Below are 72,089 nucleotides of genomic sequence, written 5' to 3' on the forward strand. Positions count from 1 at the left end.
GTATCTGGATGGATAGTAACAGTGTAGATGATCTCAGCGATGCATCTGGATGGATAGTAACAGTGTAGGTGATCACAGCGATGTGTCTGGATGGATAGTAACAATGTAGGTGATCTCAGCGATGTGTCTGGATGGATAGTAACAATGTAGGTGATCTCAGCGATGTGTCTGGATGATAATAACACTGTAGATGATCTCAGCGATGTGTCTGGATGATAGTAACAGTGTAGGTGATCACAGCGATGTGTCTGGATGGATAGTAACAATGTAGGTGATCTCAGCGATGTATCTGGATGGATAGTAACAGTGTAGGTGATCACAGCGATGTGTCTGGATGGATAGTAACAGTGTAGGTGATCTCAGCGATGTATCTGGATGATAGTAACAATGTAGGTGATCTCAGCGATGTATCTGGATGGATAGTAACAATGTAGGTGATCTCAGCGATGTATCTGGATGATAGTAACACTGTAGATGATCTCAGCGATGTCTCTGGATGATAGTAACAGTGTAGGTGATCACAGCGATGTGTCTGGATGATAGTAACAGTGTAGGTGATCTCAGCGATGTGTCTGGATGGATAGTAATAATGTAGGTGATCTCAGCGATGTCTCTGGATGGATAGTAACAATGTAGGTGATCTCAGCGATGTCTCTGGATGGATAGTAACAATGTAGGTGATCTCAGCGATGTCTCTGGATGGATAGTAACAATGTAGGTGATCTCAGTGATGTATCTGGATGATAGTAACAATGTATGTGATCTCAGCGATGTATCTGGATGGATAGTAACAATGTATGTGATCTCAGCGATGTATCTGGATGATAGTAACACTGTAGATGATCTCAGCAATGTCTCTGGATGATAGTAACAGTGTAGGTGATCACAGCGATGTATCTGGATGGATAGTAACAATGTATGTGATCTCAGCGATGTCTCTGGATGATAGTAACACTGTAGATGATCTCAGCGATGTCTCTGGATGATAGTAACATTGTAGGTGATCACAGCGATGTGTCTGGATGGATAGTAACAATGTAGGTGATCTCAGTGATGTATCTGGATGATAGTAACACTGTAGATGATCACAGTGATATATCTGGATTTATAGTAGGAGTGTATGTGATGTCAGTGATGTATCTGGATGGATGGTAACAGTGTAGATGATCTCAGCGATGCATCTGGATGGATGGTAACAGTGTAGGTGATCTCAGCGATGCATCTGGATGGATGGTAACAGTGTAGGTGATCTCAGCGATGTATCTGGATGATAGTAACAGTGTAGGTGATCTCAGCGATGTGTCTGGATGATAGTAACAATGTAGATGATCTCAGCGATGTCTCTGGATGATAATAACACTGTAGATGATCTCAGCGATGTGTCTGGATGATAGTAACACTGTAGATGATCTCAGCGATGTGTCTGGATGATAGTAACAGTGTAGGTGATCACAGCGATGTGTCTGGATGGATAGTAACAATGTATGTGATCTCAGCGATGTATCTGGATGATAGTAACACTGTAGATGATCTCAGCGATGTCTCTGGATGATAGTAACACTGTAGATGATCTCAGCGATGGGTCTGGATGATAGTAACAGTGTAGGTGATCTCAGCGATGTCTCTGGATGGATAGTAACAATGTAGATATTCTCAGTGATGTATCTGGATGATAGTAACACTGTAGATGATCTCAGTGATGTCTCTGGATGATAGTAACAATGTAGGTGATCTCAGCGATGTATCTGGATGATAGTAACACTGTAGATGATCTCAGTGATGTCTCTGGATGATAGTAACAATGTAGGTGATCTCAGCGATGTATCTGGATGATAGTAACACTGTAGATGATCTCAGTGATGTCTCTGGATGATAGTAACAATGTAGGTGATCTCAGCGATGTGTCTGGATGGATAGTAACAATGTATGTGATCTCAGCGATGTATCTGGATGATAGTAACACTGTAGATGATCTCAGCGATGTATCTGGATGGATAGTAACAGTGTAGATGATCTCAGCGATGCATCTGGATGGATAGTAACAGTGTAGGTGATCACAGCGATGTGTCTGGATGGATAGTAACAATGTAGGTGATCTCAGCGATGTGTCTGGATGGATAGTAACAATGTAGGTGATCTCAGCGATGTGTCTGGATGATAATAACACTGTAGATGATCTCAGCGATGTGTCTGGATGATAGTAACAGTGTAGGTGATCACAGCGATGTGTCTGGATGGATAGTAACAATGTAGGTGATCTCAGCGATGTATCTGGATGGATAGTAACAGTGTAGGTGATCACAGCGATGTGTCTGGATGGATAGTAACAGTGTAGGTGATCTCAGCGATGTATCTGGATGGATAGTAACAATGTAGGTGATCTCAGCGATGTATCTGGATGGATAGTAACAATGTAGGTGATCTCAGCGATGTATCTGGATGATAATAACACTGTAGATGATCTCAGCGATGTCTCTGGATGATAGTAACAGTGTAGGTGATCACAGCGATGTGTCTGGATGGATAGTAACAATGTAGGTGATCTCAGCGATGTGTCTGGATGATAATAACACTGTAGGTGATCTCAGCGATGTCTCTGGATGGATAGTAACAATGTAGGTGATCTCAGCGATGTCTCTGGATGGATAGTAACAATGTAGGTGATCTCAGCGATGTCTCTGGATGGATAGTAACAATGTAGGTGATCTCAGTGATGTATCTGGATGATAGTAACAATGTATGTGATCTCAGCGATGTATCTGGATGGATAGTAACAATGTATGTGATCTCAGCGATGTATCTGGATGATAGTAACACTGTAGATGATCTCAGCAATGTCTCTGGATGATAGTAACAGTGTAGGTGATCACAGCGATGTATCTGGATGGATAGTAACAATGTATGTGATCTCAGCGATGTCTCTGGATGATAGTAACACTGTAGATGATCTCAGCGATGTCTCTGGATGATAGTAACATTGTAGGTGATCACAGCGATGTGTCTGGATGGATAGTAACAATGTAGATGATCTCAGTGATGTATCTGGATGATAGTAACACTGTAGATGATCTCAGTGATGTCTCTGGATGATAGTAACAATGTAGGTGATCTCAGCGATGTATCTGGATGATAGTAACACTGTAGATGATCTCAGTGATGTCTCTGGATGATAGTAACAATGTAGGTGATCTCAGCGATGTATCTGGATGATAGTAACACTGTAGATGATCTCAGTGATGTCTCTGGATGATAGTAACAATGTAGGTGATCTCAGCGATGTGTCTGGATGGATAGTAACAATGTATGTGATCTCAGCGATGTATCTGGATGATAGTAACACTGTAGATGATCTCAGCGATGTATCTGGATGGATAGTAACAGTGTAGATGATCTCAGCGATGCATCTGGATGGATAGTAACAGTGTAGGTGATCACAGCGATGTGTCTGGATGGATAGTAACAATGTAGGTGATCTCAGCGATGTGTCTGGATGGATAGTAACAATGTAGGTGATCTCAGCGATGTGTCTGGATGATAATAACACTGTAGATGATCTCAGCGATGTGTCTGGATGATAGTAACAGTGTAGGTGATCACAGCGATGTGTCTGGATGGATAGTAACAATGTAGGTGATCTCAGCGATGTATCTGGATGGATAGTAACAGTGTAGGTGATCACAGCGATGTGTCTGGATGGATAGTAACAGTGTAGGTGATCTCAGCGATGTATCTGGATGATAGTAACAATGTAGGTGATCTCAGCGATGTATCTGGATGGATAGTAACAATGTAGGTGATCTCAGCGATGTATCTGGATGATAATAACACTGTAGATGATCTCAGCGATGTCTCTGGATGATAGTAACAGTGTAGGTGATCACAGCGATGTGTCTGGATGATAGTAACAGTGTAGGTGATCTCAGCGATGTGTCTGGATGGATAGTAATAATGTAGGTGATCTCAGCGATGTCTCTGGATGGATAGTAACAATGTAGGTGATCTCAGCGATGTCTCTGGATGGATAGTAACAATGTAGGTGATCTCAGTGATGTATCTGGATGATAGTAACAATGTATGTGATCTCAGCGATGTATCTGGATGGATAGTAACAATGTATGTGATCTCAGCGATGTATCTGGATGATAGTAACACTGTAGATGATCTCAGCAATGTCTCTGGATGATAGTAACAGTGTAGGTGATCACAGCGATGTATCTGGATGGATAGTAACAATGTATGTGATCTCAGCGATGTCTCTGGATGATAGTAACACTGTAGATGATCTCAGCGATGTCTCTGGATGATAGTAACATTGTAGGTGATCACAGCGATGTGTCTGGATGGATAGTAACAATGTAGGTGATCTCAGTGATGTATCTGGATGATAGTAACACTGTAGATGATCACAGTGATATATCTGGATTTATAGTAGGAGTGTATGTGATGTCAGTGATGTATCTGGATGGATGGTAACAGTGTAGATGATCTCAGCGATGCATCTGGATGGATGGTAACAGTGTAGGTGATCTCAGCGATGCATCTGGATGGATGGTAACAGTGTAGGTGATCTCAGCGATGTATCTGGATGATAGTAACAGTGTAGGTGATCTCAGCGATGTGTCTGGATGATAGTAACAATGTAGATGATCTCAGCGATGTCTCTGGATGATAATAACACTGTAGATGATCTCAGCGATGTGTCTGGATGATAGTAACACTGTAGATGATCTCAGCGATGTGTCTGGATGATAGTAACAGTGTAGGTGATCACAGCGATGTGTCTGGATGGATAGTAACAATGTATGTGATCTCAGCGATGTATCTGGATGATAGTAACACTGTAGATGATCTCAGCGATGTCTCTGGATGATAGTAACACTGTAGATGATCTCAGCGATGGGTCTGGATGATAGTAACAGTGTAGGTGATCTCAGCGATGTCTCTGGATGGATAGTAACAATGTAGATATTCTCAGTGATGTATCTGGATGATAGTAACACTGTAGATGATCTCAGTGATGTCTCTGGATGATAGTAACAATGTAGGTGATCTCAGCGATGTATCTGGATGATAGTAACACTGTAGATGATCTCAGTGATGTCTCTGGATGATAGTAACAATGTAGGTGATCTCAGCGATGTATCTGGATGATAGTAACACTGTAGATGATCTCAGTGATGTCTCTGGATGATAGTAACAATGTAGGTGATCTCAGCGATGTGTCTGGATGGATAGTAACAATGTATGTGATCTCAGCGATGTATCTGGATGATAGTAACACTGTAGATGATCTCAGCGATGTATCTGGATGGATAGTAACAGTGTAGATGATCTCAGCGATGCATCTGGATGGATAGTAACAGTGTAGGTGATCACAGCGATGTGTCTGGATGGATAGTAACAATGTAGGTGATCTCAGCGATGTGTCTGGATGGATAGTAACAATGTAGGTGATCTCAGCGATGTGTCTGGATGATAATAACACTGTAGATGATCTCAGCGATGTGTCTGGATGATAGTAACAGTGTAGGTGATCACAGCGATGTGTCTGGATGGATAGTAACAATGTAGGTGATCTCAGCGATGTATCTGGATGGATAGTAACAGTGTAGGTGATCACAGCGATGTGTCTGGATGGATAGTAACAGTGTAGGTGATCTCAGCGATGTATCTGGATGGATAGTAACAATGTAGGTGATCTCAGCGATGTATCTGGATGGATAGTAACAATGTAGGTGATCTCAGCGATGTATCTGGATGATAATAACACTGTAGATGATCTCAGCGATGTCTCTGGATGATAGTAACAGTGTAGGTGATCACAGCGATGTGTCTGGATGGATAGTAACAATGTAGGTGATCTCAGCGATGTGTCTGGATGATAATAACACTGTAGGTGATCTCAGCGATGTCTCTGGATGGATAGTAACAATGTAGGTGATCTCAGCGATGTCTCTGGATGGATAGTAACAATGTAGGTGATCTCAGCGATGTCTCTGGATGGATAGTAACAATGTAGGTGATCTCAGTGATGTATCTGGATGATAGTAACAATGTATGTGATCTCAGCGATGTATCTGGATGGATAGTAACAATGTATGTGATCTCAGCGATGTATCTGGATGATAGTAACACTGTAGATGATCTCAGCAATGTCTCTGGATGATAGTAACAGTGTAGGTGATCACAGCGATGTATCTGGATGGATAGTAACAATGTATGTGATCTCAGCGATGTCTCTGGATGATAGTAACACTGTAGATGATCTCAGCGATGTCTCTGGATGATAGTAACATTGTAGGTGATCACAGCGATGTGTCTGGATGGATAGTAACAATGTAGGTGATCTCAGTGATGTATCTGGATGATAGTAACACTGTAGATGATCACAGTGATATATCTGGATTTATAGTAGGAGTGTATGTGATGTCAGTGATGTATCTGGATGGATGGTAACAGTGTAGATGATCTCAGCGATGCATCTGGATGGATGGTAACAGTGTAGGTGATCTCAGCGATGCATCTGGATGGATGGTAACAGTGTAGGTGATCTCAGCGATGTATCTGGATGATAGTAACAGTGTAGGTGATCTCAGCGATGTGTCTGGATGATAGTAACAATGTAGATGATCTCAGCGATGTCTCTGGATGATAATAACACTGTAGATGATCTCAGCGATGTGTCTGGATGATAGTAACACTGTAGATGATCTCAGCGATGTGTCTGGATGATAGTAACAGTGTAGGTGATCACAGCGATGTGTCTGGATGATAGTAACAGTGTAGGTGATCTCAGCGATGTGTCTGGATGATAGTAACAGTGTAGGTGATCACAGCGATGTGTCTGGATGATAGTAACAGTGTAGGTGATCTCAGCGATGTGTCTGGATGATAGTAACAGTGTAGATGATCACAGCGATGTATCTGGATGGATAGTAACAGTGTAGGTGATCTCAGTGATGTGTCTGGATGATAGTAACAGTGTAGGTGATCTCAGTGATGGGTAGTAAAAGTGTACATGATCTCCGTGAATGTTTTGGGAGGAATGGTAACAGTGTAGGTGATATAAGTGATGTATCTTAGAGTAACATTCTAAGGAACAGAGGACGGTTTGGATCTGAAATACACCCTCCCCCACATCAATCAATCAATGGGATTGGTTCAAAGGCCACTGTCATCATTGCCACCAGTCATTTCCACAGTGTCTTTTCCCAATCTCCCCCTGTAGCTTTGGTGGAATGTAAGTGGAAATCCCACAGGAACAGCATGAGTGGCTGTTTGCTCCATTTTGCAAGGGTTTCCACCAATCTTTCATCAAAGTTATTGGGGGTTATCGGGCAGCCCTGTGGAAATTCTAACCCCCCACTACCTTCCCCTTTACTGGCCCGATGACTTGCCCTTTTTCTATATTCAATAACACAATGTGTCAAAATATATCAAACATTTACTTTTCAATGTAGCATCATTTTGAATCACCTTGTGTGTTAGTTTGTGACAGTTTACTCTTCCTTTAGATGAGTTTCTCTTAGTTTTCTCGATCCCACTCTTAACCTCTTTGCTTGTTTTCTCATATTCTCTTTTGGTTATTACATTATTATTATTATTAATGTCCTCATAGACCCTCTTCAATTTTAATTGGTTTCATTTATTAATGGCTTCCTAAAACTACTAGTAGATTCCTTCTAGTGAATGGAATGTACTTATTCTGTACCTTTGAAATCTCTTTAAAAACACCCCACTATTGCCCTATGCTCCTGTGTGCCAATCTAATTAGATTTAGCAATGCCTCTGTCCCCCCCTATTCAGATGTAGCCCACCTTGCAGTATAGCTCCCATCTGTCCCAGAACTGGTACCAATGCCCAAAGTGTAATTGCTCTTCCTGATACCACACCTTTAGTGACATGTTGATTTCCCTAATCTCCCTGTCCTTCCTTATTCCAGCTCATGCAAGGGAAGTAACCCTGGGGTTACCAGCTGTGACATCCTGCTCCTAAGCATGTTTCCTAATGTTCTGAATTTGATGATTGAAGGATTTGATAGTGTAGATAGAGAGAAACTATTTCCGCTGGTGGAGAAGTCCAGAACAACGGGGCAGAAACTTAAAATGAGAGCTCGGCCGTTCAGGGGTACTGTCAGGAAGCACATCACACAAAGGGTAGTGGAAATCTGAATTTCTCCCCCAAAAAACAGTTGAGGCAGGGGGTCAATTGAAAATTTCAAAACTGAGATTGATAGATTTTTGATAGGTAAGGGTATTAAGGGTTACGGAACCAAGGAGGTAGATGGAGTTAAGGTACAGATCAACCATGATCTAACTGAATGGCGGAACAGGCTCGAGGGGCTGAATGCCTTACTCCTGTTCCTCTGTTCCTATTTCATTACCTACATTGTTGACTCCCTCATGGACTACGATGACCGGTTATTGTCCCTCCCCTTGTACAATCCTTTTCCGTCTGTTCGATATGTCCCTTACCCTAGCACCCAGGGGGCAAGAAAACACCCGGGACTGTTGGTCTAGACTGCAAAAGATTGTGTCGGCCCCTCTAACTATTGAAGCCCCCATCACTACTCTATTTCTAGTTGTGTTGCTAATTTCCCTTCCTTGAGCGATCGATATTTATTGAGTACTGCGTTCAGCTCTGGGCACCGCACCTGAGGAAGGAAATATTGACCTTGGAGGAGGGGCAGTGCAGATTCACCAGAATGATAATGGGGCTTAAAGGGTTAAATTATGAGGTTGCCTCATCTTGGCCAGAATTCCCTTCAGTATATCAGATTGAGGGGTGATCTAATCGAGGTGTTTAAAATGATAAAAGGATTTGATAGGGTAGATTCAGAGAAACTAACTGATGTTGGGTCAATTGAAGCTTTCAAGACTGAGATCGATAGATTTCTGTTGGTAAAGGTATCAAGGGATATGGAGCAAAGGCGAGTAAATTGAGTTGATATAAATTTCAGCCACGATTTAATTGAATGGTGGAACAGGCTCGAGGGGCTGAATGGCCTACTCCTGTTCCTATTTGATGATCTTCCAGAGTCTTTATTTTCCTCAAAGAAATTTGAACTTCATATCTGTTTGACAGCATGTTGCTCTGGGCAGTCCTGTTCTAACCTTTCTTTCCTGCCTTTCTCAATCCCACAGATAGTCACCCAATTTTCCTCCTCCACTGCCTGTTCCCTGTCTCTCATCGGTGTGACTGCCCTCTCAAACTCTCACTCCAGAAACTGCTCTCCTTCCCTGATTTGTCGGATTGTCTCCATCTCCTTCTCAAGTGTTGATATCTTGAGCTCGAGTGATGTGAGTTGGAGACACTTCCCACGGACGTGATTGCCTGAATCAATACCTGGTGCTCGATACTCCCAAATCCCACAGGAAAGACTCATCACTGCCTCTACCTGTGCTGTCATTTTTAGGGTTATTAGTCTGTTGTGCTTTAAACTTGATATTACTGTCAAGCCTATTTAAAATGAATAACTGATAAACAACAAAAACAACTTGCATATATATAGCAACTTTAGTGTCATAAATCGTCCCAAGGAACTTCACAGGAGTGTTATGAAAAAAAATTTGACATTGAGCCACATAATGAGATATTAGGACAGGTGACCAAAAGCTTGGTCAATGAGATAGATTTTAAGGAGCGTCTTAAAGGAGGAGAGAGAGGTGGAGAGGTTTAAGGAGGGAATTCCAGATCCTGGGCCTAGGCAGCTGAAAGCACAACCACCAATAGTGGGGCGATGAAAATCGGGAATGCGCAAGAGGCCTGAATTGGAGGAGCGCAGAGATCTCGGAGGGTTGCAGAGCTGGAAGAGGTCACAGAGATAGGGAGGGGTGAGGCCATGGAGGGATTTGAACGCAAGGGTAAGAATTTTAAATTCGGGAGCCAATGTAGGTCAGTGGGAACGGGGCGATGGGTGAGCGGGACTTGGTGCGAGAATAAAAAGTTAAAAAGAATAAAATCTCCAAGCACAAAAATCTCTTTTCTATTTGTGCCAGTGATAATTCTCACTGTTAAATGAATAAAACCTTTAAATGAATTGCAGAAGTCTGGATTTATTTATTTACGTGTTGCACTGCCTCACTCAAAGTGGATTAGTTCAGCCCTTTTTTCCAATCATCGTGTTACATTCTTTTTTACAAGCGTTTTTGGCTGGGTGTGAAAAATCACCTAGTAACCTATGCAGTGACGATGTGGAGATGCCGGTGATGGACTGGGGTTGACAAATGTAAAGAATCTTACAACACCAGGTTATAGTCCAACAGTTTTATTTGAAAATCACAAGCTTTCGGAGATTATCTCCTTCGTCAGGTGAGTGTGGGATTCCTTGAATGTTTCGCATTTATAGTCAGAGAACAATACCTGGTGATTACAGATAATCTTTCCACCTGCCCGTTGTCAAGGCAATCAAAGTGTTCAGACAGAGAGATGTTACCTACAGGACCACCGAATATACAAACGGCCAGAACAAAAGACAGAGAGAGAGAGGGAGAAACATCCGAAAGGAAGAGAAAGACAGAGAATGACCCGTTGTATTAAAAACAAATAACTTTTATTCGCTGGTGGGGTTACGTGTAGCGTGACATGAACCCAAGATCCCGGTTGAGGCCGTCCTCATGGGTGCGGAACTTGGCTATCAATTTCTGCTCCACGATTTTGCATTGTCGTGTGTCTCGAAGGCCGCCTTGGAGAACGCTTACCCAAAGATTGGTGGCTGAATGTCCTTGACTGCTGAAGTGTTCCCCGACTGGGAGGGAACCCTCCTGTCTGACGATTGTTGCGCGGTGTCCATTCATCCGTTGTCACAGTGTCTGCATGGTCTCGCCAATGTACCATGCTCCAGGGCATCCTTTCCTGCAACATATGAGGTAGACAACGTTGGCCAAGTCACAGGAGTATGAACCATGTACCTGGTGGGTGGTGTCCTCTCGTGTGATGGTGGTATCTGTGTCGATGATCTGGCATGTCTTGCAGAGGTTGCCGTGGCAGGGTTGTGTGGTGTCGTGGACGCTGTTCTCCTGAAAGCTGGGTAATTTGCTGCGAACGATGGTCTGTTTGAGGTTGGATGGCTGTTTGAAGGCGAGTAGTGGAGGTGTGGGGATGGCCTTAGCGAGGTGTTCGTCGTCATCGATGACATGTTGAAGGCTGCAGGGAACATGGCGTAGTTTCTCTGCTCCGGGGAAGTACTGGACGATGAAGGGTACTCTGTTGGTTGCGTCCCGTGTTAGTCTCCTGCGGAGATCTATGTGATTCTTCGCTGTGGCCCGTCGGAACTGTCGATCGACGAGTCGAGCGTCATATCCCGTTCTTACGAGGGCGTCTTTCAGCGTCTGTAGGTGTCCATCGCGTTCCTCCTCGTCAGAGCAGATCCTGTGTATTCGCAGGGCCTGTCCATAGGGGATGGCCTCTTTGACGTGTTTAGGGTGGAAGCTGGAAAAGTGGAGCATCGTGAGGTTGTCCGTGGGCTTGCGGTAGAGTGAGGTGCTGAGGTGCCCGTCTTTGATGGACATTTCTGTGTCCAAGAAAGAAACTGATTCTGAGGAGTAGTCCATGGTGAGCTTGATGGTGGGATGGAACTTGTTGATGTTATCGTGTAGTCTCTTCAGTGATTCTTCGCCATGGGTCCATAGAAAGAAAATGTCGTCGATGTATCTGGTGTATTGCGTTGGTTGGAGGTCCTGTGCAGTGAAGAAGTCCTGCTCGAACTTGTGCATGAAAATGTTGGCGTATTGGGGTGCGAATTTCCACCCTAACCACGTCAAAGAGGCCATCCCCTATGGACAGGCCCAGCGAATACACAGGATCTGCTCAGACGAGGAGGAACGCGATGGACACCTACAGATGCTGAAAGACGCCCTAGTAAGAACGGGATATGACGCTCGACTCGTCGATCGACAGTTCCAATGGGCCACAGCGAAAAATCGCATAGACCTCCTCAGAAGACTAACATGGGACGCAACCAACAGAGTACCCTTCGTCGTCCAGTACTTCCCCGGAGCGGAGAAACTAAGCCATGTTCTCCGCAGCCTTCAACATGTCATCGATGACGACGAACATCTCGCTAAGGCCATCCCCACACCTCCACTACTCGCCTTCAAACAGCCACTCAACCTCAAACAGACTATCGTTCGCAGCAAATTACCCAGCTTTCAGGAGAACAGCGTCCACGACACCACACAACCCTGCCACGGCAACCTCTGCAAGACATGCCAGATCATCGACACAGATACCATCATCACACGAGAGGACACCACCCACCAGGTACATGGTTCATACACCTGTGACTCGGCCAACGTTGTCTACCTCATACGTTGCAGGAAAGGATGCCCCGGAGCATGGTACATTGGCGAGACCATGCAGACACTGTGACAACGGATGAACGGACACCGTGCAACAATTGCCAGACAGGAGGGTTCCCTCCCAGTCGGGGAACACTTCAGCAGTCAAGGACATTCAGCCACCGATCTTCGGGTAAGCGTTCTCCAAGGCGGCCTTCGAGACACACGACAACGCAAAATCGTGGAGCAGAAATTGATTGCCAAGTTCCGCACCCATGAGAACGGCCTCAACCGGGATCTTGGGTTCGTGTCACGCTACACGTAACCCCACCAGCGAATAAAAGTTATCTGTTTTTAATACAACGGGTCATTCCCTGTCTTTCTCTTCCTTTCGGATGTTTCTCCCTCTCTCTCTCTGTCTTGTGTTCTGGCCGTTTGTGTATTCGGTGGTCCTGTAGGTAACATCTCTCTGAACACTTTGATTGCCTTGACAACGGGCAGTTGGAAAGATTATCTGTAATCACCAGGTATTGTTCTCTGACTATAAATGTGAAACATTCAAGGAATCCCACTCACTCACCTGACGAAGGAGATAATCTCCGAAAGCTTGTGATTTTCAAATAAAACTGTTGGACTATAACCTGGTGTTGTAAGATTCTTTACATATTCAGTGATATTTCAGGGTCTGTTACACTTCATCAGGTGCTGGGGCACTAACACTTTTGGCAATCAGTGTGACAAGTACTTTTGTTTAGGTGTGAAAACAAACTCATCAATTGACCATGAAGCTGTTGGATTGTCATAAAAACCCAACTGGTTCACTAATGTCCTTCACAACTACAACTTGCATTTATATAGCACCTTTAACATGGTAAAACGTTGCATGGCACTTTACAGGAATGTTTTCAAACAAAATTTGACATTGAACCACACGAGATATTAGGACGGGTGACCAAAAGCTTCGTCAAAGAAGTAGGTTTTAAGGCGCATCTTAAAGGAGGAGAGAGAGGTGGAGAGGTGGAGAGGATTCCAGAGCTGAGGGTCAAGGCAGCTGAAAGCACAGCCGCCGATGATGGAGTGAAGGAAATTGGGGATGCACAAGAGGCCAGAATTGGAGGAGCGCAGAGTTCTCGGAGGTTTGTATGTCTGGAGGAGGTTAACGATTAAGTGAATATAATGACTTGGCATAATCATCATTCATTTAGCCGTTTTGCCCTGTACTTCTGTAAATTAGCAGCTCCTTTCCACTCACCACTGAATTCCCACAGTCACCAAGTTCCCATTTTAGAAGTCTTAACTTTCACTCTGTTCCCACCTCACTCCGTCATGTGCTGTCGGCTCGCGCTGGAATTCTCACAACTCCCTCCCTTTATATACCTCTCACACTGCAATCGCACCCTCCTGTCAGAGGTGGCAATGTAGCGCATATACTGGCGGGAGGGTGTAAATTCAACGTGACAGGTTTACATAGGTAGTTTCCATTATAAATGTGGATGTAGGAATTTAGAATGGGAAAAGTTAACAGGAAATGTGTGTAGGCGTAAGTTGATCACTCTTTCAAGAGCCAGAGCAGATGCGATAGGTTGAATGGCCTCCTTTCTGTTGCCAGTTTGGTGATCTTATGTTTCCATTCCAGTGCTTGGGCTGTTGTGCATTAAGCGTATGTAAAATGATTCTGTTGTTCCTTAACTAATTGACGTTTCATGCGTGGTGGTAATCTGTTTACTCCAATTCCTGTAATGAATAACAATGATTACAAAACCTTAATGGTCTCAGTGGGTGTCACCCGTCTGTATTAATACAGGGCTCCACTGAGTGAGTGTGCTCAGAGTGTCAATGAAAACTGTTCCACACTAAAGGACAATATAGTTGACTGCAGAACATGAGTATAGTTGATCTAATATATCTGCGCAATAATATCCAGCCCATTTACTACACCATCCTTGCAGTCGTTGGAGTTCTAGGTGAGTCATTATAACCATTGCTGGTTTGACTGATCTGATAATATAACTTGTTGGTGTAACATTTGTTACATGTTCATATGTTTACGGATATTATTTCGAATCATGCTGATCACCAACATCCTTCTATCTGCTTAAAGTTTCCTTTATTTCAATTGCAGCCTCTCCACCTCTTCAGATAGGCAGTTTTACTGCGGTCAATCTGCTTCATTCAATGCCTTGGAGTTTCACGTTTGCACTACTCCAGATGTTAAATCCTAACTAACCATGTATTTATTGTTTTCCAAGATCCGCTTGATTTATTTCCAGCATACAGTGAGGAAACATTGTATTTTGTCTCTCTCTCTCTCTAAATATATATATATACACACCTGTATTAATGGATGTAGTTTTTACAATGATTGGTGAGAAGTGCTAAGATTACCTTCCAATGTCTTTGAAATGTTTGCTAACATGTGCCAATGAGTTAAACGAAAGAATGAGCTTGCATTTATACAGCACCTTTTACAACTTCAGGTCATCACAAAGTGCTTTACAGCAAATGAAGTACTTTTGAAGTGTAGTCACTGTTGTAATGTATGAAACGCAACAGCCAATTTGCACAAAACAAGGTTTCACAGACAACAATAAGATAACGGCCAGATAATCTGTTTTTAAGTGATGTTGGTTGAGGGATAAATATTGGCCAGGACACCAGGGAGAACTCTGCTCCTCTTCTTCAAAATACTGCTATGGGATCTTTTACATCCACCTGAGAGGGCTCAGTTTAACAGCTCATCCAAAAGACGGCACCCCCAACAGTGCAGTGTTCCCTCACTACTGCACTGGAGTGTCAGCCTAGATTTTGTGCTCAAGTCTCTGGAGTGGGACTATGAACCCACACCTTCTGACTTGGAGGCAAGTGTGCTACCACTGAGTTATGGCTAACACATGCAAAGAGTGTCTCAGAGTTCTATGACTCCGTTTTTGGTGGTTATTGTGTTTAGTGGTTAGTGTCTTTAGTGGTGGTTAGTGTTTTTAATGGTTAGTCTGTTAGTGTTAGTTAAAAAGCCTTCAAGCTAAACAAACAATTAAGAAGAGCAGGAAACCAGAGCAGTTAAACAAACCCAGGGAAAAATCTCAAAAGATGACATCATGGTCAGTACAGAGGGGGGAGTGGCGAACCTGAGGAAATTAAACTAAGTCTTTAATTTACGATCCACATTATCTCTTTAATTATAAACTGTAAATAAATAGTTAAATAAATATATATTCAGAATAATTAATTACTAATTAATTCAAAATCAAGCTTAAATCCGTCTACTAAATATTATCTAGACCTTCATTTTTTGCTCTCTTAGCTGGGGGAATGGTTTAAACTAGGAATTAGGAACCTATAACTTGCTAATACTTTATTAAATTAATAATTTAAACTAGATAAATTAATTAGCTTAAAAAAAAGTAAACAAAGTGAATTAATTACATAAAAGCTTTGATTAATTAAATAAATAAAACAAGGTTAGATGGAGATGGCAGTGCAGGTGATGTGCCGTAACTGCAGCATGTGGGAGTTTGTGGAGAGCAGTGTGATCCCAGGCAACCACATCTGCAGTAAGTGTCTGCAACTCGAGGAACTTTGGCTCAGAGTTGTTGAGCTGGAGTCTGAGGTGCAGACATTGTGATGCATCAGGGAGGGAGAGAGTTACCTGGACACTTTGATCCAGGAGGCAGTCACACCCCTTAGGTTAGGTCGTGGTTTAAAGATTTGGTTAGTTGTCAGGGACAGGAGGATGTGACTGTGAGTCAAGCAGGTAAGGGGACCCCAGATGCAGTGGTGGAGGAGCCTCAGCCTTTGCCCTTGTCCAACAGGTTCGAGGTACTTGCTATCTGTGTGGATGAGAACAAAGGCTGTAGGGAGGATGGGCAAATTGACCATGGCACGGTGGTACATGAGGCCATTCAAGTGGGGGGAGCAAAAAGGTATGTGGTAGTGTTAGGGGATAGTATAGTCAGGGGGATAGATACTGCAACCAGTATCTCTGCAACCATGACCAGAACTCCCAAAGGCTGTGTTGCCTGCCCGGTGCCAGGGTTAAGGACATCTCCTCGCGGCTGGAGAAGAACTTGGAGCAGGAGGGGGAGAATCCAGTTGTCGTGGTCAATGAAGGAACTAACGACATAGGTAGAACTAGAAATGAGGTTCAGCTGAGGGAGATTAAGGAGCTAGGGTCTAAATTAAAAAGCAGAACCTCAAAGGTAATAATTTCTGGATTACTACCTGAGCCACGCGCAAATTGGCATCGGGACAAACAGATCAGATGATTAAATGCACGGCTGAAAGACTGGTGGGGGAGGCAGGTGTTTCAATTCAGGGGGCACTGGCACCAGGACTGGGGAAAGAGGGAGCTGTTCCGTTGAGATGGGCTCCACTGGGCTGGAACCAGTGTCCTGCCGAATTGAATAACTAGGGCTGTAAATAGGGCTTTAAACTAATGAATTAGTTAAATGAATTAATGGCACTAACAGAGATGAATGGGTTTGATCGAGTAGCCATTGCAAAGCCGTGGTTGCAGGGTGACCAAGATTGGGAACTAAATATTCCAGGGTACTTGACTTTTAGAAAAGATAGGCAAAATGGAAAAGTTGTGGGGGGTTGGGGTGGGGGTAGCCCTGATAATAAAGGATGAGATAAAGGCAGTAGTGAGAAAGGATCTTAGCTCTGAAAATCAGGATGTAGAATCAGTACGGGTGGAGCTAAGAAATAACAAGGGGCAGAAAACACTGGTGGGAGTAGGTTATAGGCCCCCTAACAGTAGTTATAGTGTTGGACAGAGTATAAATCGGAAAATTACAGCAGCATGCAACAAAGGTAATGCAATAATCATGGGGGACTTTAATCTTCATATAGACTGGGCAAATCAAATTAGCAAAAGCAGTTTAGAGGACGAGTTCAGGAATGCATTCTGGCATAGTTTTCTAGGACAATATGTCGAGGAACCAACTTGGGAACAAGTTATTTCAGATCTAGTATTGTGTAATGAGACAGGGTTAATTAGTAATCTTATAGTAAAGGATCCTCTGGGGCAGAGTGATCATAATATGATAGAATTTCACATTGAGTTTGAGAGTGATGTAGTAAAGTCCGAAACTAGGGACTTAAATTTAATCAAAAGCCAAGTACATCGGTATGAGAGTCGAATTGGCTAAGGAAGATTGGGAAAGTGGATTAAAAGATATGACGGTAGATAAGCAATGGCGAACATTTAAAGAAATAATTCATAATTCTCAATGAATATGCATTCCCTCAAGGAACAAAAGCTCCACGAGAAAAGTGGTCCAACCATAGCTAGGATAGTATTAGATTAAAAGAAGAAGCTTACAATGTTGCCAAGAAGAGTGGTAAGCCTGAGGATTGGGAGGGTTTTAGAAATCAGCAAAGGATGACCAAAAAATTGAGAAAGAGAGAGAAAAATAGAAAATGAGAGTAAACTAGTAAGAAATATAAAAGCAGATTTACATGTATGTAAAAAGGAAGAGATTAGTGAAAGTAAACGTGCTTTTTTAGAGGCAGAGACAGGAGAAATTATAATGGGGAATAAAGAAATGGCAGAGATATTAAACAAATATTTTGTATCTGACTTCACAGTAGAAGATAGAAAAAACATATCACAAATAGTGGGGAACCAAGGATCTAATGAGAGTGAGGAACTTAAAGTAATTAAGATTAATAAAGAAAAAGTACATGAGAAATTAATGGGACTAAAAGCCGACAAATCCCCTGGACCTGATGGCCTGCACCCTAGGGTTTTAAAAGAGGTTTTTTGCAGAGACAGTGGATGCATTGGTTTTGATCTTGCAGAATTCCCTAGATTCTAGAATGGTCCCCATGGATTGAAAGGTAGCAAATATAAGCCCGCTATTCAAGAAAGGAGGGCGAGGGAAAACAGGGAACTACAGGCCAGTTTGCCTGACATCAATAATAGGGAAAATACTAGAATCCATTATTGAGGAAGTGGTAACAGGGCACTTAGAAAATCATAATATGATTAGGCAGGGTTAACACAGTTTTATGAAAGAGAAATCATGTTTGACAAACTTATTAGAGTTTTTTGAGGATGTAACTGGCAGGGTAGATAAGGGGGAACCAGTGGATTTAATATATTTGGATTTTCAAAAGTCATTCGATAAGGTGCAACACAAGAAGTTGTTACACAAGATTAGGGCTCATGGGATTGGGGATAATATATTAGCATGGATTGAGGATTGGTTGATGGATAGAAAACAGAGTAGGGAATAACAGGTCATTTTCAGGTTGACAGGCTGTAACCAGTGGGGTGCCGTCAGGATCAGTGCTTGGGCCTCTGCTATTTACAATCTATATCAATGACTTCGATGAAGGGACCGAGTTTAATGTATCCAAGTTTGCTGATCATACAAAGCTAAGTGGGAAAGTAAGTTGTGAGGAGGACACAAAGAGGCTATAACAGGATATAGACAGGTTAAATGATTGGAAAAGAAGGTGGCAGATGGAGTATAATGTGGGGAAATTTGAAATTATCCACTTTGGTAGGAAGAATATAAAAGCAGAATATTTTTTAAAAGGTGAGAGACTAGTAAATGTTGATATTCAGAGGGATTTGGGTGTCCTTGTACACAAATCACAGAAAGTTAACATGCAGGTACACCAAGCAATGAGGAAAGCAAATGGTATATTAGCCTTTATTGCAAGGGGATTGGACTATAGGAGTAAGGAAATCTGGTTGCAATTATATAGTGTTTTGGTGAGACCACACTTGTAGTACTTTCTATAGTTTTGGTCTCCTTACCTAAGGAAGGATATACTTGCCTTAGATGGGGTGCAACAAAGGTTCACTAGATTGATTCTTGGGATGAGAGGATTGTCCTATGAGGAGAGATTGAGTAGAATGGGTAATATATTCTCTGGAGTTTCTTAGCAGGCTTGACAGAGTGGACACTGAGAGGCTGTTTCCCCTGGTGGGAGAGTCTAGAACTACGGGTCATAGTCTCAAGATAATGGGTTGACCATTTAGGACCGAGATGAGGGAAAATGTCTTCACTCAGAGGGTTGTGAATCTTTGGAATTCCCTACCCCAGAGGGCTGAGGATGCTTAGTCATTGAGTAGATTCAAGACAGAGATCGATAGATTTTTGGACCCAAAGGGAATCAAGAGATATGGGGATAGGGCGGGAAAGTGGAGTTGAGGTTGAAGATCAGCCATGATCTTATTGAATGGTGAAGCAGGCTCGAGGGGCCGTAAGGCCTACTCCTCCTATTTCTTATATTATGATGTTCTATGGCACTGAGATAATAATGATACATTGTAGTACAGGGTAGAATGCAACCCTATGGGATTGAGACATTAATGATAAATTGTAGAACAGGGTTGAGTGTAATCCAATAGGATTTAGACATTAGTGATACATTGTAGTGCAGGATAGAGTGTATTCATAGTGGACTGAGACATTAATGACACATTGTAGTACAGGGTAGAACGTATCCCTATGTGTTTTAGACATTAATGATACATTGTAGTACAGGATAGAGTTTATCACTATGGGATTGAGGCATTAATGATACACAGTATTAGAGGATAGAGTGTATCCATATGGAACTGAGACAGTAACGACACATTGTAGTGCAGGATAGTACGTATACCGATGGGACTGAGACAATAATCAGACAATGTCATAGAGGATAGAGTGGTTTATAACTAGCATGGTCAAGTATCCTGTCTCACAAAGTGTCCAGCCAAGAGATCGATGCTGGGAGGGGCAAGGTCATGAGAAAGTCTGCACCCAGATAAGGGGTGTGGTAACCAAGGACCTACGCATTCCTTAGAACAATAACAGTTTACAAAACAGTGATGAATGTCGGGGAGACTAGTTACACTCGATAAAACAGCTCATCTTGAGTTGTTAGCATGGTGTCAGCCCGACGAGATAATTAACAACTAGCAGATAAGGACAGAGATGGTTATGTGCAGAACAAAGCAGCCGAATAGTATAAAGATAGGGCATGCTCCCTCCCAAAGGTTAAAGCTCTCAGGACGGACAGAAGTCCATAGCCAAGAGGCAGCCTACAGAGGTTGAGTCTGATCAATCTTGAATCCGTGGGAACCAGGTTGAACTAATTGCTTGTCATTTAATGTAATCTGAAGACAGTTATATTATAAACTGTTGTAAATCAATCTTAAAACTTCTTGTTGAAGAACCACTCGGGCCCGAGATTATTGTTGAAGGACTAACAACCCTTTGTTGTGACAGTAACAGGAAAATCCACTTACACTGTACAAACCATCCAGTCTCTGTGTCATCCAGGTCTTGTTTCCTCTCTGATGTGGCCAGTTTTCCTTATTTTCTTACCCTAAATCTCATCCTTCTAAAGGCTGTGAGAAAGAGTTTGGGAAAAGGTTTATTAAAGCTGTTACATATTATTGTCTTTCAGCAGGTTATATTTAGAGTAACGTCAGAAGTTTTTAGTGGCTGGTTTTGAACATTACGAGGCAAATCTGAGCTAATTTGTAGATGAGACTGGTGCAGAATCATCTGTTTATTAATCCCGATTCCTGATCCCTGAGATCAGACTCTGTCCCCAATCCCAGGAGTGATCACTGTCTGTATACAGCACCCCCTAGGGGTTAGTTGAGGAATTCTCTCACTGGACAAACACACTGACCAGGGACCGTGACACAGCTGTTATCTGAGAGCAGGACATGCTGTACTGGGGCTGCCTTCATCTGTCGAATGTCTTGTGGGCACAAGCACCGTGGGAAGGACAGTTCTCTATGAATGGTATTCACATACACTGTCTCTCTCTCTCTCTCTCTCTCTATAAGCTGTGTATCCAGTACACTCTTTCTCTTTCTCTTTCTCTTTTCCTCTTTCTCTCTTTATCTCTCTCTCTCCCTCACCCTTTTTCTCTCTCTCCCCCTCTCTCTCTCCCTCTCTCACTATCCCTGGCCCTCGACTTAGATCCCAGCAGGTTTGGCCTGGTGAGGAAGCCACCACTGCTCCCCCACTCAGGCCGCAGGTTAAAATGGCACTTCAGGCCCCGATGTCATCAGAATCCGTACTGGATATTTAAAGAGGACCCCACTGGCTTGGGGTGGATGTCCTTTCTGCATGCAATTTAAAATGCAGTGTCAGATTAGCATGGGGAAGTCCCCCATCCATTTTAACTGCTGCCCTGCCTGGTTTCTGCCAGGCCGGGTGCAGGTGGGAGGGAGGGGGGAGTTAAAATCGAGGCCATCAGGTGCACTGCCCTCCAGTTACTGATTAGGATAAAAAGAAAGACTTTAATTTATATAGCATCTTTCACAACCTCAGGACGTTCCAAAGCGCTTTGCAGCCAATGAAGTATTTTATGAAGTTAGTCACTGTTGTAATGTAGGGAAACGCAGCAGCCAATTTGCACACAGCAAGGTCCCACAAACAGCAAAGGAAAATGACCAGATAATCTGCTTTAGTTGCTGGATAAATATTGGCCAGGACACCACGGAGAACTCCCCAGCTATTCTTCGAAATAGTGCCGTGGGATCTTTTACATTCACCTGAGAGGTTGATTTATGGGCTCAAGTCTCTGGAGTGGGCCTTTAACACCCAAACTTCTGAATCAGAGTCGAGATTGTTACCAACTGACCCACAGCTGATTAGCTGCTGGAGGCATGGGAAACCTTCACCCCTTGTCATTGTGTATCAGTAGGATGATATTCAGGGATGTTTTTAAGCCGTCAGACTTTCTGCTGCCATGCTAACTTAACTGACGCCACTGTTGGGCCTGTACTAGTAATTTGAGACATGACATGTGGTAAGTGTAGCAGGCTTGGGAGGAACTGTGCCTTTGGACTTGTGGTTCCCAAAACTTTCCACCACTGTGGGTTTTCCTTGCTTCATGTCTGGGTCTGTTGTGGACTAACTGATAGAGATTGATTGCTATGATTAGTCAACAACTCCATTTCCTACTTTACAATGGTGACGACACTTTAAAAGTACTTCATTGGCATTTGGGACATCCTGAGGTTGTAAAATGTTTTACCATATTCCCGCTCTCTCCCCATATCCCTTGATGCCTTTTGTGTCTAGAAATTTAGCTATCTCCTTCTGAAATATATTCAGTGACTTGGCCTCCACTGCCTTCTGTTGTAGAGAATTCCACAGGTTCACCACCCTCTGAGTGAAGAAATTTCTCCTCATCTCAGTCCGAAATGTCCTACCCCGTATCCTGAGACTATGACCCCTCGTTCTGGACCCCCAGCCAGGGTAAACATCCTACCTGCATCCAGTCTGTCCAGCCCTGTCAGAATTTTATGTGTTTCAATGAGATCCCCTCTCATTCTTCTAAACTTGAGTGAATACAGGCTGAGTTGACCCGATCTCCCCTCATACTACAGTCCTGCCAACCCAGGAATCAGTCTGGTGAACCTTCGCTGCAATCCCTCCATGGCAAGTAAATCCTTTCTAAGGTAAGGAGACCAAAACTGCACACAATACTCCAGGTGTGGTCTCACCAAGGCCCTGTATAACTGTAGTAAGACATCCTTGCTCCTGTACTCAAATCCTCTTGCAATAAAGGCCAACATACCATTTGCCTTCCTAACTGCATACTAATAATTCCTACTTTCCTGTTAGTTTTCTAAACTGGCATATCGAGGGTAGGGGGGATGGTTTTGTTCGTACAAACACATTCTCCTTTGTATTGCTCACTTACCTGCTCTTGAGATCATGAGGCGGTTAAGGCAATATGATCGCAGATGGACCAAGGCACAAACTCCATGCAACAGTGTACAGGAGACACATGAGGCAGGCACACTGAGAGAAAGTCAAATATTAAGAGTGGGGGGACACACACAGCGTCTGAAATGCAGATTAAATTGATAGCCTGCTGGAGAGCGGCTTGTAGCTTTGAATTGAAATGGGAGATATCTCTCGCAGTTGATATCAGCGCCCGAGGACTAATCTGCGCACTTAGACAAATTGAAACCCACACATCAACCCTAACTGCATGCAATCTGCAGCCTTCATTTCACAGCAATCTTCAGGGTTTATGGTTTACTTTGTTTATGATAATATCATTTTATTCCTGCATGTAGCAGCAGATGTCAGCCTTTCATGTAGCAACAGGCACGGATTAAACGCATTTAACCTCTCTTCCTGCCCATTTTAATCTCACCAAAGTACTTTGGGCCCATTTCTTTATTTTACTATTAATGCTATTGAAATTGTAGAGTATTTATCACTGATTTTTTTCTTCCACAATCAATTGCAATCAGGGTACAAGAAAAAGCTCGGGGTGAGTTCAACTTGGGTGGGGGAGTGGATGACGGGGGTAGAGGGATCTGTTGTGGAGCCCGCCTGACTTTCCTTCCTGTTAACTTCAGCTAAGGGTTGTTGTTGTTGGAGGCCAATCATCTCAGCCCCAGGACATCGCTGCAGGACTTGCGCAGGGCAGTGTCCTAGGTCCAACTATATTTAGCTGTTTCATCAATGACCTTCCCTCCAACATAAGGTCAGAACTGGGGCTGTTCACTGATGATTGCACAGTGTTCAGTTCCATTCACAATTCCTCAGATAATGAAGCAGTCCATTCCCACATGCAGCAAGACCTGGACAACATCCAGGCTTGGGCTGATAAATGGCAAGTAACATTCGTGCCACACTAGTGCCAGGCAATGAATATCTCCAACAAGAGAGAGTCCAACCACCTGCCTTTGACATTCAATGTCATTACCTTTGCCAAGCCCCCCACCTTCAACATCCTAGGGTCGCCATTGACAAGAAACTCAACCAGACCAGCCACATAAATGCCGCGGCTACTAGAGCAGGTCAGAGGCTGGGTATTTTGCAGTGAGTAACTCACTTCCTGAAATCCCAAAGCCTCTCCACCACCTGCAAAGCACAAGCCAGTGGTGTGTTGGAATACTCTCCACTTGCCTGGATGGGTGCAGCTACAACACTCAAGAAGCTCGACACCAGCCAGAACAAAACAGTCCACTTGATCATCACCTCATCAACCACCTTAAACATCCACTCCCTTCACCACCAGAGCACCGTGGCTGCAGTGTGTACAATCTACAGGATGCACTGCAGCAACTCGCCAAGTTTTCTTCAGCAGCACCTCCCAAACCCACGACCTCCACCACCTAGAAGGACAAGGGCAGCAGGCACATGGGAAGGACACCACCTGCAGGTTCTCCTCCAAGTCACACAACATCCAGACTTGGAAGTATTTTGCCGTTCCTTCATTTTGTCGAGTTGCTGCAGTGCATCCTATGGATGGTACACACTGCAGCCACTGTGCGCCGATGGTGAGGGGAGTGAATGTTTAACATAAGAACATGAGAAATAGGAGCAGGAGTAGGCCAATCGGCCCTTCAAGCCTGCTCCGCCATTTAATAAGATCATGGCTGATCTGATCCTAACCTCAAATCTAAATTCATGTCCAATTTCCTGCCCGCTCCCCGTAACCCCTAATTCCCTTTACTTCTAGGAAACTGTCTACTTCTGTTTTAAATTTATTCAATGACGCAGCTTCCACAGCTTCCTGGGGCAGCAAATTCCACAGACCTACCACCCTCTGAGTGAAGAAGTTTCCCCTCATCTCAGTTTTGAAGGAGCAGCCCCTTATTCTAAGATTACGCCCCCTAGTTCGAGTTTCACCCATCCTTGGGAACATCCTCACAGCATCCACCCGATCAAGCCCCTTCACAATCTTATATGTTTCAATAAGATCGCCTCTCATTCTTCTGAACTCCAATGAGTAGAGTCCCAATCTACTCAACCTCTCCTCATATGTCCGCCCCCTCATCCCCGGGATTAACCGAGTGAACCTTCTTTGTACTGCCTCGAGAGCAAGTATGTCTTTTCTTAAGTATGGAGACCAAAACTGTATGCAGTATTCCAGGTGCGGTCTCACCAATACCTTATATAACTGCAGCAATACCTCCCTGTTTTTATATTCTATCCCCCTAGCGATAAACGTCAACATTCCGTTGGCCTTCTTGATCACCTGCTGCACCTGCATACTAAATTTTGATTTTCTTGCACTAGGACCCCCAGATCCCTTTGTACTGCAGTACTTTCCAGTCTCTTGCCATCAAGATAATAACTTGCTCTCTGATTTTTCCTGCCAAAGTGCATAACCTCACATCTTCCAATATTGTATTGCATCTGCCAAATCTCCGCCCACTCACCCAGCCTGTCTATATCCCCTTGTAGGTTTTTTATGTCCTCCTCACTCTCTACTTTCCCTCCCATCTTTGTATCAACTGCAAACTTTGATATGTTACACTTGGTCCCCTCCTCCAAATCGTCAATATAGATTGTAAAGAGTTGGGGACCCAGCACCGACCCCTGCGGAACACCACTGGCTACAGGTTGCCAGTCCGAGAATGAACCATTTATCCCAACTCTCTGCTTCCTGTTAGATAACCAATCCTCCACCCATGTCAGAATATTACCCCCAATCCAGTGATTCTTTATCTTGAGCAATAATCTTTTATGTGGCACCTTGTCAAATGCCTTCTGGAAGTCTAAATACACCACGTCAACTGGTTCCCCTTTATCCACCCTGTACGTTATGTCCTCAAAGAACTCAAGCAAATTTGTCAGCCATGCTGACTTTGTCCTATTAAATTATGTTTATTCAAATGTTCTGCTACTGTCTCCTTAATAATAGACTCCAAAATTTTACCCACCACAGATGTTAGGCTAACAGGTCTATAATTTCCAGCCTTCTGCCTACTACCCTTTTTAAATAAGGGTGTTACATTAGCAGTTTTCCAATCTGCCGGGACCTTTGCCGAGTCCAGAGAATTTTGGAAAATTATTACCAAAGCATCCACAATCCCCACTGCCACTTCCCTCAAGACCCTAGGATGTAAGCCATCAGGTCCAGGGCATTTATCCGCCTTAAGTCCCATTAATTTACTGAGTACCAATTCCTTAGTGATTTTAATCGTATTTAGCTCCTCCCTCCCTAGAGCCCCCTGTTTGTCCAGTGTTGGGATGTTCTTAGTGTCCTCGACCGTAAAGACTGAAACAAAATATTTGTTCAGCATTTTTGCCATCTCCATGTTTCCCACCATTAATTTCCCGGTCTCATCCTCTAAGGGACCTACGTTTGCCTTAGCCACCCTTTTTCTTTTTATATAACTATAGAATCTCTTGCTATCTGTTTTTATATTTTTTGCTAATTTATTTTCATAATCTATCTTCCCTTTCTTAATCAATCCTTTTGTTACTTTTTGCTGTTTTTGAAGACTTCCCAATCTTCTACCCTCCCACTAAGTTTGGCTACCTTATATGTCCTTGTTTTTAGTCGGATACTATCCTTAATTTATTTACTTAGCCACGGATGGCTGTCATTCTTTTTACACCCTTTTGTCCTCAGTGGAATATATTTGTTTTGAAAGTTGTAAAATAACTCCTTAAATGAACACCACTGCTCATGTACCGTCTACCCTTTAATCTATTTTCCCAGTCCACTTGAATCAATTCCGCTCTCATACCATCATAGTCTCCTTTATTCAAGCTCAGTACGCTTGTTTGAGAACCAACCTTCTCACCCTCTAATTGGATATGGAATGTAACCATGTTGTGGTCACTCATTCCAAGGGGATCCTTCACTAGGACATTATTAATTAATCCTGGCTCATTAAACAGGACCAGGTCCAAGGTTGCTTGCCCCCTTGTAGGATCAGTAACATACTGCTCGAGAAATCCATCCCTAATACACTCAATAAACTCTTCCTCAAGGCTGCCCTGCCCAATTTGATTTGTCCAGTTAATATGATAGTTAAAATCCCCCATAATTATAGCTGTTCCCTTATTACATGCCCCGACTATTTCCTGATTAATACTTCTTCCAGCAGAGTTGCAACTATTAGGAGGCCTATATACTACGCCCACTAATGTTTTTTTCCCCTTATTATTCCTCATCTCTACCCAAACTGTTTCATTGTCCTGATCCTTTGTCCCAATATCATTTCTCTGTATTACAGTGATTCCTTCCTTTATTAACATAGCCACCCCACCTCCCCTTCCTTCCTGCCTGTCCTTCCTGATTGTTAAATACCCTGGCATATTTAATTCCCAGTCGTTGTCACACTGCAGCCATGTTTCTGTAATGGCCACAAGATCATACTTTGGGGAGTCAGGAGATGAGTCACTCACCGCAGAATACCCAGCCTCTGACCTGCTCTTGTAGCCACAGTAGTTATTTGTGCCGTTAACTCGTCCATTTTGTTACGAATGCTACGTGCATTCAGATAAAGAACTTTCAAATATGTTTTGTGACACTTAGTTCCTGCTTTTTCCTTTTTGTCCCGATGTTTGTCCCGGAACTCCTTCATCTCCTCGGCGTACTTGCTGAAGGTGCTGCCGAACTTGGACCAGGCTTTATAGGGGATGGTGATGGAGTTCCTGTAAGAGGGCTTCACCTCACTCACTCGCATGAACACGCCGTACTTGTTGGAGCCCACGTCGAAGAAGAAGCGCTTGCTGTCCACGGTGATGGATGTGCCCTCGGGCAACTCAGACTGGCCGCACGGCTCGTCGTCCACGCCGTAGTCGTCGATCAGCTTCGCCAGCGCATCCGTGAACTCGATGAGCCCTGGGGCCGGCAGGGTGATGGTCTGGCCTTGCGTCCCCCCAAAGCCGGGGCCTCGATTTAAGGTCTGGCGGATGCGCAGGAAGCCACCTCGCTGGTTCTCCTTCAGGTCCATGTCGTACTTGCGGTTCTCCCGCACCAGGAACTCGCTCTTCAGCGCACGGCCGGGCTCGTCGGAGCTCAGGCCGGCGTCCGAGTCAGAGAGGCCCAGCTGCGCGTAGTGCTCGATGAAATCCCCGAGGTAGTCGCGGAACTCGGCCGCCACCGCTATGGGGAGGGTCAGCCGGCTCTTGTTGCCGCCAGCGCTCACCTTGGCGATCTTGATGAAGCGGCCCTTGGCGTTCTGCTTCACGTCCAGGTAGAAGCACTTGTTCTGTATGTCCACCCGCTTGGAGGCCAGCTCCTGTGTCTCCTGCTGCTGGAGGCCGGCCATTTTATTTTTAGGGCGGTGAATGGGGTGCCAATCAAGCGGGCTGCTTTGTCCTGGATGGCGTCGAGCTTCTTGAGTGTCATTGGAGCTACACTCATCCAGGCAAGTGGAGAGTATTCCATCACACTCCTGACTTGTGCCTTGTAGATGGTGGAAAGCCTTTGGGGTGTCAGGAGATGAGTCACTCACCGCAGAATACCCAGCCTCTGACCTGCTCTTGTAGCCACAGTATTTATGTGGCTGGTCTAGTTAAGTTTCTGGTCAATGTTGACCCCCAGGATGTTGATGGTGGGGGATTCAGCGATGGTAATGCCGTTGAATGTCAAGGGGAGTTGGTTAGACTCGCTCTTGTTGGAGATGGTCATTGCCTGGCACTTGTCTGGCGCGAAAGTTGTGTGCCACTTATCAGCCCAAGCCTGGATGTTGTCCAGGTCTTGCTGCATGCGGGCACGGAATGCTTCACTATCTGAGAGGTTGCGAATAGAACTGAACACTGTACAATCATCAGCGAACATCCCCATTTCTGACCTTATGATGGAGGGAAGGTCATTGATGAAGCAGCTGAACTTGGCTGGGCCGAGGACACTGCCCTGAGGAACTCCTGCAGCAATGTCCTGGTGCTGAGATGATTGGCCTCCAACAACCACTACCATCTTCCTTTGTGTAGATATGACTCCAGCCACTGGAGAGTTTTTCCCCTGATTCCCATTGAAATCATGTCTCTGGATTACCAGTCCAGTAACATAACCACTATGCTACCATACCCGTATCATAGTAATAGTGCCATAGGATCTTTTATGTCTATCTGAGAGGGCAAACATCTCATCCAAAAGACAGCACCTCCGACAGTGCAGCACTTCCTCAGTACTGCACAGGGAGTTTTGGCCAAGATTATGAGCTCAAATATCCGGAGTGGGGCTTAGACCCACGATCCTTTGACTCAGAGGCGAGAGTGCTGCCCATCGAGCCATGGCTGCCACCTGTGTTGCTCCTGTTTCGAGGGCTTTTGGAAACAGTGTCGTGGGGGATTTAATGGGATTTAATCTGCACTGTCAATGACCTGAAGTGTTTGACTGGACAATGTGGAGGGAGCTTTAATCCCAGTCTAATCTGTGTGGTACCGAACCATTCAACACATTTCAAAATGAGTGGGATAATGCTCCCTTTTTATTGCAGGCTGAGATTGGTCCACTTCAGATGTGTTAAGCTTTCACACGATAATAGTTTGGCTGCAATTTCTGGGCTGGATCCATTGAACAGCAAACTGTGTTGAGAAAACAGGAGCGAACTTTGGATTATCCCATGCTGGAGAAATTGATTTCAAATCCCTTCTATATTAGTGACCAGTAATTCCTGAGTGTAAAGCACCCCTCTGATTACTGTATCGAAATTGTTTGAAATTACAGCTCCTAGAAATCTCTACATTAAGCTACATCTACAACCCAACAGAGCTATAAGTCTGCGAGCTTCATATTTACTCGTCTTCCTCTCAATAAAATGGTATTCGGGGTGTTGTGGAGTTCACTTTACAGCTATCAACACACGGTAAATAGTCTTGGTTATATTAAAAGTATTTGAGTGTGAAGGGGTTAACTTAATCTGTTTGTTCAATGACTGTAATTAATGGAATTTACTGGTGAACCTCATTCTCTCACTGGAGCACTTCCCTCCGCTATATATAGGAGATTCCTTTTGACGTGTCACATCATAGCACCTGTCGAACTTTGCTCCAGCACAAACTGGGAGTTGTGTTCCCTTTCACGGACAAGTGAGATTATGTATTGGATACTTTATGAGATAGAAAGGTATTACTGCCCTGTTCTTGCTTTCTTTGGTGTACCGGGTAAGTCTCTACATCCATCCATTCATTCTGTAAATCAAGTTTAACTGGCACTGTTTCTTTTTCCAGTCGAAACCCATCCTCATTGCTGTTGATATTCCTGTTAATTCTTTCTGTCCACTTGTTAATTATAAGGAGTTTCGAGTGTTGGATAATTCATGGTGTTTGCCTTAATGTATCTGCAGGTAAATCCAGTCCTGACCTCAATCAACTCAAGACTCTCTCTCTCCACTGAATTCATTTTGTTTCAGGTTTTCTCTGGGAGACACGGTCGATTCTTTGCTTCTCTTTTCAATCTCCCTGATCCTGTTCCACCCTTTATGTTTTCCAATGCATTTTATGAGTGTTTGCCCTTTTCTGCTCTCCTCAGGTTGCAGCATCTTGCTGTGGTATTGTTCCAAAAATACAGCCACACTCTGCTAGCTCCTGCAGGGACGAGGCTTCATGGGGGAGACAGTGAGTGCTTAAGGGTTGTTGAACCATTTTTATTTTTATTCATTAAACGCAAGACCGGCATTTACTGCCCAACCCTAGATACCCTGAGAAGGTGGTGGTGGTGGGCTCTCTCCTTTAATTGAGTGGTTTGCTTGGCCATTCAGAGGCAGTTAAGAGTCAACCATATTGGTGTGGGAGTGGAGTCACATATACGCCAGACCGGGTAAGGACGACAGGTTTCCTTCCCGAAAGGACATGAGTGAACCAGTTGGGTTTTTATGTTACTGCTGATTCCAGATTTTTGAAACTGAATTCAAATTCTAAAACTGGGAATTGAATTCACGTTCTCTGGATTACTAGTCTAGGTCTCTGGGTTACTAGTCTAGGTCTCTGGGTTACTAGTCCAGGCCTCTGGGTTACTAGTCTAGGTCTCTGGGTTACTAGTCCAGGTCTCTGGGTTACTAATCTAGGTCTCTGGGTTACTAGTCCAGGTCTCTGGGTTACTCGTCTAGGTCTCTGGGTTACTAGTCCAGGTCTCTGGGTTACTAGTCTAGGTCTCTGGGTTACTAGTCTAGTAACATAACCACTACACCACCATACCCCAGACATGCCTTGAAGGCATCACAGCCAAACCTGCTTCTGCTCTTGTCCCACTTCCACACCAACAGTTTCCCACATGGATCCTACCAATAGTGGTCAGGAGAAAATCCAGGCCCATTTACCCTGAGGACAATGACACCACCTCAACTATGAACTCAACACCGGCCATCTTATTCTCATAGTTTCTCACTACTGTGTAATGCTTTTACACACTGGATCACCAGGGCAGTTTTTATATCATTATTGATTAATCTCTTCTTTGTTTAAGAATTTGTTTATGAAGGTCATTTCATTCTGTTTTCTTTCCTGTTCATTTCCTTATTTCCCACTTCATTATCCAATGTCACAGAATCTTACAGCACAGAAGGAGGCCGATCGTCCCTTTGCGCCTGTTCCGTTTGGGACTATCCTATTAGTCCAACTCCCGCCTGCTCTTCCCGCCACTCACCCGCCACCCTCATAGACTTGCAAATTTTTCCTTTTCAATTATATATCCAGTTCCCTTTTGAAAGTCACGATTGAATCTGCTTCCATCACCCTTTCAGGCAGTGCATTCCAGATCATAACAACTCGCTGCATGAATAAAATTCTCCTCAACTCCCCTCTCGTCCTTTTCCCAATTACCTTAAATTTATATCCTCTGGTTACCAACCCTCCTGCCAGTGGAAACAGTTTCTCCCTATCTACTCTATCAAACTCCTTCATTATTTTGAAACCTCTATTAACTCACACCCGTACCTTCTCTGCTGTAAGGAGAACGATCACAGATTCACTAGTTTCTCCACATAACTGAAGTCCCACATCCCTGGAATAATTCTGGTAAATCTTCTCTGCACCCTCTCCAAGGCCTTTTGTTTGGCTTTCTCGATCAATGTAAAACAAATTCTCCTCATCTCCCATGAATAGGAGATTTACTCAGTTAGATAGGCTGAGTTAGATAGATTCCTGATTAACAAGGGAGTCAAAGGTTATAGCAGATAGACGGGAAAGTAGGGTTGAGGTCGCAATCAGGTCAGCCATGATCTTATCAAATGGCAGAGCAGGCTCGAGGGGCCGAATGGCGTACTCCTGCTCTTAATTCGTCTGTTCATATGAGAGACTGGAGAAGCTGGGATTGTTCTCCTTCAAGCCGAGAAGTTTAAGTGGCGATTTAATAGAGGTGATCAAAATTATGAAGGGGTTCCTATCGTGTTCCAGTGGCAGAAGGGGTGATAACCAGAGGAAACAGATTTAAGGTGATCGGCAAAAGAGCCAGAGACGACAGGAGGAAACATTTTTTTACGCAGCGAGTTGTAATGATCTGGAATGCACTGCCTGAAAGGGTGGTGGAAGCAGATTCAATTGTAACTTTCAAAAGAGAATTGGATAAATACTTGAAGGAAAAAATTTCCAGGGCTATGGGGAAAGTAGAGGGGAGTGGGACTATTTGAACAGCTCTTTCAAAGAGCTGGCATGGGCACAATGGGCTAAATGGTCTCCTCCTGTGCTTGTTTTTATTCATTCATGGGATGTGGGCGTTGCTGGCGAGGCCGGGATTTATTGCCCATCCCTAATTGCCCTTGAGAAGGTGGTGGTGAGCCGCCTTCTTGAACCGCTGCAGTCCGTGTGGTGACGGTTCTCCCACAGTGCTGTTCAGAAGGGAGTTCCAGGATTTTGACCCTGCGACGATGAAGGAACGGCGATATATTTCCAAGTCGGGACGGTGTGTGACTTGGAGGGGAACGTGCAGGTGGTGTTGTTCCCATGTGCCTGCTGCTCTTGTCCTTCTAGGTGGTAGAGGTCGCGGGTTTGGGAGGTGCTGTCGAAGAAGCCTTGGCGAGTTGCTGCAGTGCATCCTGTGGATGGTACACACTGCAGCCACTGTGCGCCGGTGGTGAAGGGAGTGAATGTTTAGGGTGGTGGATGGGGTGCCAATCAAGCGGGCTGCTTTGTCCTGGATGGTGTCGAGCTTCTGGAGTGTTGTTGGGCTGCGCTCATCCAGGCAAGTGGAGAGTATTCCATCACACTCGTGACTTGTGCCTTGTAGATGGTGGAAAGGCTTTGGGGAGTTAGGCTGTATGTTGATATGATTCTATGATCTCCCCACTTTTATGTAAAACCCCATCGCCATTAAATAATTGGATTCCAGTGAAGAATTGTGCACAAGAGCTCCTTCAAAGTGCTCTGAGCCTGCTGTCTAATTTCCTCTTCCCTTGCCTGCACCCAGTGAACGTGATGACGCTCGTGGTCCTATATCGGGGAAAGTGCGGCCTGGCCAGATGTGTCACCCGCTACCTGATGGCGATGACGACAGCGGACCTACTGATTGTCATCCTGGACCTGATCCTGCGGCGGATCCCGGTCGTTTTCTCAAATCTGTTTCGTTTTGTGCGGGCGTTGAGAGTGTGCAATATCCACGCCGTCCTGCTATACGCGGTCACTGACTGCTCGGTCTGGTACACCGTGGCTTTCACCGTTGACCGATTCGTGGCCATCTGCTGCCCAAAGCTGAAACCCAAATACTGCACTGAGAAATCTGCAGCCGTGATTATCGCAACGTTGACGGTCCTCTTCTGCTTGAAGAACATGTTCTGGTACTTTATCCTCGGAGATGGATACACCCTCCTGCATTACTCCTGGTTTTGCTACATATCAAACAGGGCTTTTTACACGCCAGTCTGGATGGCCTTTCAGACGCTCCATCACGTCCTAACCCCAGGGCTCCCGTTCTTTCTGATTCTGCTGCTCAACACTTTGACCGTCAGACACATCTTGGTGGCCAACAGAGCCCGCAGGCGATTCCGAGACTCTCACGGTGGGGGGAGACAGAAGGATTCGGAGATGGAGAGCCGGAAAAATTCCATCATTTTGCTGTTTGTCGTGTCGGGTAATTTTATTGTGCTGTGGGTGGTCTTCATGGCCAGCTCTATATATACACGAATCGCTGTTGACAATTTCGTTCTTTCCACTGCTTCCTATTATGCACAAGAGATTGGATTCATGCTGCAGCTCTTGAGCTGCTGCACAAACACTTTTATTTACGCAGTGACCCAGACGAATTTCAGGAAGGATCTGCAGTATGTTTTGAAATGGCCCATCATTCGGATCGCCAGATCAATCAAATGCCGGGAAGAGCCGAGGAATTTCCAGCATTAGAATTCAATTCTTGCTCGTTCTTTCCCAAGACACCACCTGCCCCTGGGAGTCAATGTTTCCTGAAGGACTTTAATTTATCGTATTTAGTTTTTAAGCCAAGTTAAGAACACTTACTACTTATCATTTGTACAAATGATCCATTGTATATTTATTGCATTGAAGCTTTTTCTATGATCTTGAAATGACAGTAAGATAAAACATTCTCATAAAAACAATCCTACAAGTAATACAACAATAACAATACCTTGCATTTACATAGTGTCTTTAACATAGTAAAACACCCTAAGGCGCTGAATCAGACAAAAATTGACACTGAGCGATAGAAGGAGACAATGGCCTAGAAATTGTTTTAAGAAGAATGGTGAGCTCAACAGTGCCCACCAATGTTAGTGGAGAAATCGAGGAGCAAGTTCCAGTGTTCACACATGTGCAGTGAAACGTGGAAATCAGGAACTGACTCCACCTGGTTTGCCGGCGATATGACAGCTTCGAATTAAAGGGATATTGCCGGCTGGAATCAGTGGAAACAATAGACCAGCGCCAACTTGCTCATCTGCCCAGCTGGAAAGTAACTAATATCGCCACAAAACAGGTATGCTTAATAATACCAGGTCTAATCTAAATTTTAACAGTCTTAATGACTGTCAAACAACTAAAAATGTGGAGTCTCATTACTCCTTATTTTAATGGTTTTTGGTCATTAAAAATGTTTTTATAATTTTCCCTTCTGTCTCTTTCATTTAATTTGATTATTTCTTACTCTCTCTTATCTTGCTGTCTATAACTGTTTTTACAAATGATTTCAGTGTTGTACCTTTCACTTCCTGGATTTTCCGTTCCAACTTGCAGAAACCGTTCGCAGCTTGTCAAAAAAGTTGCAATCTGATTGGTCGAGGGGGGAAGGTGATCCTCTTGCTTCTCCCATCGGTCCTAGATTCCCTGGAGCTAACACTGGGCTCTTCTCCACTTCCTATTAGAGGAAGTACACCCAGTAAGTTAGTGGGTTAGTATAAATCTATGGAGCAGCGAGCAGTATTGGTTCACCACTCTGAGCAATTTCTGGGCCATTAGGATAGGTGACTAAAAGCTTGGTCAAAGAGATAGGCTTTAAGGAATATCTTAGAGGTGGTGAGGTTTAAGGAGGGAATTCCAGAACTTAGGAACTAGACGGCTGAAGGCACGTCCACCAGTGGTGGGGCGAAGGGATGCACAAGAGGCCAGAGCTGAAGGAACGCAGAGTTCACGGAGGGTTGTAGGACTGGAGGAGGTTGCAGTAATGGGGAGGGGTGAGGCCATGGAGGGGTTTGAACACAAGGATAAAAATTTTGAATCTGTGGCATTGCTGAACCATGAGCCAATGTAAGTCAGCGAGCACAGGGATGATGAGAAAATTGGATTTGATGTGAGTTATGATACGGGCAGTAGAGTTTTGGATGAGCTCAAGTTTGTGGAAAGTGGTAGGTGGGAGGCCGTTCGGAAGAGTATTGGAATAGTCGAGTCTGGAGGTAACGAAAGCATGGATGAGGGTTTCAGCAGCAGATGGGCTGAAGCATGGGGGGAGATGGGGAATATTACGGAGGTGGAAGTCGGTGGTCTTGGTGATGGAGAGGATATGTGGTTGGAAGCTCAGCTCAGGGTCAAATAGGACACCGAGGTTGCTAAGAGTCCAATTCAATCTGAGAACCTGGCCAGGGTGGGGGATGGAGCCAGTGACTGGGGAAGACAATGGCTTCAGTCTTCCCAATGTTTAATAATCTCACCTCCCAAATCCATGCTCATCTTTCCCGCAGCTCCATGTTTGAACCTTTCCAATCAGGTTTTCATCCCTGCCACAGCAGTGAAACAGCCCTGATAAGTCACAAATGACATCCTGTGTGACAGTGACTGTGGTGAACTATCCCTCCTCATCCTTCTCGACCAGTCTGCAGCCTTTGACACGGTTGACCACACCATCCCCCTCCAACGCCTCTCCTCCATTGGACTGGGATTGCCATCGCCTGGTTTCACTCCTACCTATCCAGTCATTGCCAGAGAATCTCCTGCAATGTCTTCTCTTCCCGCTCCTGCACTGATACCTCTGGAGACCCAAGGATCTATACTTGGCCCCCTCCTTTTTCTCATCTACATGCTGCCCCTCAGCAACATCATCCAAAGATACAGCGTCAGGTTCCACATGTACCCTGACAATTCCCAACAATACCTCACCACCACCTCTCTCCACCCCTCCATTGCCTGTGTGTAACAACATGACAGCAGTGACTGCACTTCTAAAGTACCTCATTGGCTGTAAAACACTTTGGGACGACCTGTGGGTAATGAAAGGTGCTATATAAATGCAAGTTCTTTCATTCTTTCTCTTTCTTCATTCTTTTCAGCTCCTACTGTGAAACTGATTCTCGATCTGCACTCAGAACCAGCACTGGGAAAACCAGCAGATCTCACAAACTAATGCACTGACCATAAACTGACCCAGCATTCCCCAAACAAACCCAACACTTGCAAACTGACTTGGTCACTTCCTTGGCAGTGTTTCACGTTGCTGGTATTGAATTATTTTAATGGCGCTTGATTAGTTTTTGGGATCTTGACTGTTTTAGGGGAATCTGGTCCAATTCCATAAACCGACCGGTGCCCATGAACTGCTGAAGTATCTCGAACCCATCCAGCACCTGCAAAATGATTCAAAACTCTTGAAATAACCTGTACCTGCAATGTGACCCAAAACTCAAACTGACACAACAATTCCAAATCAACAATACGCTCGCAAACTGATCGAGGGCCAATCAGCTGACTCAGTGCCTCAAACAACTTCAATACCTGCAAAGTGACCCAGCAACCATAAAATGGTCAAAGGGCCCCCCAAACTGATCCAACACAGATAAGGATCCAGCTCCATCCAAATGAGCGTACACTCACAACATCTTCCAGTGACTCATAAGCCAAAGCAGCATCGTTAAACTGATCTCCAACATGTAAATTTATCCACTGCTCCTCAACTGATGCTGTGTCTTTACAGTAACATAATGACAGTGAACAGATCCAGCCCAGATCAGCTGACCAGGCATACCAGGCTGGTTCGATAACTGCAACTGGACCCATCAACTAATCATTGAGTCAACACACCCAAACTGATGGGAAACCTGTAAATTGACCAAATGCCCATAAACTGATGGGAAACGACAACAACAACATCTTGTATTTATATAGTGCCCAAGGTGCATCACAGGAGTTTATTCAGACAAAATCTAACACTGAGCCACATAAAGAGATATTAGGGCAGGTGACCAAAAGCTTGGTCAAAAAGATAGGTTTTAAGGAGCATCTTATAGGAAGGGAGAGGGAAAGAGAGGCGGAGAGGCTCAGGAAGGGAATTCCAGAGCTTAGGACCTAGACAGCTGAAGGCAATAGTGGCACGAAGGAAGACGGGGATGCAGAATAGGTCAGAATTGGAAGAACGCAGATATCTCGGAGGGTTTTGAGCTGGAGGAGGTTACAGAGGTAGGGAGGGTCCAGGCCATGGAGGGAAAACTGTAATTTGATCCAATGCCCACAGACTGAGCCAATGTCCATAACGTGACTCAATGCCATGAAACTGCCGCAGCAACCCAAATGATTGAATATCTACAAACTGACCCAGTGCCCATGAACTGCCTTAACAGCCATATACTGATCAGAACCCACTAACAGACGAGCATCCAAAAAATGAATCAAGCCCCACAAACTGATCTAGTTCATGAAAACTGACCCGAGATCCAGAAAGTGAGGTGATCCCTCAAAGTGATCCAACCCATCAAACTGACCCTGCAGCCATAGACTGACCAGAAGCAAATAACTGACCAACACACAAAAAACTGACCTGGCGCTCAAGAGGTGATCGTGCTGTTATAGACTGTCCCAGAAGTTTCTTGACAGTGCTGCCACTTGCTCAAGACAATTTCTCCAGAAGCCAGCAACCTTCTGCTGGTGGATTTTCCAGTAGCAGGTCGGGGAACGACTTAACCCCTAAATTTAATAACATTACATGACAAGAACAGATAAAGTGAAACAATATAAAATATAAAGGAACAAGGATATAAGAGAGGAATGGTAATCTGAAACTCTGCTTCTCCTCTGGGAGGGGGACAGAGTTCCCGGGAAATGCAGCCGCTAATGTCATGGCGGATGGTTGGGAGAACACTTCCTGCGGAAGTTCTACCCCTTGTTTCTCCACCGAGAAGTTCCAACCAGTTGACCATTGCAGAATTGAAGACCATTCCCACTGTCCTTTCAGGTGGATGTAATGGATCCCACAGCAGTATTTCAAAGTAGAGCAGGGGAGTTCTCCCCAGTGTCCTGGCCAATATTTATCTCTCAACCAACTTCACTGAAACAAATTATCTGGTCATTTATCTCATTGCTGTTTGTGGGATCTTGCTGTGCATGAAGTAGCTGCTGCGTTTCCTGCATTACAACAATGACTACACTTCAAAAAGTACTTCATTGGCTATAAAGCGCTATCGAACATCCTGAGGTCATGAAAGGCGCTATATAAATGCAAATTCTTTCCATATTCTTTATAATGATTCTACATCAGTGAATAAATATTTAAAAGGATATTACATGCTCATATCAATTCATTAAATGAATTATGGAGAATTCAATCTTTAAATTTCTTAATTGTATTCATCAGCCTGGAACACCTAAAAAGTGGGCCCCACGAGTTTAGCAGTGGGACCAATGCCCGCGCAGGTCGGGCATGTGCTGTCCCACTGCTAAATTGATATTCTTTGCGCCCGTGTAACGCCCAAAAAATGGCCCAAACGAATACCAATTTCTGTCCCCTTTATTGCTCCAACCATTATGATGATGGGCAGGAACGTATTATTCCAGATAGGTCACTGTTACTGTAGCCAGCGAGATTAATGATAAAATTGCTAGGAATTGAATTATTGAGTTGATCTGAGTGTGGGTCCATAATATCCTTTTAAAATATATTCTGTTATAGAATCAGCATTAGAAGGAGTACAGTGTGAACTTGTCATGTTCAACTGACAATAACTAATAACATGCAAACAATTAGTTCCCATGGTGACCGACATTAATTACAGTCATCGAACAAACAAAGTAAATGAATCCTTTTCACTCCAATTAAATTGATATGACAAATTATATTAAACCACAGACTGCGCAAACGTATAGTGAAATTCCCTAAATCCCTGGATATTCCTTCAAGTACGACTACAAGGAACAACAGTAAATGTGAAATGTGCAGTCTTACGATGCAAAGTAAGATCACAGACTATCTTTCTGAGATACAAGGTAATTCTGTTCTTTCAGGGATCTCCATCCATCTCTCAAGGGTGAGCTTTACACTCAGACAAGGAGATTGAACCATGTAATGGGTCCATTCCAATTAATATTCTGGAGCATGAGAACAATGACAGACCATTCCTGCTTTTTAAAATAGTGTTTTTCTAAATTCTGATCTCTGGGAGAATTAAAATTCATTATTAAAATATATTAGTCAGACATGTTCAGGTTCAGTCACGAATGGTCAACACTATTGAGGCCTCTCCGCCTGGATATACCTTCTAACATCTGTCTCGCCCAAACCGCCATGGTGACATTGTGGCTCTTATCACCAAATCACACCTTTAGGACCCTCCTTAAAATGCACCCCCTTGGCCTAGCGTTAGATCACTCCTCCTAATGCCTCCTCCTTTAGCTCGGTGGCAATTTTTGTCTGATTGCACTCCTGCGAAGCGCCTTGAGATATTTTTCTTTATTAAAGCCGCTATATAAATGCAAGTTGATGTTGTCACTGAAAGATTTAATCAAATTGATGACACCCATCGGAATGTTTTTGTTGCACTAGAATTAGAGATTTAGGGAATATTGAAAGAGGTAATTTATTGTAGCAGGCAACATCCTTGGGAAACTCTCCCCCCTTCTCTTGAGACAGAGCAGAGTTGTAGATTCCCGGGAACATTTAGGTCCTTGTTCTCTTTGATTTCATTGTGTTTCACTCCTTCTGTTCTCCTCAGAACTATTGCTAAGGTGTAGAATTGAATAAAATTAACACTTATTTCGGATATCATGACACTGTGGTGTTTTTCTGGAAATAAACCTCACAGCACACCTGCTGCACATCTGTCCACACATCATCTTGCAAAAGCTGGGATTATAACGGGCTAAGCACTAAATGGACATGTATCACATTCCCTTCACCGTCAAGAGTCGGCAAGCTGTACCCCAACCAAGTGGCCTACAAGACCCCCCCGATCCTGACCCCATCTCATGAATAGCCTGGAACATTACCAACAACTGGACCCTAACCCAGTGTGTAGAACTGTACAGGTGAATAAGAGCCTCACAGCTTATTTGCAACTATCATACTAAAAAAAAGATGAGCATTTCTATACCACCTTTCAAGCCTCAGGGCGTCACAAAGCATTTCACAGCCAATGAAGTACTTTTGAAGTAGTTGAAGTTGTAATATTGGAAACGCAGAAGCCAGTTTGCACACAACAAGGTCCCACTAACAGCAATAAGATGCTGATCAGATAATCTGTTTTAGTGAAGTTGTTTGAGGGATAAATATTGGCCCAGACACCAGGGAGAACTTCCTTGCTCTTCTTCAAAATGGTACCATGGGATGATTCACGTCCACCTGAGAGGTTCAACGTCTCATCTGAAAGACAGCACCTCCAATAGTGCAGCACTCCCTCAGTACTGAACTGCAGTGTCAGTTTGGATTATGTGCTCAAGTCCCTGGAGTGAGGCTTAAACCCACAACTTTCTGACTCAGAGGCCAGAATGCTACCCACTGACCCACAGCTGACACCTGAAAACATACAAGGTTATTACACATTCCTGGACATGTCACTCACACTAGCTGGTATAAACGTTTATCACAGTTATAACACACTGATGCACATGTCCCTGAATTCTCATGGTATAAATGATTTATCAGCCATTACACACCCTCAACATGTTGCTCCTTTACATTCCCCTCCGCTAAGAAAAATACGACCCTATGGTGGTGATTCTGGTCTTCTTCTTCATGGGGCTTTAGTAGTAGTTGGGGATCATTCACTATCACGACAGTTTGGATTCAGCCTTCTTGATGAAACTGGACAACTGCTTGAAGTACGATTTCTACAAACTTTCGTGTTACTGAGAAGAATATACTATAAATCCAGCCCTATTGATCAGTATTAAAAAGACCTTTGGCCAATCATCTCAGCCCCAAGACAGCGCTGCAGGAGTTCCTCAGGGCAGCATCCTAGACCCAACCATTTTCAGCTGCTTCATCAATGACCTTCCCTCCATCATTAGATCAGAAGTGGGGCTGTTCACTGATGATTGCACAGTGTTCAGTCCCATTCAAAATTCTTCAGATAATGAAGCAGACCATTCCCACATGCAGCAAGACCTGGACAACATCCAGGCTTGGGCTGATAAGTGGCAAGTAACATTCGCGCCACACAAGTGCCAGGCAATGACCATCCCCACCAAGAGAGAGTCCAACCACCTCCCCTTGACATTCAATGGCATTACCATTGCCAAGCCCCCCACCATCAACATCCAGGGGTCGCCATTGACCAGAAACTCAACTGGACCAGCCACATAAATGCCATGGCTACTAGAGCAGGTCAGAGGCTGGGTATTGTGTGGCGAGTGACTCACTTCCTGAAATCCCAAAGCCTCTCCACCATCTACGAAGCACAAGCCAGGGGTGTGATGGAATACTCTCCACTTGCCTGGAGAGTGCAGCTGCAACACTCAAAAAGCTCAACACCAGCCAAAACAAAGCAGCCCGCTTGATCATCACCTCATCCACCACCTTAAACGTCCACTCCCTCCACCACCAGAGGCTGCAGTGTGTACAATCTACAGGATGCACTGCAGCAACTCACCAAGGCTTCTCCAGCAGCACCTCCCAAACCCACGACCTCCACCACCGAGAAGAACAAAGGCAGAAGGCACATGGGAACACCATCACCTCCATGTTCCCCTGCAAGTCACACACCATCTCTATCTGGACATATATCACTGTTCTTTCAACATCCTGGAGCTTTCTACCTAATAGGGCTGGAGGAGCACCTTCACCACATGGACAGCAGCGATTCAAGAAGAAGGCCCATCACCACCTTCTCAAGGGCAACAAGGGATGGGCAATAAATGCTGAAAAATGATCATTTTAAAAGTGATGAACAACACTAATGCCTCATCTTTTGGAGCGAAATCTTACCACAGCAACGTGCAGTCACACACAAGAAACCCTGTGGAGCAAAATTGTAAACACGTTTACAAAGAATACCTTTGTGATTTTGTTCCATTTGGCGCATTGAGGAAACCTTCCACCACGTTGTTCTGGCTGTTTTAACTGTAACTGTGGGTAAGTTCCAGAGGCAAAATTAGTCTAATTTTGTGACTCTCTATTTTCCAACACAGGTGTTCGTGTACATTCTTCAAATGCACGGACTCGATGGGCCGAATGGCCTCCTTCCGTGCTGTAACCTTTCTGTGATTCTATGAATCACAAGGCGCAGAAAAAAAAAAGGCCTCATCTGATTCCTTGTTCCAGAGCTCAATGTCCAGATGTGTTAATGAGAGAAGTGCTGGGGTTGGGGGAGGGGTGAAATTGGTCTCGGGCAGCTGCTCAAAATGGTGAGAGTGAATTGGCATCGCCCTTTACATCCTGACCATTGAATTCATTGGGAAAGAAAATGGGGCGTGGAGTAAAACGGGCCGCTGATTCGCTGTCGCTATTTGAGCTACCAAGTTCACCCCCAGAGTCTCCACAGGGCAGGTTCAGCTCAAGTATAATCCGGCCAGAAATTGGGAAACAGTTGTATTAGCAGCTCGAGGAATCTGCTGACTGCATCCTCATGTCTCTTAAATATCATCCATGACTCAGTAGAACTCTTGCCTCTGAGTCAGAAGGTGGTGAGTTCAATCCCCACTCCAGAGACTCCAACCCATAATCCAGGCTGACACTCCAGTGCAGTACTGAGGGAGTGCTGCACTGTCAGAGGTGCTGTCTTTCAGATGAGACGGTAAACTGTCTGCCCTGTCAGCTAGATGTAAATGATCCCACAACACTATTCGAAGAAGAGCAGGGCAGTTTTCCCCACTGTCCTGGCCAATATTTATCCCTCAACCAACATTATTAAAACAGATTATCTGGTTATAGATTACAGCACAGAAGCAGGCCATTTGGCCCGACGGGTTCATGCTCCACATGAGCCTCCTCGTACCCTTCTTCATCTAACTCCATTAACATATTGTCTATTCCTTTCTTTCACATGTGTTTATCCAGCTTTCCCTTAAATGCATCTATGTTAGTCGTCTCAACTACTCCTTGTTACTATTGAATCTGTTTCCACCACCCTTTCAGGCAGTGCATTCCAGATCATTACAGCTCGTTGTGTAAAAAATGTTTCCTCATGTCACCTCTGGCTCTTTGCCAGCATTTGGTCCATAGCCTTGTAGGTTATGGCACTTTAAGTGCATTTCTAAGTACTTTTTTAATGTGATGAGGGTTTTGCCTCTACCACCCTATCACTTTAAATCTGTGTCCTCTGGTTACCGACCATTCTGCCATTGGAACAGTTTCTCCTTATTTACTCTATCAAAACTGTTCATGACTTTTTGAATACCTCTATCAAATCTCCTCTTAACCTTCTCAGCTCTAAGTAGACTGACCCCAGCTTCTCCAGTCTCTCCACATAACTGAAGTCCCTCATCCCTGGCACCATTCTAGTAAATCTCTTCTGCACCCTTTCTAAGGCCGTGACATCTTTCCTAAAGTGTGGTGCCCAGAATTGAACACTATACTCCAGCTGCGGCCTAACCAGTGTTTTATGAAGGTTTAGCATAACTTCCTTGCTTTTGTACTCTATGGGGGTGATTTTAAACCCCAAGAACGGGTGGGTTGGGGCCAGGTGGGAGTTGAAAATAGTTGTTTTTTTGGGTTGCAACCACTAAATTTTTGGACTTTGCATTCCCAGTGGGAAGCTTGTACTTTTACGCGCCGACGTTAAACCCGGAAATAAAGCCGGGTTGCGATCCCGATCCAAAAAACTATTTTCAACTCCCACCCGTCCCCATCCCACCCATTCTTGGGGGTTAAAGGCACCCCCTATGCCTCTAATAATAAAGCCCAGGATCCCTTGTGCTTTTTTAACAGTCTTCTCAACTTGTCCTGCCACCTTAAAAGAATTGTGTACATACACCCGGAGGTCTCTCTGTTCCTGCATTCCCTTTAAAATTGCACCATTAAATTGAAATTGCCTCTTCTCATTCTTCCTTCCAAAATGTATCACTTCACACTTAGAATCATAGAAAATTTACCGCACAGAAGGAGGCCATTCAGCCCATCGTGTCCATACCGGCCGAAAATGAGCCACCCAGCCTAATCCCACTTTCCAGCACTTGGTCCGTAGCCTTATGGGTTATGGCACTTCAAGTGCATATCCAAGTACTTTTTAAATGCGTTGAGTTTCTGCCTCTACCCCCCCTTTCAGGCAGTGAGTTCCAGACCCCCACCACCCTCTGGGTGAAAACATTTCTCCTCAACTCCCCTCTAATCCTTCTACCAATCACTTTAATCTATGCCCCCTGGTTAATGACCTCTCTGCTAAGGGAAATAGGTCCTTCCTATCCACTCTATCTAGGCCCTTTGTAATTTTGTACACCTCAATTAAAACACCCCTCAGCCTCCTCTGTTCCAAAGAGAACAACCCCAGCCTATCCAATCTTTCCTCATAGCTAAAATTCTCCAGCCCTGGCAACATCCTTGTAAATCTCCTCTGTACCTTGTCTAGTGCAATCACATCTTTCCTGTAATGTGGTGACCAGAACCGTACGCAGTACTCAAGCTGTGGCCTAACTAGTGTTTTATACAGTTCTAGCATAACCTCCCTGCTCTTATATTCTATGCCTCGGCTAATAAAGGAAAGTATCCCGTATGCCTTTTTAACCACCTTATCTACCTGTCCTGCTACCTTCAGGGATCTGTGGACATGCACCCCAAGGTCCCTCACTTCCTCTACACCTCTCAGTATCCTCCCATTTATTGTGTATTCCCTTGCCTTGTTTGCCCTCCCAAATGCATTACCTCACAATTCTCTGGATTAAATTCCATTTGCCACTTTTCTGCCCACCTGACCAGTCCATGGATGGATTGTTTTGCAGGGCATCCGACTACATCAACTTCCCCATCGATGACATCAGCCATACTGAGAGGGCAGTGGGTGTCCACTCTCTGCTGGCTTCCCACAGGTACAGGGCGCAATTGATTGCACACACATGGCAATCCGAGCACCTCCACATGAGCCAGGACTGTTCATCTGTTCATCAACCAAAAGGGACATCACTCCATCAATGCGCAGCTGGTTTGCAACCACCGGAAGAGGGGTTTCTGCAGGTGTATGCCAGATTCCCTGGCAGCTGCCATGACTCCTTCACTCTACTCGAATCCAACATCCCGGCCCTCTTCCACGCACAAAACAGACTTAAAGGCTGGCTCCTTGGAGACAAGGGATACCCCCTGGAGATGTGGCTCATAACACCTCTGAGAAACCGCAGTAGCGAGGCACAGCATTGGTAGAATGACAGTTACATCACCACCAGGTCTATCATTGAACATGCCATAGGACTGCTCAAGATGTGGTTTCGGTGCCTGGATCGATCTGGGGGAGCCCTTCAGTACGCACCAGCGAGTGTGTAGAATTATAGTTGTCTGTTGCGTCCTGCACAACATCGCTCAACAGAGAGGGTTACCGGTGGATGAGGCCCCATGCCCTCATGAAGCATCCATATCTGCCATCAACATCGAGGCGGAGGAGGAGGACGATGGGCAACCCATTGGCAGAGCAGCGTCTCACCTGGCTGCTTGTGATGCCGGGGAGTCACTCATATTTGATGGATTTTCATAAGCAGATCTGCAAAATGAGGATAGTCAAGTTCTCAGACCACCTGGAACGGCCAACAGCAGCCAACACCGCACCCCCCCCCCCCCCCCCCCCCCCCCACAACCTTCACAAAACATTCCTACAACCACACATACACCCACTGTAAATGCACCCAGTGGGTGGCATCAGGGCTCGCTGTTCATGGTGAAGCACGTGAAAGGGCGCTTTCACCACAGAGGCTCAAGAATGGGCAAGACGTGGCAGTGGTGCTTAGAATTATAAGATTTAATGTGCATGGAACAAAAAACAAATATAAATGAAAAACATGGCACTCTGTCAAACACACTTGTGCATACCCTTTGTGATCACAAAACATAGCCTTTCGCTTCCTATTACTTCTACGTGGTGCATCCCTTGTGGTTGTAGCAAAGGTAATGGCAGGTTATTCATGTTCATGCCCTGACTGCTGAGATGCTTTAGGCCTACACCCTCTGGGTTTTGCAGTCCGTGAGGGCCCCGCCAAAGACTGCTCCACCTGCACCTGTGCAGGGACAGACTCAGCCAACTGGAGAGGAGGCAGCATTGCGGGTACTGATTGAAAGGGAGGCAATGGGTGAGACGTGGGAGTGCTTTGAGTGGCTTCGCAACTTCCATGTCCCCTTTCGCCTTCACCCCTCTCCTGGGCCAGGACCACGTCACTCCTACCACCCTGCTGGACAACAGTTTGGAGGACATGTGTGGTGCCTTGTAAGGTCACTTCTAATGATGTCTGCCAGCCAGTTTAAGGCGGCAGAATGTTGTTCATTCTGAGTCCGCACAGCCGTTATCAGGGCCTGAATGGACTCATTTGTGAGCCGTGCTTGAAGGTCGATGGAGGCTGCCATTCTCTCCATCGCACTCGTTCCCACAGTTACCTGTTACCTGTGTCCCAATTCCACTAATGCTGAAGGTGCTCTCCTCCATCCTCTCCATTATTGTGGAGAGTGTGTGTGGCACGTCTTCTAGTACCTCGCAAATGTGCTGCTGTCCCTCAATCATTCTCCTTTTGAAGTATGACCCCCGGGGTTCAGCATCTGGGTCCAGCTGAGCAGAGCCTGGAGAGGAGTGCGCCCACTGATGTGCACTCTCCACAGCTGCCCCTGCCACCAGTGTCTGCTCATGCTCACTTCTGTGTGGTGACTCAGCAGGTGACAATGCAACTACTGACTATTAGCATCCACCGAGGCTTGAGTATCTGTGCTGGTGCATGGCTCCCTATGATGTAACGGTGCGTCCTCAGAGGCCGGGTACTCCTCTGAGGAATCGCCCTCTTCCGTCACTTCAGTCGTTGAAGGGCCTGGATGAAAACAGAAGGCGATATTAAGAATCATCACAGATGTAATGTTGCGATGAGCATACTGAGGTGTTCAACACGTCAATCATTTATAACATCAATTCCTGTTGTGTGTGATGAAGGTTAAAGTTCTGTCACCAGACGTTTGTGGGGTGCCAGTCTCGGCATCCCTAAGGGAAAGGCACCCGACCGTGCGGCTGAGTTCATGCACCTCCTCCTCCACCTCTGTGAGGACCACTATTTGTTGTGACTCCCCCTCTAGTCCTCGCCCACTCCCTTGCATTCTGAGCTCTCTTCTCCTACAAGGGGAGAAAGTACAGACGTGTGAGTGAGTGAGGGCGAAGTGGTCAGCCGATGAATGCATTGTTTTGGGTGAGGCTGACCATGAAAGAGATGCATCAGAGGGTGAGTATCAGAAAGAGACATCGGATTGCATCAGGTTGGGGTGAGTGGTAGTCGTGGGTTCACAAACGGGGAGGTGAGGAAGTACTTAGAAAGTGAAGGTAAGTTGATGATGAGCCTTAAGTGGGGGTGAGGAGTGATGTGATGGAGTAGGCTACGCAGGGTAGAATGTGAGGCGGGGTGCTGGTAGTGATGTGCACCACAGAATGCAGGTGAATCAGTAAGTGCACTCACTTTCCTGACCTGGTTAGGTCATTGAAGCGTTTCCTACACTGGACACAAGTGCGGGAGATGTTGCCACTGCTGGTCACCTCCTCCACCACCTCGAGCCAGGCTTTCTTGGTGGCAGAGGCAGGCGCTTCCTCCTGCCTGCCGGGTAGTGATAATGTAACTGAAATGGTAGTATTAGTGTAGGTGACCTCAATGATGTATCCGGATCGATAGTAACAGTGTAGGTGATCTCAGCGTTATATCTGGATGGATAGTAACAATGTAGGTAGTCTCAGGGATGTATCTGGATGGATAGTAACAATGTAGGTGATCTCAGTGTTATATCTGGATGGATAGTAACAATGTAAGTGATCTCAGCGATGTATCTGGATGGATAGTAACACTGTAGGTGATCTCAGTGTTATATCTGGATGGATAGTAACAATGTAAGTGATCACAGCGATGTGTCTGGATGGATAGTATCAATGTAGGTGATCACAGCGATGGGTCTGGATGGATAGTAACAGTGTAGGTGATCTCAGCGATGGGTCTGGATGGATAGTAACAATGTGGGTGATCTCAGCGATGTATTGGGATGGATAGTAACAAAGTAGGTGATCTCAGCGATGGGTCTGGATGGATAGTAACAGTGTAGGTGATCTCAGCGATGGGTCTGGATGGATAGTAACAATGTAGGTGATCTCAGCGATGTATTGGGATGGATAGTAACAGTGTAGGTGATCTCAGCGATGGGTCTGGATGGATAGTAACAGTGTAGGTGATCTCAGCGATGTATTGGGATGGATAGTAACAGTGTAGGTGATCTCAGCGATGGGTCTGGATGGATAGTAACAATGTGGGTGATCTCAGCGATGTATTGGGATGGATAGTGACAATGTAGGTAGTCTCAGCGATGTATCTGGATGGATAGTAACAATGTAGGTGATCTCAGCGTTATATCTGGATGGATAATAACAGTGTAGGTGATCTCAGCGATGTATCTGGATGGATAGTAACAATGTAGGTGATCTCAGTAATGTGACAGCGTTCACTAGCCATCAAGACCATCACTCTCCCTGGCCACTGTCTGAAACTGAACCAGACAGTTTACAACCTTGGCGTCCTATTTGACACTGAGATGAGCTTCCAACCCCATATCTGCTCCATCACCAAGACCGCCTACTTCTACCTCCGTAACATCGCCCATCTCCACCCCTGTCTCAGCTCATCTGCTGCTGAAACACTCATCCAGGCCTTTGTTACCTCTAGACTTGACTGTTCCAAAGCTCTCCCAGACAGCCTCCCACCTCGCACCCTCAGTAAACTTGAGCTCATCCAAAACTCTGCTGCCCATATCCTAACTTGCACCATGCCCCATTCACCGATAATCCCTGTGCTTGGTGACCTAGATTGGTTCCTGGTCCAGCATTGCCTCGATTTTAAAATACTGATCCTTGTTTTCAAATCACTCCATGGTCTCGCCCCTCCCTTTCTGTAACATCCTCCAGCCTTACAACCGTCTGAGATCTCTGCGCTCATCCAATTCTGGCCTGTTTTACATCCCAGATTTTAATCTCTCAACCATTTGGCAGCCGTGCCTTCAGCTGCCTAGGCCCTCAGCTCTGGAATTTCCTCCCTAAATCTCTCCGCCTCTCCATCTCTCTCTCTGCCTTTAAGACACTCTTTAAAAGCTACCTCCACCTATCCTAATCCCTCCTTATGTGGCTCGGTGTCAAATGTTGTTCAATAACTAACCTGTGATGTGCCTTGGGACGTTTTAATACGTTAAAGGCACTATATAAATGAAAGCTTTGTTGTTGTTGCTTCGTCTGGATGGATAGTAACAGTGTAGGTGAACTCAATGATGTGTCTGAATGGGTACTAATAGTGTAGGTGAACTCAATGATGTGTTTGAATGGGTACTAACAGTGTAAGTGACTTCAGTTATGTCTGGATGGTGACTAATAGCATAGGCGATCTCAGTGATGAATCTGGATGGATAGTAACAGCATTGGTGATCTAAGTGCTGTGGATGGAATGTAACAATTTAGGTGATCTCAATGATGTGCCTCTATGGATAGTAACAGTGTAAGTGATCTCAGTGATGCACCTGGATGGATAATAACGTCATCTCAGTGATGTATCGGGATGGATAGTAACAGCGTAGGTGATGACAGTGATGTGTCTTCGTTCACTAGCCATCAGCTCCTTCTCAGTCCCTCTTAGTTTTCTCGATCCCACTCTTAACCTTTTTTTTTTCGTGTTCTCCTTTAGTTATTACATTATTATTATTATTATTGTCCTCATAGACCCTCTTCTTCAATTTTAATTGGTTTTATTTATTAATGGCTTCCTAAAACTATTAGTAGATTCCTTCTATTGAATGGAATATATTTATTCTGAACCTTTGAATTCTTTTTAAAAACATCCCATTCTTGCTCTACACTCCTGTGTGCCAATTTCTCCTTCCACTTTCCCATCGCGAGCTCGCTCCACAACTCTCTAAAATCTGCTCTAATTTAATTGTAGTCATAGGGGATTCTATAATCAGGGGGATAGATAGCGTCCTCTGCAGTCGTGACTGAAAGTCCAGGAGGATGTGTTGCCTACCTGCTGCAAGGGTAAAGGACATCTCGAAGCAACTGGTGAGGAACATGGAAAGTGAGGGGGAAGATCCAATTGTGGTGGTCCATGTCAGCAGCAATGACAAAAGGAAGAACAAGCAGAAGGTCCTGCTAAGGGAATATCAGAATCTAGGAACTAAATTAAAAAGAAGGACCTCACGAGCGGTAATCTCAGGTTTACTTCCCGAGCCATGTGCTAACTGGCATAGGGATAGGCAGATCAGAAAGGTGAATGTGTGGCTGAAGACTGGTATGGGAAGGAGGGGTTCCATTTCATGGGACACTGGCCTCAGTACTGGGACAGGAAGGAGCTGTACCATTGGGACAGGGTTCCACCTGAACCGGAATGGGACCAGAGTCCTAGCGAAAAGGAGCCGAGCCGAGCGGAGGGAGCGTCCGATAAAAGGCGGGATTTCAGAGCGCTGAGAACAGCTGAGAGGAGCCGAGCCGAGCGGAGGGAGCGTCCGATAAAAGGCGGGATTTCAGAGCGCTGAGAGGAGCCGAGCCCAGCGGAGGGAGCGTCCGATAAAAGGCGGGATTTCAGAGCGCTGAGAGGAGCCGAGCCGAGCGGAGGGAGCGTCCGATAAAAGGCGGGATTTCAGAGCGCTGAGAGGAGCCGAGCCGAGCGGAGGGAGCGTCCGATAAAAGGCGGGATTTCAGAGCGCTGAGAACAGCTGAGAGGAGCCGAGCGGAGGGAGCGTCCGATAAAAGGCGGGATTTCAGAGCGCTGAGAGGAGCCGAGCCCAGCGGAGGGAGCGTCCGATAAAAGGCGGGATTTCAGAGCGCTGAGAGGAGCCGAGCCGAGCGGAGGGAGCGTCCGATAAAAGGCGGGATTTCAGAGCGCTGAGAGGAGCCGAGCCGAGCGGAGGGAGCGTCCGATAAAAGGCGGGATTTCAGAGCGCTGAGAACAGCTGAGAGGAGCCGAGCGGAGGGAGCGTCCCATAAAAGGCGGGATTTCAGAGCGCTGAGAACAGCTGAGAGGAGCCGAGCCGAGCGGAGGGAGCGTCCGATAAAAGGCGGGATTTCAGAGCGCTGAGAGGAGCCGAGCCGAGCGGAGGGAGCGTCCGATAAAAGGCGGGATTTCAGAGCGCTGAGAGGAGCCGAGCCGAGCGGAGGGAGCGTCCGATAAAAGGCGGGATTTCAGAGCGCTGAGAACAGCTGAGAGGAGCCGAGCGGAGGGAGCGTCCCATAAAAGGCGGGATTTCAGAGCGCTGAGAACAGCTGAGAGGAGCCGAGCCGAGCGGAGGGAGCGTCCGATAAAAGGCGGGATTTCAGAGCGCTGAGAGGAGCCGAGCCGAGCGGAGGGAGCGTCCGATAAAAGGCGGGATTTCAGAGCGCTGAGAACAGCTGAGAGGAGCCGAGCCGAGCGGAGGGAGCGTCCGATAAAAGGCGGGATTTCAGAGCGCTGAGAACAGCTGAGAGGAGCCGAGCCGAGCGGAGGGAGCGTCCGATAAAAGGCGGGATTTCAGAGCGCTGAGAACAGCTGAGAGGAGCCGAGCCGAGCGGAGCTGCGACCGAGTTCGAAGTGACGTCAGGAATCAGATCGGGACGCGACACAGGGGAGGCACCTGATTGGTGAGTAGGTTCAGGTGAGTATTTCTCCTTATCTACAGTAACTGAAGTAAAAGGAAAGGGAAGGTCTGCAGGTCTTATAGGAAGTAGCGTTTATTTTTTAGTGAATCAAGGTCCCTAGTGTAGTTAACATTCTCTAAATTGAGAACAATTTAAAGGAGTAAACTCCTTAAAGGGAGTGGTAAGTAGTTTTTCTTTCCTTTTTTTTTCTCTTGACATTGTAGTTGTTCTTAAGCTAATTTAAGGGTTAAGTCATGGCAGGAGATCCCAGCGCCGTGTCATGTTCCTCTTGTGGGATGTGGGAATTCAGGGCTCCTTCCTGTATCCCTGATTCCTTCACCTGCGGGAAGTGTGTCCAGCTGCAGCTATTGTTTGACCGCTTGACGGCTCTGGAGCTGCGGATGGACTCACTTTGGAGCATCCGCGATGCTGAGAAAGTCGTGGATAGCACGTTCAGTGAGTTGGTCACACCGCAGATAAAAATTACTGAGGGAGATAGTGAATGGGTGACCAACAGACAGAGGAAGAGTAGGAAGGCAGTGCAGGGGTCCCCTGCGGTCATCTCCCTCCAAAACAGGTATACCGTTTTGGATACTGTTGGCGGAGATGGCTCACCAGGGGAAGGTGGCAGTGGCCAGGTTCATGGCACCGTGGCTGGCTCTGCTGCACAGGAGGGCAGGAAAAAGAGTGGCAGAGCTATAGTGATAGGGGACTCGATTGTAAGGGGAATAGACAGGCGTTTCTGCGGACGCAACCGAGACTCCAGGATGGTATGTTGCCTCCCTGGTGCAAGGGTCAAGGATGTCTCGGAGCGGCTGCAGGACATTCTGGAGGGGGAGGGTGAACAGCCAGTTGTCGTGGTGCATATAGGCACCAACGATATAGGTAAAAAACAGGATGAGGTCCTACAAGCTGAATTTAGGGAGTTAGGAGTTAAACTAAAGAGTAGGACCTCAAAGGTAGTAATCTCAGGATTGCTACCAGTGCCACGGGCTAGTCAGAGTAGGAATGACAGGATAGCTAAGATGAATACGTGGCTTGAGAGATGGTGCAAGAGGGAGGGATTCAAATTCCTGGGCCATTGGAACCGGTTCTGGGGGAGGTGGGACCAGTACAAATTGGACGGTCTGCATCTGGGCAGGACTGGAACCAATGTCCTAGGGGGACTGTTTGCTAGTGCTGTTGGGGAGGGTTTAAACTAATGTGGCAGGGGGATGGGAACCGATGCAGGAAGTCAGTGGGAAATAAAGTGGTGACAGAAACAAAAGGCAGTAAGGGAGAGTGTACAGAACATGACCGGACAGATGGTCTGAGAAAGCAAGGCAAAGACCAAGGGAAGACTAGATTAAACTGCATTTATTTCAATGCAAGAAGTCTGATGGGCAAGGCAGATGAACTCAGGGCATGGATGGGTACATGGGACTGGGATGTTATAGCTATTACTGAAACATGGCTAAGGGAGGGGCAGGACTGGCAGCTCAATGTTCCAGGGTACAGATGCTATAGGAAAGATAGAGCAGGAGGTAAGAGAGGAGGGGGAGTTGCGTTCTTGATTAGGGAGAACATCACGGCAGTAGTGAGAGGGGATATATCCGAGGGTTCGCCCACTGAGTCCATATGGGTAGAACTGAAAAATAAGAAGGGAGAGATCACTTTGATAGGATTGTACTACAGACCCCCAAATAGTCAACGGGAAATTGAGGAGCAAATATGTAAGGAGATTACAGACAGCTGCAAGAAAAATAGGGTGGTAATAGTAGGGGACTTTAACTTTCCCAACATTGACTGGGACAGCCATAGCATTAGGGGCTTGGATGGAGAGAAATTTGTTGAGTGTATTCAGGAGGAATTTCTCATTCAGTATGTGGATGGCCCGACTAGAGAGGGGGCAAAACTTGACCTCCTCTTGGGAAATAAGGAAGGGCAGGTGACAGAAGTGTTAGTGAGGGATCACTTTGGGACCAGTGATCATAATTCCATTAGTTTTAAGATAGCTATGGAGAAGGATAGGTCTGGCCCAAAAGTTAAAATTCTAAATTGGGGAAAGGCCAATTTTGATGGTATTAGACAGGAACTTTCAGAAGTTGATTGGGAGAGTCTGTTGGCAGGCAAAGGGACGTCTGGTAAGTGGGAGGCTTTCAAAAGTGTGTTAACCAGGGTTCAGTGTAAGCACATTCCTTATAAAGTGAAGGGCAAGGCTGGTAGAAGTAGGGAACCTTGGATGACTCGGGAGATTGAGGCACTAGTCAAAAATAAGAAGGAGGCATATGACATGCATAGGCAGCTGGGATCAAGTGGATCCCTTGAAGAGTATAGAGATTGCCGGAGTAGAGTTAAGAGAGAAATCAGGAGGGCAAAAAGGGGATATGAGATTGCTTTGGCAGATCAGGCAAAGGTGAATCCAAAGAGCTTCTACAAATACATAAAGGGCAAAAGGGTAACTAGGGAGAGAGTAGGGCCTCTTAAGGATCAACAAGGTCATCTATGTGCGGAACCACAAGAGATGGGTGAGATCCTGAATGAATATTTCACATCGGTATTTACGGTTGAGAAAGGCATGGATGTTAGGGAACTTGGGGAAATAAATAGTGATGTCTTGAGGAGTGTACATATTACAGAGAGGGAGGTGCTGGAAGTCTTAACGCGCATCAAGGTAGATAAATCTCCGGGACCTGATGAAATGTATCCCAGGACGTTATGGGAGGTTAGGGAGGAAATTGCGGGTCCCCTAGCAGAGATATTTGAATCATCCACCGCTACAGGTGAGGTGCCTGAAGATTGGAGGGTAGCAAATGTTGTGCCTTTGTTTAAGAAGGGCGGCAGGGAAAAGCCTGGGAACTACAGACCAGTGAGCCTGACATCTGTAGTGGGTAAGTTGTTAGAGGGTATTCTGAGGGACAGAATCTACAGGCATTTGGAGAGGCAGGGACTAATTAGGAACAGTCAGCATGGTTTTGTGAGAGGAAAATCATGTCTCACGAATTTGATTGAGTTTTTTGAAGGGGTAACCAAGAAGATAGATGAGGGCTGTGCAGTAGACGTGGTCTACATGGACTTCAGCAAAGCATTTGACAAGGTACCGCATGGTAGGTTGTTACATAAGGTTAAATCTCATGGGATCCAAGGTGAGGTAGCCAATTGGATACAAAATTGGCTTGACGACAGAAGACAGAGGGTGGTTGTCGAGGGTTGTTTTTCAAACTGGATGCCTGTGTCCAGCGGTGTGCCTCAGGGATCGGTGCTGGGTCCGCTGTTATTTGTTATTTATATTAATGATTTGGATGAGAATTTAGGAGGCATGGTTAGTAAGTTTGCAGATGACACCAAGATTGGTGGCATTGTGGACAGTGAAGAAGGTTATCTAAGATTGCAACGGGATCTTGATCAATTGGGCCAGTGGGCCGATGAATGGCAGATGGAGTTTAATTTAGATAAATGTGAGGTGATGCATTTTGGTAGATCGAATCGGGCCAGGACCTACTCCGTTAATGGTAGGGCGTTGGGGAGAGTTATAGAACAAAGAGATCTAGGAGTACAGATTCATAGCTCCTTGAAAGTGGAGTCACAGGTGGATAGGGTGGTGAAGAAGGCATTCAGCATGCTTGGTTTCATTGGTCAGAACATTGAATGCAGGAGTTGGGATGTCTTGTTGAAGTTGTACAGGGCATTGGTGAGGCCACACTTGGAGTACTGTGTACAGTTCTGGTCACCCTATTATAGAAAGGATATTATTAAACTAGAAAGAGTGCAGAGAAGATTTACTAGGATGCTACCGGGACTTGATGGTTTGACTTACAGGGAGAGGTTAGACAGACTGGGACTTTATTCCCTGGAGAGTAGGAGGTTAAGGGGTGATCTTATAGAAGTCTATAAAATAATGAGGGGCATAGATAAGGTCGATAGTCAAAATCTTTTCCCAAAGGTAGGGGAGTCTATAACGAGGGGGCACAGATTTAAGGTGAGAGGGGAGAGATACAAAAGGATCCAGAGGGGCAATTTTTTCACTCAAAGGGTGGTGAGTGTCTGGAACGAGCTGCCAGAGGCAGTAGTAGAGGCGGGTACAATTTTGTCTTTTAAAAAGCATTTGGACAGTTACATGGGGAAGATGGGTATCGAGGGATATGGGCCAAGTGCAGGCAATTGGGACTAGCTTAGTGGTATAAACTGGGCGACATGGACATGTTGGGCCGAAGGGCCTGTTTCCATGTTGTAACTTCTATGATTCTATGATTCTATTCTATGATAAATAGGGTGGTACATAAGGCATTAAACTAGCAAGATGGGGGGAGGGATCTGGTAGCAATAACAAAAGCTTAAAGAGAAAAGAAACAGGAGATGAGACCTAGGTAAGGAATAAAGATAACATAAACGGTCAAGGAACAAATACAATTATAAAACAGAAGTATAAAAGGACTGTGAAAAATAAAGTAGAAGAACAACTATTGAAGATGAATTAAACTCCCTGTACAGCAATGTACATGGTGTCCAAAATAAAACAGAGGAACTGGAGGCAATAATCCATAGTGAGGAATTAGAGGTAGTTGGAATATCTGAAATATGGCTACATAAAGAACAGGTCAACTAAACATTGCAGGTTATAACATAATCAGACAGGATAGGGAAAAAGGGGGCTGGAGTAGCTGTGTGAATTAGAGATAACACAATGGTAGTAGAAAAAAGGGACATAACCAACAGAAGGATAGAAACAGAATCCATATGGATTGAAATAAAAGATAAGAAGGGATCGATCACACTAATAGGGGTATACAACATACCATCTAATAGTGGAAAGAAGGTGAAGGAAGAATTATGTAAACAAGTATGTGAAAATACAGGAAGACATTGATTAGCTTGCAGAATGGGCGTGTGATTGGCAAATGAATTTCAATATAGGTAAGTGTGAGGTATTACATTTTGGTAGGAAGAATAAGGCTTGGATAATAAGTCTAAATGGGGTAGAGGAGCAGAGGGATTGGGAGGTACAGATACACAAATCACTAAAAGTAACGACACAGGTTAGTAAGGCCATAAAAAAAGCATCAAAGCATTTCTAGAGGCATGGAATTGAAAAGCAGAGAAGTTATGTTAAACTTGTATAGAACCTTGGTTAGACAACACTTGGAGTATTGTGAACTGTTCTGGTCTCCGTGTTATGAAAAGGATATCGAGACACTGGAGAAGGTGCAAAAAAGATTTACTCGGATGATACCAGAGCTGAGAGGTTATACCTATCAGCAAAGATTGAGCAGGCTGGGGCTGTTTTCTCCAGAAAATTGAAGACTGAGGGGTGACCTGATAGAGGTCTTTAAGATTATGAAAGGATTTGATAGGATAAATGTAGAGAAGATGTTTCCACTTTTGGGGGAGACCAAAACTATGTGCCATAAATAAAAGATAGTCATTAATAAATCCAATAGGGAATTCAAGAGAAACTTCTTTACTCACAGAATGTGGAACTCATGACCACAAGAACTCTAATCTGATGTTCTAATTTTTGTCCTGACTTTTTGCTTTTCTAGTTGGATCTTAAACCTGATCATATTGTGGTCATTACTCCCAAGCTGCTCACCCACATTTAGCTCCTCTACCTGATCTATTTCATTACTCATAATTAGATCGAGCAACACCTCTGCCCTCCCTGTTCAGATGTAGCCCATCCTTGTGGTATAGCTCCCATCTGTCCCAGAACTGGTGCCAATGCCCAACAAAGTGTAATCCCTCTTCCTGACACCACACCTTTAGCGATACGTTGATTTCCCCAATCTTCCTGTCCTTCCTTATTCTAGGTCATGGCAGTAGAAGTAACCCTGGGGTTACCAGTAGTGATGTCCTGCTCCAAAGCATGTTTCCTAATGTCTTGAATTTGGTGTTTGAAGGTGCTGATAGTGTAGGAGGAATCCAGAACCTTAAAGTTAGAGCTAGGCCATTCAGGGGTGATGTCAGGAAGCTCTTCTTCACACAAAGGGTAGTGGAAATCTGGAACTCTCTTCCTCAAAAAGTTGTTGAGGCTAGATCAATTGAAAATTTCAAAACTGAGATTGATCGATTTTTGTTAGGCAAGGGTATTAAGGGTTACGGAACCAAGGCGGGTAGATGGAGTTAAGTTACAGATCAGCCATGATCTAATTGAATGGTGGAACGGGCTTGAGGGGCTGAATGGCCTACTCCTGTTTCAATGTTCCTATATCTTTACCTACGGCATTGACTCCCTCATGGACTACGATGACCGGTTATTGTCCCTCCCCTTGTACAATCCTTTTCTGTCTGTTCGATATGTCCCTTGCCCTAGCACCTAGGAGGCAAGAAAAGACTGTTGGTCTAGACTGCAAAAGATTGTTTCGGCCCCTCTAACTATTGAATCATCCATCACTACTCTATTTCTAGTTGTGTTGCTAATCTCCCTTCCTTGAGCTATTCCTTGTTTGTTGGTGCCTTTGATATTTATTGAGTACTGCGTTCAGCTCTGGGCACCGCACCCGAGGAAGGAAATATTGACCTTGGTGGAGGGGCAGTGCAGATTCACCAGAATGATAATGGGGCTTAAAGGGTTAAATTATGAGGTTGCCTAATCTTGGCCTGTATTCCCTTCAGTATATTAGATTGAGGGGTGATCTAATCAAGGTGTTTAAAATGATAAAAGGATTTGATAGGGTAGATTCAGAGAAACTAACTGATGTTGGGTCAATTGAAGCTTTCAAGACTGAGGTCGATAGATTTCTGTTGGTGAGGGTATCAAGGGATATGGAGCAAAGGCGAGTAAATGGAGTTGAGATAAAGATCAGCCATGATTTAATTGAATGGCGGAACAGGCTCGAGGGGCTGAATGGCCTAGTCTTGTTCCTATCTTCCTATTTGATGACCCTGCCCAGAGTCTTTATTTTTCTCACAGGAAGCTCGAACCTCCAATCTGTTTGAGAGCATGTTGCTCTGGGTGCTCCTGTTGTAACCTTTCTTTCCTGCCTTTCTTGATCCCTCAGATAGTCACCCAACTTTCCTCCTCCACTGCCTGTTCCCTGTCTCTCATCGGTGTGACTGCCCTCTCAAACTCTCACTCCAGAAACTGCTCTCCTTCCCTGATTTGTCGGATTGTCTCCATCTCCTTCTCAAGTGTTGATATCTTGAGCTCGAGTGATGTGAGTTGGAGACACTTCCCACGGACGTGATTGCCTGAATCAATACCTGGTGCTCGAAACTCCCAAATGCTACAGGAAAGACACACCTTCTTCATGTGCTGCCATTTTTAGGGTTATGATTCTGTTGTACTTTAAACTTTATATTACTGTCAACCCTACTTGAAATGAATAACTGATAAACAGCAATAACAATTTACATTTATATAGCAACTTTAACGTAGTAAAACATCCCAAGGAGCTTCACAGGAGCGTTATGAAACAAAATTTAACACCCAGCCACATAAGGAAATATTAGGACAGTTGACCAAAGCTTGCTCAATTAAGTTGGTTTTAAGGAGCTTTTTAAACGAGGAGAGAAAGGTAGGGAGGTATGGGGAGGGAGTTCCAGACCCTAGGCCTTGGCAACTGAAGGCACGGCCACCAATAGTGGGGCGATGAAAGTCAGGGATGCGCAAGAGGCCTGAATTGGAGGGGCACAGTGATCTCGGAAGGTTATAGAGCTCGAGGAGGTTACAGAGATTGGGAGGGGTGAGGTCATGGATGGATTTGAACACAAGGTGAGAACTTTAAATTCAAGGCAATGGCCGGACTGGAAGCCAATGTAGGTTAGTGAGGACAGGGGCAATGGGTGAACGGGACTTGGTGCGAAAATAAAACGTTTAAAAGAATAAAATCTCCAAGCACAAAAATCCCTTTTCTATCTTTGTCAATGATAGCTGTCCTAGTTAAATGAATAAAACCTTTAAATGAATTTAAGTGTTGCACTGCCTCGCTAAAAGTGGATCGGTTAAGCCCTTTTTCCATTCAACGTGTTAAGTTCTTCTTACAATTGTTTTTGTCTCGGTGTGAAAAATCACCTCGTAACCCAGTCAGTGATGTTTCAGAGTCTTTTTCACCTCATCAAATGTTGGGCATAGGCACTTTTGGCAATCAGTGTGACAAGCACTTTTGTTTTGGTGTGAAAACAGCCTCATCAAGTGACCATGAAGCTGTCAGATTGTCGTAAAAACCCAACTGGTTCACTAATGTCCTCTAGGGAAGGAGACCTGCTGTCCTTACCTGGTCCGGCCTACATGTGACCCCAGTCCCCACACCAACATGGTTGACTCTTAAGTGCCCTCTGAAGTGTCCTAGCAAGCCTCTCAGTTGTATCAAACCAACAGGGGTTCAAGAAGATGGCTCGAGGGATGGGCAATAAATGCTGGCCTTGCCAACGGTGCCCACATCACGTGAATGAATTTTACAAATGCTCAAGTTTTGTGATGCTTATAACTTAAAGAATCACAAATTCTTATAGGACAGAAGGAGGCAATTCGGCCCATCATGCCTGTGCCGGCTCTTTCAAAGACCTATCCAATTGTTCCCACTCACCTGCTTTTTCCACGTAGCCCTGCAAATTTTTCCTTTTCAAATATATATCCAATTCCCTCTTGAAAGTTATTATTGAATCTGCTTCCACCAACCTTTCAGTATAAAAGGCAAGCATTAATTGATGCACTGTTTCTTTTTAAATGATAAACTATGAAATCTTGTGTGGTATTGCTAGATTTGATTAATCTGTTGTTAAAAGTCTTTTTAAAAAGGGCCTTTAAGGCATTTTTAAAAGATTTGTTCTGTTGAACTCTGATGTGTATATTACAATGAAGCAAATGACACAAATACACTTTCAGTTAACCATAACGATTGTGGAGCCATTTTTACAGTACTGTAACTGCAATCCAGTTTGCATTCCATTATTAGCTTGTTGGCAAACTTGTTACAACAGTTAAAACCGATAAAAGAATCAACAACAACATGCATTTATATAGCACCTTTAATGTAGTAAAATGTCCCAAGGCGCTTCTCAGGGGCATTATCAGACAAAATTTGACACCAAGTCACATAAAGAGGTATTAGGAAAATGAACCAAAGGCTGGGTTAAAGAGGTAGGTTTTAAGGAGCAACTTAAAGGAGGAGAGAGATGTGGAGAGGCTGAGTGGTTTCGCGAGCAAATTCCAGAGCTTAAGGCCTGGGCGGCAGACGGCACGGCCGCTAATGGTGGAGCGAAGGAAATCGGGGATGCATAAGAGGCCAGAACTGAAGGAGCGCAGAGTTCTCGGATGGTTGTAGGGCTGGACGAGGTTAACAGTTAAGTGAATATAATGGCTTGGCAAAATCATCATTCATTTAGCCGTTTTGCCCTGAACTTCTTTAATTAGCAGCTCTGTCCCACTCACCACTGAATTCCCACAGCCACCAAGTTCCCATTTTAGAAGTCCTTACTCTCATTCCATTCCCACCTCACTCTGTCATATGCTCTCAGCTCAAGTTGGAACTCTCGCAACTACTTCCCTTCATAGACATCTCACACTGAAATCAGGGGTGTCACTGCAGTGAAACCACTGGCGGGAGGGCGTAACTACAACATGATAGGTTTACAGAGGCAGTTTCTATTATAAATGTGGATGAAGGAATTTCAAACGGGAAAAGTTAACAGGAAATGTGTGCTGGTGTAAGTGGATCACTCTTTCAAGAGCCAGAGCAGATGCGATAGGTTGAATGGACTCTTTTCTATTGCCAGTTTGGTGACCTTATGTTTCCATTCCAGTGCTTGGGCAGCTGCTGTGCAATAAGTGTATGTTGTTCCTTAACTAATTGACGTTTCATGCGTGGTGGTAATCTGTTTACTCCAATTCCTGTAATGAATAACACTGATTACGAAACCCTAATGGTCTCAGTGGGTGTCACCCGTCTGTATTAATACAGGGCTCCACTGAGTGAATGTGCTCAGAGTGTCAATGAAAACAGTTCCACACTAAAGGACAATATAGTTGGCCGCAGAACATGAATGAAATTGAAATAATATATCTGCTCAATGATATCCGGCACATTTACTATATAGTCCTTGCAGTTGTTGGAGTTCTAGGTGAGTCATTATAACATAAGAAATAGGAGCAGGAGTAGGCCAATCGGCCCCTCGAGCCTGCTCCGCCATTCAATAAGATCATGGCTGATCTGATCCGAACCTCAAATTTAAACTCACGTCCAATTTCCTGCCCGCTCCCCGTAACCCCTAATTCCCTTTACTTCTGGGAAACTGTCTATTTCTGTTTTAAATTTATTTAATGATGTAGCTTCCACAGCTTCCTGGGGCAGCAAATTCCACAGGCCGACCACCCTCTGAGTGAAGAAGTTTCTCCTCATCTCAGTTTTGAAAGAGCAGCCCCTTATTCTAAGATTATGCCCCCTAGTTCTAGTTTCACCCATCCTTGGGAACATCCTTACCGCATCCACCCGATCAAGCCCCTTCACAATCTTATATGTTTCAATAAGATCGCCTCTCATTCTTCTGAACTCCAATGAGTAGAGACCTATCTACTCAACCTCTCCTCATATGTCCACTCCCTCATCCCCAGGATTAACCGAGTGAACCTTCTTTGTACTGCCTCGAGAGCAAGTATGTCTTTTCTTAAGTATGGACACCAAAACTGTATGCAGTATTCCAGGTGTGGTCTCACCAATACCTTATATAACTGCAGCAATACCTCCCTGTTTTTATATTCTATCCCCCGAGCAATAAAAGCCAACATTCCGTTGGCCTTCTTGATCACCTGCTGCACCTGCATACCAACTTTTTGATTTTCTTGCACTAGGACCCCCAGATCCCTTTGTACTGCAGTACTTTCCAGTTTCTCGCCTTTAAGGTAATAACTTGCTCTCTGATTTTTCCTGCCAAAGTGCATAACCTCACATTTTCCAATATTGTATTGCATCTGCCAAATCTCCGCCCACTCACCCAGCCTGTCTATATCCCCTTGCAGGTTTTATATGTCCTCCTCACTCTCCACTTTCCCTCCCATCTTTGTATCATTTGCAAACTCTGATACGTTACACTCGGTCCCCTCCTCCAAATCGTTAATATAGATTGTAAAGAGTTGGGGACCCAGCACCCACCCCTGTGGAACACCACTGGCTACTGGTTGTCAGTCCGAGAATGAACCATTTATCCCAACTCTCTGCTTCCTGTTAGATAACCAATCCTCCACCCATACCAAAATATTACCCCCAATCCAGTGATTCTTTATCTTGAGCAATAATCTTTTATGTGGCACCTTGTCGAATGCCTTCTGGAAGTCCAAATACACTACGTCCACTGGTTCCCCTTTATCCACCCTGTACGTTATGTCCTCAAAGAACTCAAGCAAATTTGTCAGACATGACTTCCCCTTCGTAAAGCCATGCTGACTTTGTCCTATTAAATTATGTTTATCCAAATGTTCCGCTACTGTCTCCTTAATAATAGATTCCAAAATTTTACCCACCACAGATGTTAGGCTAACTGGTGTATAATTTCCAGCCTTCTGCCTACTACCCTTTTTAAATAACAGTGTTACATTAGCAGTTTTCCAATCTGCCGGGACCTTTGCCGAGTCCAGAGAATTTTGGAAAATTATTACCAAAGCATCCACAATCCCCACTGCCACTTCCCTCAAGACCCTCGGATGTAAGCCATCAGGTCCAGGGGATTTATCTACCTTGAGTCCCATTATTTTACTGAATACCAATTCCTTAGTGATTTTAATCGTATTTAGCTCCTCCCCCCCCCAAGAGCCCCCTGTTTGTCCAGTGTTGGGATATTCTTAGTGTCCTCTACCGTAAAGACTGAAACAAAATATTTGTTCAGCATTTTTGCCATCTCCATGTTTCCCACCATTAATTTCCCGGTCTCATCCTCTAAGGGACCTACGTTTGCCTTAGCCACCCTTTTTCTTTTTATATAACTATAGAAACTCTTGTTATCTGTTTTTATATTTTTTACTAATTTATTTTCATAATCTATCTTCCTTTTCTTAATCAATCCTTTAGTTCCCTTTTGCTGTCTTTTGAAGACTTCCCAATCTTCTATCCTCCCACTAAGTTTGGCTACCTTTTATGTCCTTGTTTTTAGTCGGATACTGTCCTTAATTTCTTTACTTAGCCACGGATGGCTGTCATTTCTTTTACACCCTTTTTTCCTCAGTGGAATATATATTTTTTGAAAGTTGTAAAATAACTCCTTGAATGAACACCACTGCTCATGTACCGTCTTACCCTTTAATCTATTTTCCCAGTCCACTTGAATCAATTCCGCTCTCATACCATCATAGTCTCCTTTATTCAAGCTCAGTACACTTGTTTGAGAACCAACCTTCTCACCCTCTAATTGGATATGGAATGTAACCATGTTATGGTCACTCATTCCAAGGGGATTCTTAACTAGGACATTATTAATTAATCCTGGCTCATTACACAGGACCAAGTCCAAGGTTGCTTGCCCCCTTGTAGGATCAGTTACATACTGCTCAAGAAATCCAACCCTAATACACTCAATAAACTCTTCCTCAAGGCTGCCCTGCCCAATTTGATTTGTCCAGTTAATATGATAGTTAAAATGCCCCATAATTATAGCTGTTCCCTTATTACATGCCCCAACTATTTCCTGATTAATACTTCTTCCAGCAGAGTTGCTACTATTAGGAAGCCTATATACTACGCCCACTAGTGTTTTATTCCCCTTATTATTCCTTATCTTTACCCAAACTGTTTCATTATCCTGATCCTTTGTCCCAATATTATTTCTCTGTATTACAGTGATTCCTTTGTTTATTAACACAGCCACCCCACCTCCCCTTCCTTCCTGCCTGTCCTTCCTGATTGTTAAATACCCTGGCATATTTAATTCCCAGTCGTTGTCACCCTGCAGCCATGTTTCTGTAATGGCCACAAGATCATACCCATACATAGTTATTTGTGCCGTTAACTTGTCCATTTTGTTACGAATGCTACGTGCATTCAGATAAAGAACTTACAAATATGTTTTGTGACACTTAGTTCCTGCTTTTTCCTTTTTTAACACTTTACCTTTTACTCCATACCTTCTGTCCCTTCCTGACACGCTTTCCTCTGTCTCCCTGCTCAGGTTCCCAACCCCCTGCCACAGCTTTGATGCTGGGTTAATCGCCTTACGCCTTCTAGTTTTTATTTTATCTGTCGTGCCTAAAGTACACTTTCTTTCCGCTGCTCTACGCTTTTCCCTTTCACTTGTTCTTGAACAACTGTTTGTACTATTTGTATTGTAGATTTCCCCTGGGTCTTCCCCTCTCTTGCTGCTCTCAATTTTATTCCCTTCTGACTCCCCGCTCAGGTTCCCATCCCCCTGCCACTCTAGTTTAAACCTTCCCCAACAGCACTAGCAAACACCCCCGCGAGGACATTGGTCCCGGTCCTGCTCAGGTGTAACCCGTCTCGCTTGTACAGGTCCCACCTTCCCCAGAACCAGTCCCAATGTCCCAGGAATCTAAATCCCTCCCTCCTACACCATCCCTGCAGCCACGCATTCATCCTGTCTATTCTCCTGTTCCTATACTCACTAGCACGTGGCACCGGTAGTAATCCTGAGATCACTACCTTTGAAGTCCTGCTTTTTAATTTATCTCCTAACTCCTTAAATTCGCCTTGCAGGATCTCATCCCTTTTTTTACCTATGTCGTTGGTACCAATATGGACCACGACTACTGGCTGTTCACCCTCCCCCTCCAGAATGCCCTGCAGCCGCTCCATGACATCCGTGATAACCACTGCTGATCTTATAATGTCACTTGTTGGTCTAAGATTTGTCACTTCTTTGTATACTTATGCACATTATTTCAAATCATGCTGATCACCAACATCCCTCTAACTGCTGAATGTTTTCCCTTATTTCAATTGCAGCCTCTCCACCACTTCAGAGATGCAGTCTTACTGCATTATTCAAGGTGATGAAGTTTCACGTTTGCACTACTCCAGGCGTTAGATCCTAACTAACCATGTATTTATTGTTTTCCAGGATCCGTTTGATTTATTGGTGCAGTGAGGATACATTGTATTTTTTAATGTGTATATATATATTTACACCTGTATTAGTGGATGTAGCTTTTTAACAATGATTGGAGTGAAGTGCTAAGATGTCCTTCCAATGTCTTTGAAATGTTTGCTAACAAGTGCCAATGGGAAGGAAAGAAGGAAAGAAAGAAGGAAGGAAGGAAAGAAAGAACGAACTTGCATTTATATAGCACCTTTTACAACTTCAGGTCATCACAAAGTGCTTTACAGCCAATTAAGTACTTTTGAAGTGTAGTCATTGTTGTAATGTATGAAACGCAGCAGCCAATTTGCACAAAGCAAGGTCTCACAGAGAACAATAAGATAACGGCCAGATAATCTGTTTTTTAGTGATGTTGGTTGAGGGTTAAATATTGGCCAGGACACCAGGGAGAACTCCCCTGCTCTTCTTTGAAATACCACCATGGGATCTTTTACATCCATCTGCAAGAGTTCAGTTGAGCATCTTATCTAAAAGACGGCACCCCCAACAGTGCAGCGTTCCCTCAGTACTGCACTGGAGTGTCAGCCTATATGTTGTGCTCAATTCTCTGGAGTGGACCTTGAACCCACAACGTTTGGACTCAGAGACAAGTGTGCTACCACTGAGCCACAGCTAACACAGGCCAGGAGTGTCTCAGTGTTCTATGGCTCTGTTTTAGTGGATATGGAACGGATGTAGATTATATGTATGAAACAATATTCGCCCGCCCATTCCCCATCTTCTCTTTGTGCTCTGAAAGCAGTGACAATCCATGAGCTGTGGTTCCATTGTCAGCCACATGACTCATTCAAGTGGTCACTCCTATAGCCCATATGGTGAACACCAGCAGGTCATTCAACTGGTGCCTCACAGCCTTTCTGATCCTGTTTCCAGATCAAGGCCAATTATAAAAACCTCACTGCCACAACGTTGAATCTGTTTTGATTCATTTAACCTAACCCCAGTTACTATAGTTCAGCACTAATCACATTCTCATTGTTCATTGAAAAGCTTACCTGGTGACCCATTTGGCAAAAGTCTCCACCCGGTTTATTTAATATCAGTTGCAAAAGTATAACTTTTAACATTAATTCTATTTGTTCGGCACATCTCTGCACCTTCTCACTGTACAAATTTTGAGTTAAAGAAATATCTCCAACAGGCAATTTACCAGAATGATACCATGGATGAGGGACTTCAGTTATGTGGAGGGACAAGAGAAGCTGGGATTGTTCTTCTTGGAGCAGAGAAGGTTAGGGTGAGATTTAATAAAGGTGTTGAAAATAATGAAGTGTTTTGATAAAGTAAATAAGGAGAAACTGTTTCTACCAGCAGGAGGGTCAGTAAGCAGAGAGCACCAATATTAGATAATTGGTGAAAAAGCCAGGGGGAAATGAGGAGACATATTTTTACACAGCGAGTTGTTATGATCTGGAATGCACTGCCTGAAAGGGTGGTGGAAGCAGATTCAATTGTAACTTTCAAATGGGAATTGGATAAATACTTTGTAGAATCATAGCAATTTATGGCACAGAAGGAGGCCATACGGCCCATTGTGTCTGTGCCGGGACTTGAAAAAGAAAAAAATGCAGGGCTGTGGGGAAAGAGCAGAAGAGTGGAACTAATTGGACAGATCTTTCAAAGAGCTGGTACAGGCACAATGGGCCGAATGGCCTCCTTCTTAGTTGTGCGATTCTATAATTCTTTCTATCGGTAATGCAATCTAGCTAAGGCTATTCTCAGCAATAAACGGTGCAAATGTAACTGGAACCCCTGACCCATGGATGCATGCACCAACAAATTTGCCACATTTCCTCTCTATTTAAATTTACAGCTAACTTAGTTGCAATCGTGACTCTGTCCCGAGGGAAGTGCAGTCTTTCCAAAGGCGTCACTCGGTATGTGGTGGCTATGGCTGTGGCAGATCTACTGGTCATCATCTTTCAAGTCATACTGGGCCGAATTACTCACTTTGGGTTCATCTTCTACTCGCCCAGCTGTAACATCAGAGATGTCCTTGGTCGTGCGGCCATAGACAGTTCTGTCTGGCTCACAGTCGCCTTCACCTTTGACCGTATGGTGGCCATTTGCTTCCAGGAGCTGAAGGTGAAATATTGCACCGAGAAAAGTGCAGCCGTCGTTATCGCAACGGTGAGTGCTCTGAGTGTGTTAACCAACATCCCGTGGTACTTTAGCTACCAATCATACTATTGCTTGTTATCATATCAATACAAAACTTCACCTGTGTGGAAAGCCTTCGACTGGGGGGACCGCATTTTAACGCCAATGCTCCCTCGCACTGATCCTGCTGTTCAATATTCTCACTGTCAGGCACATCCTGGTGGCCAGTGTAGTCCGCAGGAAACTGAGGCGGCAGAAAAACGGGGAGAAGCAGAACGATCCAGAAATGAAGAATCGAAGGAGATCCATCATTTTGCTCTTCGTCATATCGGGCAGTTTTATCCTGTTATGGATGACACGTGTCGTATGTCTAGCGATTCGGCGAATTACTAATAGGTATCTAGGAGTGTCGTTTGCTCATATTGTGGCAGAGGACATGGGAGAAATGCTCCAGTTATTCAGCTCCTGCACCAACACATTTATTTATGCCGTCACACAGTGGAAGTTCAGAGAGGAGGTGATGAATGCTGCGAAATATCCCTTTACTGTCATTCTGAATTTCATTAAATGACAGGAGGAAAGCCGGCAAATTTAAACCAGGACTGGGTGGCAACATCATTGATCCAATCCAGCTCAACTCCCATTGAATGAACATATCCAAAGGGCTCTGAAAATGGGAATCAGAGTCTTCCTCGAATCTACACATTATAGTCAGATGGAAGTTTAAAACTGAATTCACCAGGATCGGAAAAAATATATATTTTCGGAAAGAAGGATGATTTAAAATTCATCCTAAACTCAATGCTTAGATTAGATAATTGGTTATAATTAAGAAATTGTGACAAGTCATCGGCAAAGATTTGGTTTCTCACTAATTCCACATGATGAATGCTCCGGGTTTGAAAGGAATGGAAGAAACTGGTTCAGGGAGGAGCATAATGGGGTCGATCTTGACTTTGTGCGACAGTGTAAAACAGGTGAGAGCGAGTCGGCAGTCTGTTTCACATCTCTCCCAATTTTTATCTCCAGTGATTTCAATGGGGGTGGGGTGAGGTGTAAAACAGGCTGCCGACTCGCTATCACCTGTTTTACATTATTGCACAAAGTCACAATCTACCCCAATGTTTTCTCCACCATTTCTTTTCAACACAACAATCAAATACAAGAAGTTACACAACATGAACTGGCTTTAAGATCAATATCTGTTTTTTGGGATAAAGAGCCATCAGGAAGGAAGGAAAATGTAATAAATGAGTAGAGTTTGAGAAACAATCTCATGCCAAAAGCTTTTCAGTACAAATCTAACATTGCGTGTAGAGCTGATGATTGTAGTTGTTGAGAGCTGGGAATGGAAATAGATTGGAAACTGCCTTTACCAGGAAAGTGAAAGACTTGTGATGAATTTAGAGGTCGAGCAAACTGGAGACTCAGGGAAACCAGCTATCGAGAGACAATTTCTGAAGCACATCAACCTGGGGATAGGAGCAGAGCAGCACACAGCAATGGGCAAAGATATTCTGGATCATCTCACTGGTGTCAGATTTCAAAAATGGAACACTACCAAACATGAAATTACACCACTGAAACAGGCCGTTCGGCCCATCCAGTTCATGCATTGATCAGTCGTCCTCATCCCAAGTGCTTCTCCTTTTCCCATATCTCTTGATCCCCTTTCCTCCAACCACCTATTTAACCAATTGATAAATATTATTCATGATCTCTGCTTCAATCACTAACTCTGGCAGTGCATTCTGCAGCCTCACAATCCTCTTTGTAAAAAGGTATCTCCTGCTCTCGGTTCTAAATCTCTTACGTTTAATCTTGTATCTATGTACCCCTGTTCTTGACCCCTCAGCTACTGGAAACAGTCTGTTTCTACCCACCCTGTCCAATCCCTTCATAATTTTAAACACTATCAAATTCCCCCTTAATCTCCTCTTTTAGCAAAATCAGTCCCAGTTTTTCAAGCCTTTCTTTGAATTTGTGTTTCTTCAGACCAGGCAGCATCCCAGTGAATCCACCCTGCACCCTCTCTATTGCATTAACATCCTTCCTATAGCCTGGAGCCCAAAACTACACATAGTACTCCAACTGTGGTCTTACTAAGGTGTTATTTAGATTCACCATTACATCTCGACTTCTATATTCTATACCACTTGCCCAGTATTTCATTAGCTTTATGGCCTTATCCACATGAGATGCTGCTTTTAATGTTGTGAACCTAAAACCCCAAACCTCTCCGCTTTTCGACATCATCCAGCTGTCCCCCATTCAAAATATATATTTTACCAAAATGGACAACCTACTGACATTGAATTCCATTTGTCACTTTTTTGCCCATTTATCTTATCAATATCACCATGGTCCTCAGAATTATTTACTGTGCCTCCTATTTTAATATTATCTGCAAATGTGGACATCACTCTGTCTGTCCCTGTTTCCAAATCATTGTTGTAAACAGTGAACAGGAGTGGCCCCAGAGCATAACTCTGTGGGACACCACTACCTACTTCCAACCACTCTGGGAAACTGCCCTTAACTCCGACTGTTTCTTCCATTCGAAACAGTTTGCTACCCTGCCCCTAATTCCATATCCCTTAATCTTCTCCAATAGTCTCCTGTGTGGTATCTGGTCTAAGCTTTCCGAAGGTCCATATACACTACATCCACTGCATTTCCCCATCCACCATATACATCACCTCCTCAAAGAACTCCATTAATGTTTGTCAACCATGATTTTTCAGATATCTGTATGGGCTGCTTCTAATTATTATTTGCTCCTAGATAATTAGTAACTTCCTCTGTTAAATGTTCCAAAATTTTTCCTACTTCAGATTTAAACTAACTGGCTTATAAATACCCAGATTAGCTCTGTCTCACTTGTTGAAAACGGGTACCACATTGGCCACTCGCCAGTCCTCTGGCTCGCATCCACACTCAGTAGAATCATGAAATATAATTTCTGCGGCCTCTGCTATTTCTTTCCCCCATTTCTCTCAGGATCATTAGACGTATCCAGTGAGATCCCAGCACTTTGTTCTCCTTTAGCTTAACTAACTTCTCTAATACTTTCCTTTTATTTATTATATATCTCATTTCACTTTTAACCAATTCAGGATCTACTTCCTCCCCAATATTATTCTCCAAACATTGAAGCAAAGTACTTGTTAAGAATCCCCGCCAATTTCCACTTACCTTCTCCTAACTCACAATCCTCTCCTCCCTGGGGTAGTATCTCACATTTAAAAATTCTTCATTTACTGATATGTTTACAGAATCTTTTTCAGATTCTCTCCTCATAATCCACCCTTGCTTTCCCTTTCTTAATTTCTTTCCTTATTTTCATGTATTCTCTCACTTTCTTAAATCATTTTTCATCATTCCTATTGGCCTATGCTGTTTTCTTCAATTTTACTTTGTTTACAATCTCTATTTATCCATGACATTCTGAAGAAGTCTCCTTTTTGTAATAAAGCAAATAAAATGATATATTTATTCTACAACTTTGCAATCACCTTTTTAAAAAATATACTATTGTTGACCTATATTCCTGTGCGCCAATTTCTCTTTCCACTTTATCTCAGATAACTCATTGTAAAATCTTTCTAAAATGTGCCCGATTCCAGTCTGGCGCCCTTGTTTTTTGC

At 44.5% G+C, this 72,089-nt stretch overlaps 2 protein-coding genes across 2 annotated transcripts; one reads left to right on the forward strand and one right to left on the reverse strand.

Moving 5' to 3' along the window:
* Window positions 1-21,127: 21,127 nt before the first annotated feature.
* Window positions 21,128-28,278, reverse strand: LOC137324841 (transcriptional activator protein Pur-alpha-like; the record flags this gene model as incomplete). Its single annotated transcript, XM_067989566.1, has 2 exons — window positions 27,547-28,278; window positions 21,128-21,163 (listed from the first exon to the last, which is right to left on the reverse strand). Coding segments are annotated over exons 1-2 (768 nt in total), but the record flags the coding sequence as incomplete, so codon positions are not given.
* A 5,086-nt stretch (window positions 28,279-33,364) lies between these two features.
* Window positions 33,365-34,285, forward strand: LOC137324842 (G-protein coupled receptor 15-like). Its single transcript, XM_067989567.1, has one exon. The coding sequence runs from the start codon at window positions 33,365-33,367 to the stop codon at window positions 34,283-34,285; it is 921 nt and encodes a 306-aa protein (XP_067845668.1).
* Window positions 34,286-72,089: the final 37,804 nt, after the last annotated feature.

This window comes from Heptranchias perlo, chromosome 8 (assembly GCF_035084215.1).
Source record: "Heptranchias perlo isolate sHepPer1 chromosome 8, sHepPer1.hap1, whole genome shotgun sequence".
Classification (NCBI taxonomy): Eukaryota; Metazoa; Chordata; class Chondrichthyes; order Hexanchiformes; family Hexanchidae; genus Heptranchias; species Heptranchias perlo.

Excerpts from the sequence above, each read along its gene's own strand:
- LOC137324842 (XM_067989567.1), top strand. The coding sequence starts at position 33,365 with ATGACGCTCGTGGTCCTATATCGGGGAAAGTGCGGCCTGGCCAGATGT.